The sequence below is a fragment of the Nyctereutes procyonoides genome, unplaced genomic scaffold (assembly GCF_905146905.1).
Source record: "Nyctereutes procyonoides isolate TBG_1078 unplaced genomic scaffold, NYPRO_anot_genome, whole genome shotgun sequence".
Lineage (NCBI taxonomy): Eukaryota > Metazoa > Chordata > Mammalia > Carnivora > Canidae > Nyctereutes > Nyctereutes procyonoides.
In genome coordinates, this window is record NW_026575126.1 from 39043486 (window position 1) to 39098733 (window position 55248).

A 55248-nucleotide genomic window follows, 5' to 3' on the forward strand; every position below is an offset into this window, starting at 1 on the left:
GGTGGCTCAGTGGGCTCAGGGTGTGATCTCAGGCTCCTGAGATGGGAGCCCCGGGGTGGGCTCCCACTCCCACTCTGCACATGCTCGTTTGCTGTTAAATCTTCAAAAGCAATTGTAGACGTAAGAGCATATAAACAAAAAGCACAGTGATGTGGAAGGTGATTCTGCCTAAAGTCCACGAGCAGCCCCGGTGCCAGCGGCCGCCCCACCCCGCCCCTCCCGCACTGATCCTGTGTCCTTGCTTCCTCACAGGAGCAGAGCGTGGATCTGCCCGGGGCCTTGCGTACTTTGGCACCTGCCCGTGTGGCTTTAATTGCTTCACCTCTTGGCACTGAGTGCTGGAAGTTACTACACACAGATAGCATCATGTACCCTCCCGGACTTTATTTTCTGCACAGAGTCACCGCGTGTGAGGTGCATCCTCCATAGACGGCCACTCCGTCCCGCAGTGATCCCCAACTGGCCTCCCACTGGTGGCTTCACCAGAGAAACGAGGGACTGCCTTTGCTCCCCAAGCCAGCTGACCCTAGAAGACGCTGGTGGGATGGTGTCAGGCACAGGGTCAGCTCTACCCGGCATTGTGTCCACGCTCCATGGAGCAGCGACTCCCAGGCCCCCCGCCCCCCAGCCCCGGAAGCCAGGACCGCAGAGCCCAGCCACAGCCGGCACCTCCTGCGTGGGTGGCGACGGGCGACTTTCTCTCCATTCCGGGCAACCTGGTGAACCCTGCTGCCCACTGTCCTGCTGGCTCCCCATGCTGTGTGCAGACGTGGGAGTGTCACCGGGCGCCCTCCTCACGGGCACTGCAGGAAGTCCACCCCCAGGAAGGCCGCAGCCCCTTCCTGAATGGCTCTCCGCCCGCATAGGCTGCTGGACTGCTCTTGGCTGGGTCCCGAGTTCCAAAGAGGAGCTTTGGCGACGGCCTTCGACACGGATGTTCGCATGCTGATTCCCAGCGTGAGGGCACTGATACCCTGGTCCCTACTGTGCCTTGGTTCTCGTGTCCGTTATAGAAAACAGTGATTGGATATAAAGGTGCAGGATAAGATGAACTCGGAGAGAGAGGACGCCCGCCTGTGTGCCCACCTGCCCCACCCCTGCCGGCCCCTCACGGCCCCTCGTCCTCGGCGGGCGGCTGCAGGTGGGCGAAGCTCAGGAAGACCTGCTCCAGGGAGATCTGGCTCACGGAGTAGTCATCCATGGCGTACTTCTCCTTGGCCTTCTCCAGAATACCAAACACCTGGCGGAAGCAGAAAAGCTGCTGTTAACAAGCCCAGGGCTGGTGAGGCTCCCAGAGGTCCTACCCCCCACCCCAGCCTGGGGCCTGGGGTGCCCAGGGGGAGGAGGGGGCTGTGCAGGACGAGCAGGCCTCAGGGACCAGCCTTCCCCCGAATCTTCCCAGCTCAGATGTGACCTTGGTCAAGCTATATTCCCTCTCTGGGCCAGTTTTCTTTTTTTGCACCGATTTTTTTCTGCCTCAAATGAACTTCCAAACGTAGCAAGTGTTAGCACGAGTGCCAGAGCAGACACTGTGAGTGACTCCTCTTTGGAAGGAGCCTAGAACCCCCACAGGCGGAGTGACTGCTGGGAGGGCCCTCCCCAGCCCCTGCCAGGCTGGCAGGAGCCAGCTCACCTTGGCCCAGCTGAGGTCAGCCCCGGGCAGGTGGTAATGGACCATCCCCTGGTGCTCATCTTCCAGGACGCTGCCTGCAGGAAGAAGACACCGCGTCCTCGTGAGGGCCAGGCTGGAGGGCCCGGGACCTTGGAATCACGGCCCTCCTCCCCGGGGCAGCGACAACGAGGACGACAACGACGTGGCACCTGGCAGGGATGAGGCCCGGATGCCCTCCCTCGGCCGCAGCCAGCGGCACTCACCCGGGAAGGTCAGGTTCACAAACGCCTTGAACTCCTCTAGCGCCTCCTGCTGCCCGTCGCTCCGGACCTTGGCCCGCAGCGAGTAGCCGCTGCCAAACTTGCTCTTGAGGTGCTGTGGGCTGCCCAGGCACTTGAACTGCCCCTCCACCATGATGGCCAGCCGGGTGCACAAGGCCTCACATTCCTCCATGCTGGGGAGGGGAGCAGAGGCCTGACACAGGGCTGGGCCTGCTGGGGCCTGTCCACTGTGTTGGAGGCTCTCGCAGAGGGGGCCGGTGTGGCGGCCAGATCAAATGGTTCCTGACTCCCACGTGTAGAGGGTGGCCCCCGTGGCTAGGCTGGGGCCTTTGCTCACAGCATCTGCACCCGCGGCGACCAGGGCTTCTGCCCACCTGGCCCCACCCAGCCAGCAGTTGTCCCGGCTCTTACCACTGACCCCCAGAGACCCCGGCTCTACCTGTGGGAGGTGATGATGATGGCCTTGCCCGACTCGCGGGCCCGTGCCACAGTGTCCCAGAGCAGGCGCCGGGCCACGGGGTCCATGCCGGTGGATGGCTCGTCCAGGAAGATGACCGAAGGCTCCCCAAGCAGGGCAATGCCAGTGCTCAGCTTCCGCTTGTTGCCGCCACTGGGAGCAGAGGGGTGTGTGGGCGGGGCGAGGCTGATGGTCAGCTTGGGCTGCCTGTGTCCCAGCATCGTGACTGCAGGGCGCCCCGGGGTGAACAGGAATGGGGAGCGTGCCTGGAAAGCCCGCCTTATAGTTGTGGGGGCCCCCGAATAAAGCTGTGCCGAGGGAGGTCAGTCCACGCCACCTGTCTGTGCTGAAGGGGGCCTGACAGGGGCGTGACGTCGCCCTGCTGCTGGCCTGGCCTCAGGGTAGCAGGAACTGGCAGGGTAGCCCCCTTCATCCATGCCTGGGTCATGTCGCCAAATCCCCCATCGGTCCTGGGACAACGGGGGGGCGCTCCGGCCCCTGACCTGTTTGGTCACCCCCAGCTTTAGAGTAAGGGAGATGCCAACTCTACCTTGGGAGATGTCGGCGTCACTGGGGCACGGGCAGGGAGGGGGCCAGGGCATAGGCACACCTGTATGTCCTGACCAGCTTGTTGGCGTGCGGCTCCAGAAGAAGGCCCCGAAGCGTGTTCTCCACGCAGGCAGCGATGTGGCGCTCGGGGATGCCCCGGACCCGGGCGTACATGACCAGCGTCTCCCGACCCGTCATGTGGTCCAGCAGAGCATCAAACTGGGGGCAGTAGCCGATCCGCTGCCGCACCTGGAGGCGGGGGCGTGGGGGGAGGCGGTGGTCGGAGGAGGCCCCTCCAGGTTTCTGCGAGTGTCTCTGTCTGGGGCGGCTACCATGCTGCACTTTGTCAGGGACACAGTGGGGCCTTGGCCAGCCTGGGGGCGCCCCGGGCACACACCCCGCCCCACCCCGAGAGGCCAGATGGGGCCGGAGCCCAGGTGGCCACAGTGTGTGGGGGAGGCTGGAGCAAGAACGGACAGACGTGACAATGCCTGCGGATGTGTCACCACTTGTACAGGCGCGCTAGGCCCTTCCTCTTCTCCCTCTGACTGCAGCGGGGTTCATCTGTGGCACCTCGGGGGCGGGTGGCACCTGGTCGGATGGTGCGTGGAGCCAAGACCCCATGTGGCCGCACCGTCTCCCGGCTTTTTAGCTGCTGGCAACGGGCTGGGGAGCCTGGGGTCGGTCAGTGGATTTCAGACTCGGGGTCCCTCTCTCCTCACCTCCTGGGGGCTCTGAGCTCCCAGAGTCTGTGTCCAAGGTGCCTGAGAACACTGTGGGCCGCTGCCCCATCACTCAGTACCTGTCCCATGCTCTCCGTCCCCCTGGAATTCAGACTGAATGCAGGGACGGGTCCCCTCCCTCTCCAACCTCTAGGACGTGGTTTTGGTTTCTCCTCTTTCCTGCCGGTGTTTCTAATCTTGCCTATTTCTCCGCACACAGTAAACACAGGTGTTTCATAATCCGGGTCTGGGCTTTGGAAATCTGAAGTGGGGGCCTTGTTTCTCCCGTGAGGCCCTGCGTCTGCGGGTTCCAGATGTGGGGCCATGCATGTCTCCTTTGTTTCTGCATGTGTGCACTGGCCCTACACCTTGAAGCCTTCTTGGGGGCCTCAGAGGAAGGCCCCTTCCAGAGGGTGCGTGCTGCACTCCGCGGACATGGAGGACTAGAAGCCCCGCCACCAGCTGGGACACACGGTGGCCCCCGAGGCACAGGCCCCAGCTCTGCTCCCCTCAGCAGCAGGCCTTCCACCGGACCCCCAGGGGTACAGGGAGTGGGAGGGCGCCTGGCTCGTCCTCACCTGGCCCCACATGCAGGAAGTCTCCCATGACACCCTCCCACAGGGGTCCCAGGCCTCAGTTTCTCCCCTGCACTCAATGGGCCCTGAAACCCAAGCCTGGGTTGCCAGGAGCACAGCATGCCCCCCTGCAGACGTGGATCGTCCTTTGCAGACTCTGGCCGGGGTCCCTCACCACGCAGCGGGCTCTATGACGCCCTTACCGACGTGCTCGGTCATTGGCATTTTATGCAGCTCTGGTTCTTGGGGGGAAGCCTGCTCTGAGCATCCAGGGCACCATTAACACAGATCTGCACACACAGCCGCAGAGAGCTGTGAGCACCCGGCCCCAGGTGCAGAGGAGAGGCTTCTCCATGGAGACCATGGCCTGGGGCTCTTGCCTTCCCCTCTCCTCCCTGTCGCTTGCTTCGCTCTGGGCCCTGGTCACTGCCTGTCCCACCGTCCACGAGCTGGGAGCCAGACACGAGCCCCATCCCTGCCTCCCCGGCTACACCCACCTTCCCGATTTCAGAGCTGATGCTGTAGCCCCCGACAAAGGCGTCCCCAGAAGTGACGGTCTCCTCCCCTGTCAGCATTTTGAAAGTCGTGGTCTTCCCGGCTCCATTGAACCCCAGCAGGCCGAAGCACTCCCCTTTCTGGACTGCGAGGCACATCTTGTCCACGGCAAGGAGGGGTGCCCGCTGCTCGTACACCTGCAGGGCACCGGGCATTGGGGCCTGGGGGCAGCCAAGGGGGGAGCGCGTAGGCCGGAGCCGGTGTTGGGGGGCCGGCCTACCTTGGAGAGCTCCTTGATAACCAGAGGTGTGTCCAGCAGAGAGTCCATGCTGGGGGCCAGGACCCGGTTCCTTTCATCTACCACATCCTGGTCCTCAGGAGGTGCTGACGTCTGAGCGTACCCTTCTGTCTAATTGTTCCAGAAAGAGACCCCACAGGTGAGCTCCTGCTCAGGGGGTCCTTTTCCATGGGACAAAGGGTGGGGTCTCTGAGATGGCTTGTGTGCTGCCTCGGGGCTTTTACAAGGACAGCGGGTGGACTTAGGCTGACGTGAGCATCAGGGAGACACAACCTGCCAAGGAGCGAGGACGGTGCAGGGTAACGGTGCAGGACGCACCGAGAGAGCCAAGACACTCGGCTGAGGGTGGGGGAGACTGTACTCTGTGCACAGAGGCTCATCAGGGAGGTCTTCACAGGTCAGAGCAGCTGCCCCGCCCTGCGTTCCCGCGGACGCCCAGCGCGGCCTCCTCCAAGTGTGTTTGTGGGATGGGACCTACGTGACACACACGAGGGCGGCCAGCCTGGACAGCCTCTGCCAAGATGGAGGCCGTGGAGGCCCCAGGGTCCGGGACTGGAGAGCTGGGGCGCCGGGGAGCACTGCGGCCCCTACCGTGCGCCCTGCCTGGGGCCTTGGGGCTCCCCGACCGCAGGGAGGTAGGGCGTGCGGAGCACCCTGGAGCCACTCACCAGCGCCCGCCTCCTCCGTAAGGCACAGAGGCAGGTCTTCAGCCTCCACAGCGTGTCGGTCTCGATGAGGAAGAGCAGGCTGAGGTAGGCAAAGCCGGAAGCAGCCATGGAGGTCACAAACCTGCCGACCCCCGGGGCGCTCCATGCGTAGAAGTTCTGCTGGTACTGGATGTCTGTGTGGGCAAGGGAGTGAGCACGGCACCCTCCGGCCCTGGGTCACAGCCCAAGCCCCTCTCTAGACCCACAGGGGCCCACACGCAGATGCCCCCACGGAGGCTGTGAAAGCACAAGGTCCCCTCGTTCTCCCAAGGCTGCATCCTGAGCTCCTCGAGGCCTCCTGGAAGCCCTAAGAACTGCCTGCTCGCCTGGGGTGCCTGTGACAAGTGACCGGGTCACGCCCTCGCTTGCTCACTCACGTGCTCCTTCTCTGCTCGAGGGGCTGCACTGTGACATGAAAACGTGCCTCCCCACCCCCGCCCTGGTCACAGCGGTGACAGCTGACCAATCTGAAGACACTTCCAGGCATGGGAAGGGCGTGTGGTAGGCTGAAAGGAGGCCCCAGAGAGACACGTCCACGTCCTGACCCCCAGAACCTGTGAGCAACCCCACTTATCGAAGGGTCCTTGTAGATGTGACAAGTTAAGGGTCCTAAGGGAAGATCCTGGATTTAGGGGGGGCCCTGCATCCAAGCACAGCTGTCCTTGCGAGAGAAAGGCAGAGGGAGGACTGAGATGCAGAGATGCCTGATGGGCAGAGTGACATAGGACGTGGTCAGCCAGGCAGCCTGGGGGGCAGGGGGAGCCCCTTTGCAGAGCGGAGCAGGACAAGGGTCCCGGGGAGAGGGTGGCCGGGGAGACACTCACTGTATTTCCTGCAGTAGTGGGCGGCAACCTCGGAGGACGTGCAGTACCTCCTCATCTCGAAGTTCTCGTGGAAGCTGCTGACGGCCATCCCCAGGCAGTGGTTGGGCAGCACCAGGAACACGTGGTCCAGGGTTCTGGAAAGCTCCTCTAACTTTACCGCTGTAGGGAGGAGTGCAGACCAGTCAGCACTGGGGGATACACGACGCCCAGGACGGGTCCTCAGGTTCGGAGGGTGGGTTCCTGTCTGTCCCCTCTGTGTGTGTGTGGGCTGGATGCCCAGCGGTGTTACCCCCAGGTACGGTACCAGGCCTTCCCGGGACAGCGCCTCTGGGGCACCCCTCCCCCTCCCGCCCCGCTGAAACCGGGAGGGAGAAGTGCTGCTGGCCCTGGAGGGCCACCTTTGGCAGAGGGGCCTGGCCCAGGTTTGGGGCAGAGGGCGTCGGGCGGGCTGGACTCCAGGCCCCCACCTGGGATGCGCATGATGGTGACCATGAGGAAGGTGGCTATGCCCGACAGGATGTTGAATATGGTCAGCCTCGCGTAGGCAGTGGCTGCTCCCGAGAAGAAGAAGTTCATCAGGTACATGAGAGGGATGATGGCCCAGCCGTAGAGCATGAGCAGCAGCAAGGCGTCCGCCATGTGGCCGTCTCGCGTGAAGGCGTGCACGTCAAAGGCTTTAAACACCACCTGCACGGCACAGGGGCAGGCAGCTTGGGGGCCCTGTCTCCACAGCGGCTTCCAGCCCTGGGACACCCCCCCCCACCCCCGATGACCTAACCCCTTCTTCCCTTCGCCCTTGGAGCCGTCCCTGGGGCAGCCTGCTCCGGGGCCCTGCCACATAGTGGGGTGGAGGCGGGGTGCAGCACAGCTGAGGGGTGCTGCCAGGGGCCGTTCCCTGCCTTCCTCCCAGGGCTGGGGCTGAGCTGCAGTCTGTGCGGGGGCCCCTGAAGGCAAGCCCCCCACCCCGACGCACAGGGGAGGGTCCCAGCACCACGCAGCCCTCACCAGCAGTAGCAGACTGGGGATGAGGAAGGATATGAGGTCCCACAGCAGAGCGGAGAGCCAGAATGTGGCCACATGGACGCCGCTCACAAACTGGACGTGCTTGGCCTGGACGGCCCTCTCGCTGACTGCCAGGATGGAAAATGTGCTGGCCAGGAAAGCCATGGCGAAGAGCAGGTTGAGGGCAATGTCAAATCCCTTCCGGCCTCTGCAGGGGGTTCGGGGGGAGGACAGGGCAGGTCAGGGACAGAGCACAGCAAGTCCAGACGGCAGGGGACATTCACAGGTCCTTGGTCACTATCCAAAGCATGTGATGGAGGGGCCTCGCCCTGAAAGGGGCTTAAGAGAGAATCCCAGAGCCGGTGTGTGTGGGGTGGTCTTGGAGTGAGGAAAGTCCCATTCCCCCTAGAATGGCTCCTCCTCTGGGCTTCCTGTCCCCAGTGAGGGCACCACCATATTCCCAGTTGCCTTCAGCCCATCGCTGGGCACTTGCTCCCCACAGACATGCAGGGGACGGCGGCACCCCCGACCCACCTGCCTTTCCCACATCTCCTAAGAACCCCCACACGCAGCTGGCTCTGTCCGGGTCAGACCCCCATGGTCAAGCGCCCGCGAGGCAGCTCATCTCTCACATTGGGTCCATTCCACATTCTGAAGTCGCTGGCCAGTGACACCTTCCAGAAACCAGCACCGTCTGTCTTAACAAATGTACTTTGACACCTGGATGTCATTTGGCTGGAAAGAGGGCATTATGGATCCACAGTACAACACGATGGGCCTTAAAAGGGAGAGGAGCCAGTCACAAAAGGCCTCTTTTTCCTTTTTTTTTTTTTAATGGCCTCTTATTATATGACTGTATCCGTACGAGATGCCCAGAGCGGGCCAGTCCATGAGGCAGAGACAGCATGGAGGCCACCTGGAGGAGGGGACAGAGGGGTGGGGAGTGGCCGCTGTGTCACGGGGCTTCTGTGGGGCACCACGTAATGCTCAGCAAAATTATACTGAGCATCCAAGAGGCAGGCAAGAAGGTCCTCAGCATCACTAACCACCAGGGAAATGCAAATCAAAGCCACGACGAGAGGACACCTCAGTGGTCAGACGGCCAGCAGGTGCCAGGGAGGATGTGGATGGGGGAGCCCTCGTGCACTGTTGGTGGGAACTCAGCCTGGGCCAGCCGCTCCGGAGAGCAGCATGGACGCCCCATGAAAAGCTAAAAGCAGAACCACCATATGTTCCTGCAATTGCACTTATGAGGGCTTATCTACAGAAAATGGACTCGCTAGGGACACCTGGGTGGCTCAGGGGTTGAGAGCCTCCCTTCAGCCCAGGGCCTGGTCCTGGAGTCCCGGGATCGAGTCCCACATTGGGATCCCTGCATGGAGCCTGCTTCTCTCTCTACCTGTGTCTCTGCCTCTCTGTGTCTCTCATGAATAAATAAGTCTTTTAAAAAAATAAATAAAATCTTAAAAAAAAAAAAAAAAGGAAACAGAATCACTGGTTGGAGTGCTGTCTGCACCGCCACCCTCACGGCGGCTACTTTCAACGGCCGAGGCAGACACAGCTGAGTGTCGACAGGTGAGCGGATCAAGAAACCCGGGATGTACACGACAGGATCTTTCCAGCCGTGACAAAGAAGGACATCCCGCCATTGGTGACAATGTGGTGGACCCTGAGAACACTGGGCTAAATTAAGTCAGAAAGACAAATAGCATAAATCTCTCTAACCGATGGAATCTTAAACATAAGGCAGCCTGTAGACCAGAGAACAGACTGGTTGCTGCCAGAGGTGGGGGTGGGCAAAGCAGGTGAGGTATCAACAGGTGCGAATTTCCTGGTCATGAAGGAACTAAGTCCTGGGGATGCCAGGTGCAGCCAGGTGACCCCGGCTACAGGTGTGACACTGGATGGCGTATCTGAAAGGTGCTCAGAGAGAACACCTTAAAGCCCTTCACCACTGGAAAGAAACTTGCTACCCATGTGTGAGGGGGGATGCCAAGTCGACTTGCGTGGTGAAAGGTCACCTGGAACTAACGTAACCCTGTGTGCCAATCACATCAGACATGCTGACAGCCAGGCCCTGACAACCAATCCACTGCACATTACAAAACAGGTGCAGAATGACATCTCCTAAAGCTGCAAACACAAACCAGAATTCCCGCCAGCCTGTCCACCACACTGAGGCCAACTTGCGGGTCTCCCTGTCCGGAGCCCACCAGTGGGGAGCTGCCCCTTCCCAATGTCCCTGGTACAGCCCCCTGCCCCGCCTGCGGTTGCCGACCACCCCACCCAGGATCCCAGGGCCCCATGGGCCTATCCCCCCAGGGTACAGAGTGGAGGCCACTCCCCAGAACAGCGTGGTTCCCGACCCTGCGGTCCCGCTGTGCCACCAGGGTCCCCCCCACAGCAGGGCAGGACACGGCCTGAGAGCAGAGATGCACACGGGGCCTCCTGACTCGAGGTCACCCTGGGCAGCAACACCTGACCTCACTGTGTTCTGCGTCCTGGTCATGTGCTGGGACCCCTGGGGACAGCGGTCAGTAGGAACCGGGGACAGATTTGGGAAGAGGATACTGCCCCCCCTCCAAGTCCCCCCCCAACCCCGGGAGACCTCACTGGATATAGGCAAGGTCTCACTAGCTTATGTGCTATCCAAGGAAAGGGTGCGGATGAAAGGCTGAGAAGATGTGGGGTGGGGGTTCCCTGGCCAGAACCCAGAAGCTGCCAGAAGGCAGATACTGTGCTTTATCCATCTACATGACCCTTGATGGCCCCAGGCAGTGCCTGGGTGGGCTGGGGCCCTGGCAGAGGGGCAGGAGGCCGGGCAGCACACGTACTCGTTGAACTGGTCCTTGGCGGCCTGCAGGGCGCTCCGGGGCTGGGGGTAGTTGGAGACCACGATGGAGGCCTGGGGGCCACACAGCTGCTTGAACAGAAGGTTGTCCACCACAGCCAGCGCCGTGGCCGGGGAGTGGTACGCCTGGTTGTTGAACAGGGCGGTGACCACCGTCCGCTCGCCGACATCTCTGAAGGACACGGCCACCAGGCACCGCTCGCTAAAGCCACCTCCCTCCACCGAGGCCCTGAAAATCAGGAACTCCTCCAGGTCGCCTGCAGGAGGCAATGGCAGGGTCAGTGGCACGTGCCCGAGGTGGCTGCCCTGAGGAGCTCGGAAGGCCTGCGGGAACGGTGGGAAAGATGTCTACTCGCGCAGACGGGCCACGGCCATGGGGCCACGTCACGGGAGCAGCAGGGCGAGCGGGCACCCCGTAGCCGACGGACCGACTCCTCCTTCCGCCCCACAGATGCCTCCGGAGGGACGCTCACGGGAGCAGCCTGGGCCAGGTTGGCGTGGCAGGGAGGAGCCGCTCAGGGGAAGGTGAGGCTCTGAAGGGGAGACCTGGCAGGGCTGACGGGCCACTGGGGGGGCAGCAGGTGCACGGGGGCGGGGCGGCCAGGGGAGAGGGACGGGTGGCCCTCAGGGGGCGCGATGAGACAGGACCTCTGCCTGTTTTCCTAGCTTTCTAGTTTTTATGGAGGAAGTATCCTTTCATAATTAGAAAAAAGGGACGGTGTTTAAAGAGATCGGCTCGAGGGAGTGGGGCGTTTCCTGGTCACCTGAAGCACCCCAGCCGACCCCCACTTGAGGTCTTGGCCCCTCCGGGCATTCGGGTTCTGCGTGGCCACGGCCCGCCCCGACCTGCTGGTCCTCACTTAGCTCCGTGGCGGACACGTTGGGAGAGGGGGCTCTGATGCGGGGCGCCGGGGTCCGCCCTACGCTCGCGGTGGCTGCAGGTCCAGCATCACACGCGCCCGCACACGCGCTCACTGCCTGGCCCTGCCTCTCACGCAGCTGTAAATGGGGCCAACAAGGATACGGCCTTGCAGGACCCAGGGTCGGTGAGGGCACGGGGACGTGTCAGCGAGCCCCACGTGGACAATTGCAAAGGCTCCGCCCAGGCCCGCCGCAGCTGTTGTTACACAGGGAGAACAGTCTCGAGTCCTTAAATATGGTGTAATGAGACTGCACGGTGGCCAAACCCAACGGTCACGCACTTGACGAGGAAGTGAACACAATGGCCTCCCAGAAGGACCCAGGCCAGGGGCTATGAGGCCATGTCCTGAACGCCCTGGAGCCACCGTGTGCCCTGAGAGCCCTGAAGCTGGGTGACAGCCAGGAAACAAGGCATGACAAGGGCGTCCACCGCCGCCGCCTCCGCAGAGGTAACTGGGGTCACGGTGGTGGGCGGGGCTGTGCGAGCTCCTGCCTGGCAGCGGTGCCTACTGCAGGGCTGGCCTGTTTTGGGGGCATCCAGCTGTCTAAACAAGAACCTGACTACTGCCCAGATTTGGGGCCGCCCCGTGGCGGTGGCCAGTGAACTGAGCCAGCCTGTGCACACGTCCCGTTTAACCTGAGTACGAGGTTAAACTGGTCCCATGGCCACCACCCGGGGCACGGAGGGTCTTGGTTTGGTTTGACATGTTGGAAGAAAGCACTGTGTCACCTCAGCGCGTGCCGTGACCAGCCTGGCGAACAAAAAAGGGCAACGGAGGTTTCATGTTTCACCTACAATGGCCCCAAAACAGGCTACCTTGGCAAACTTTAGCCCTGGGTGCCGCCTTGTGTCTTCCCTGGACTCAGGGCGCCAGCCTTCTCCCCCAGCGGCAGGGTCTGCAGGCATGTCCGCTTCCCTAACAGGGGGGCTGGGGGAAGGCAACGCCAGGGATGCTTTGGGACCACGGTGTGCAGGTCAGCAAGGAACTAACCGCCCCCGAGGCCCACAGTGCCTGGGTCGGGAAGCTGGGCTCTGAGGACCCGGACCGGGCCAGGGGCCTTCCCTTACCCAGCACCTCCCGCGGCTCCTGGCCCTCAGCCTGCAGCATGTCTTTCAAATGCTCCGACAGCTGCTGGTCCAGCCGGGAGGCCCCAGGAACGGCGAAGGGCACCACGGTTCTGCCGTATGCACCCAGGGTCAGCTCCAGCATGGGGTCATCGAAGGTCTCAGAGGAGTAGTTGACGGCCAGGAGGGCCAGGGTGACGCATGTCAGAGGGACCAGGACCTGGGCCACCACCATCTTCCACTCGCGCAAGCTGTACACAGCCTTCTTCAAGAACATGGCCCAGAACTGCTGGCAGTGGAGGGCGAGCTGTGGCAGAGGGGACGGGGCAACACGGCTGTCACGCAGGGCCAGCATCGGAACCCTGCCTGCCAGCAGCAGGCACGGTCCAATCACAGGCCTGGGGGCCTCGGGCTGACATGTGTGCCCTGAGGCCCCCGGGCTTCTTGCAAACATGTCCCTGCAGGTCCTGACGTGGGCCTGGGGGGGGTCTCATTGGCTCGTTGTCACGGGGCCTCGGGGGACCAGCTGTGATTCCACGGGGGAGCTGAGGCCTCTGCCCTTCCCCTGATCCTGGCAGGAGGACCTGGCCGCACTCACAGGGGGGCAGAGGGCTGCAGTCCTGCAAGTGCGGGCGCCAGGGTCAGCGTCCCGCTCTTCCACCTGCTGGCCGTGCCACCTGGACCCAGGCCACGGTGCTCTATCTGTAAGACGGGCCAATGCTGCCCTCTGCCTCACTGAGGAGGATGGGGACATGGAGCACCGTGAGAACCACGTGACATGTTTACTTGTTTGTGGGTGGCCCAATTATAACAAGGTGAAATTACACTTGCTTGATTAAAATCCTCTGGGTTGGGACCCTGGGTGGCTCAGCGGTGGAGCATCTGCCCTCAGCTCAGGGCATAACCCTGGGGTCCCGGGATCCAGTCCCTCGTCAAGCTCCCTGCACGGAGCCTGCTTCTCCCTCTGCCTGTGTCTCTGCCTCTCTCTCTCTCTGTGTGTGTGTGTGTGTCTCTCATGAATAAATAAGATCTTTTAAAAAATAAAAGATCTTTCCTTCTCCCTGCCAGGACCACGTGACTTTTGATGTGCCCTCTTCCCAGTGAACTGACACTCCGCAGCCCTTGTCTGCCCTCGTGGGCATGAACGCATGGGGCTCAGGGGTCCCCCAGCCTTCCCGTGCCGGCTGGCCCAGCCCTCTGCGCTCACCCCGGTGTTGAGCTTGGTGGTGGTGCACTCGTCCTCGATCAGCGAGCCGACGCCATCTGTCAGGTCCATGACGCCACACAGGTGGCTGTCCACTGCCCAGTCGCTCGCCCGCCTCTCATGCTGGTACTGCAGGGCAGGGAGCTGGATGGCCTGGATGTCCATGCTGGTGTCCACCAGCTTGCCGACCCTGTGCCGAGACACAGGAGGCCCGGTCACCACTCGGTTTCTCCTGGGGGGCTGTCCAGGTGGGAGGAGGAGGAGCACATCCTTGGCCCTACTGGCTGGCGGTTCAGTTCTTCCCTGGCTCATCAATAGATGTCACTAGATCACTGGGCACTGCCGCCAAGCAGAGTCCAGCAGAGACGGACGGCCAGACCAGAGCCCTGCCCACAAGGATCCCGGTCCCCCTGGGAGATGGCTTGAAGCCAGCATTTATAGCCAGGGCTTTCCGGAGGAGAGAAGGGGCTGGGGGCACAGCGGGAGCCCTGGAGGGTAGTCGTGCCCGCTGTGGGCACAAGCTGAGGCCTGCAGGCAGAGGGGTGTGCTCTGGGAGGGGCCACCCCAAATGGGCCCAGCACGGCCAGTATGTGCAGAGCACAAGCAGTGAGGCTGGCAGGCCCCTGGGTGCTGGGCCGCAGGGGGCCGGAGCCACCCTGATGCCCACGAGCCACATCATTCATGCACACTATGTACACACTCACTGCTCCGTTGCCTGGTTTAGGTCCTGGGATCCTCACTGAAAGACCCTGAGCTCACACCTGTTTCCGTATTTCTAGTTCTCCGCTCTCTATCTGCCAGGTCAGCACTCAAGTCTGGTCAACACGGGTGTGGTACTGAGTCCCGCCCCCCCGCTGCAGTCCTGGGGGCCTGTCCAGCCCCCACTGTCATGGATGGGGCCCCTGGGGTGCCTGCACACTCTCCACGATGGGAGTGGGGGGGAGGGGAGGCATGTGTTTCTGGAGACCTGAGCTCAGGGGGGCGCTCCCTGCCTGGGAGTGGGGAACGCTGCAGGGAGTGAGGGGCACTCCCTGCAGCCGGCCGACCCCCTCAGGCGGGCATGGGATGCGGCCAGTAAGGGCGGCCTCAATGTCACGTGTCCCACAAGCACTGCGCCTGGACTGCTGGACACGTGTGTGTACTGACCGGAGGAACACCTCCTCCATGGTGGTGACCGAGGCCCCAAAGCTGGCGATCCCCAGCTCCTTCTGGTGCTTCTCCAGCTTGGCAAATAGGCCTTCGAACCTGGAAACAAGAACCCGAGTGAAGAGCCGCTTCTCATTTAGAGGGAGCTCATTTCTCCGTGTTGTCGGGGGGAGCACAGGGACCTGAGTCCTTGAAAAGCCGCTGCAAAACCCTGGAGTCGGGCTTTGTCTCTCCCTTTTCCTGTCCCTATGTGACATTCTGCTGGGCGTACATGGGAGGTGTTCTCTAGCACACGTCCTCGCAAAACACACCCAGAGAAACTGATGACTATTCACCTGATTGGAGGTGGGGGGGGGATAGTGCTTTCTAAGAAAAAAAATCACAAGGAAAAACATATGACCCATTAACTGTACTCATGTGGAAAAAAATCCCACAAAATTAGTCAACGACCAATGGGAAAAAACTGCGGCAAACACAGCTGATGTTAAGACATAAAACATGGACAGATACACGCGCAGGGACAGGAACTCCTGGCACCCAGAGGAGTGGTGCCGAGGGGCCGAGGAGCGGCAGCCAGGCTCCACATCCTGCTGGCGGTGACAGCAGACATACAGGACGCCACCGATCCCACGGGATACACAAACATTTACAAAAAAACCTGTTTATTCAAAGCTGGCAGACGTGGAGTAAAATGGACCCTCTCCCGCCCTGCTGACGGGAAAGTCAGACACCATCTACCTGCTGTCGGGACTCTATCCTGAGCAGGAGAGGGGAGATTCAGATAGAGTTTTCTGAAAGGACATTCACTAGCTTATTTCGGGGGGTAAAACCATGAGGGCAGGGTAACCTCACAGATGTTGATGAAATCACAGGGTGACCGAGTTGGTGGGTCCTATGAAGTTATTAAAACCAAACAACCCAGTTGCATTCACCGCAAGATTATTAAGATTTGCACCCTGTTTCTGAATGTGACTCGAGAGTCTGGTTTCCACCCACCACCCTAGGCGTCTGCCGTGTTTGCGACACACGAGCGCAGGACTCCAGGCCTGACACCGGGAACATGCATGTTCACAATCCCACAAGCGACCCTGAGAGGCTGCTGTGCTCCGCGGCCCCGGGAGGTCTGGCTGCGGGTCCTGCAAGCTCGTCCGTCCCCCCTTCCCCGAGTGCTGTCACAGGCCGCCCCCCCCGGTCCAGCCTGACAGGTACAAGGGGTAGGGCTCTAAGACGGAGCACCCGCCGCAGGTGGGTGCCAGTGTGCCCCAGGCCCCGCACCTGTGCGTGCTCTCCTTGGGGAGGATGAAGGACAGCTCGGCGCCAGCTCTGCTCTCCAGCGTGGCAGTGGGGATGTGCTGTCGCACCAGCCGGGTGACAGCCTCGGGGTCACAGTGAGGCTCCTTCACCAGCGTCATGTGGTAGCCTGCACCTGCAACGGCCAGGAGCCCTGTGTGACACTGTTTCCCGCTTATGCTGTCTCACTGGGCCCTGGGCTCGCCATGAGGGAGTGACGGGGAGGAAGCACCCAGCGTGGGCGCCATCCTGAGGGCTTGGACTCCCAACCCCCTGCTGGGCAGAGATGTCTGAGGCCTGGGGTGGAGGGCAGGGGTGCTACATGGTGAAGACTCGACTCCAGACTCCAAGTCTCAAGGGCGGTGTTGGGAACTGTTCCCGAGACCTGTCCTCCCTGCTCTCTCCCCAGGGGAGCCCCAGGATGTTGGCTGCCCTCTCTAGCCACCCCCAGGAAGCTGCAGCAACAGGGCACACAGGCCCCAGGGTGCCTAAGGAGGACAGCCAGTGCCCCCCGTTGACAGGACATGGGTGGACCCTGCTGGCAGGCCAGCACTGTGTCGGGTCATGAGCTGCCCTCAGGAAAGGAAGACCCGCTCACAGGGCAAACCCCGTGCCACAGGCCACCGGCTCAAGAGTCTCTACGTTCAAGCATGGCCTCCACCAGGGCACCGGAGGTCTCAGCAACCCTGGCTGGCGCTTGGCTGGTCTTCTTTTCCCCGGCCACCGCTGGATGTCGTCCTAACCAAGTTGGGCAGTCTGCTCCCTCCTCCTGTCCTAGCCCCTCCGCTGGCCTCAGCATCCCCCTGGGGAAGCGAGCAGCCCCCCGCCCAGGACAGGGCCTGTCCCCGCTGCCCACCCACCCCACTCACCATACTTCTGCTTGAGGAACAGTGAGGACCCGCAGCATTGCAGCTCCCCCTTGGCCATGATGGCCACGCGGTCCCCCAGCAGGTCGGCCTCATCCATGAAGTGCGTGGTCAGCAGCACGGTGCGGTCGCTCTTGTGCTGCTGCAGGAGGTCCCAGATGGCCCTCCTGGAGATGGCGTCCATGCCCGAGGTGGGCTCGTCCAGCATCAGCACCTGGGGACGGAGGCTGGCTACGCGGGAGGCTCTGGTTCTGTGCACATGTGGCCACGCTGTGGGCGTCTGGGGGTCTGCAGCCCGCCCCTGCCCATGGGGGGCAGCCGCCCCGGGTGCCCGGCCCTGGCCCGGGGCCTCCTATCTGCCTACCTTGGAGCCCGCTATGAGGGCGATGCCGATGGAGAGCTTGCGCTTTGTGCCCCCGCTCAGGAACTTGCTCAGGGCGTCCCGCTTGTCCTCCAGCCCGAGGACGTGCAGCATCCGCTGGACTTCCTCAGGACACTTGTGGCGGGACAAGCCCTTCAGCTGCAACAGTGGGTGTGGGGAGGTCGGGAGGGGGTCCTGGTGGGGGCGGGGGATGGGCTGCCGGGAGCCTGGCCTTGGTGCCGCCTCCTCCATCAGTGTGCCCGCCTGGTGCCCGGACTCCCTCCCGCCTCCCTGCTGCAGATCCACGAAAGCTGCTCAGCTGCTTGGAGTGGGCCCTGTCTGCCGGGAGGCCGAGGGCTCGCACCCTGGGGCCCAAGTACACGGGCCACGGAACCACCATGGGTCCTGAGTCCAGTTCACTGCTGACTCACCTGTGCGTAGAAATACAGGTGTTCTGCGACGGTCAGGTTGTCAAACAGGACGTCGTGCTGGGGGCACAGGCCCAAGCTCTTGCGGATCTGAACCATGTCTTGTGAAATGTCGTACCCGTTGATATATGCCCGTCCACTGGTCGGGGGAAAGAGACCTAGAGCCGAGCAGAAGACACGGAGCTGTAAGTTCGGTGCAGACGCCCTACTGGTCGGCACAAGGGCGAGGCTTGTCTCATGCATGTGGCTTTACTTCATTTCACGGAGCACCCTGGCCATAGGTTGGCCAGTGAGGCCACTCCCGCCTTGGGGACTGTGAGGGCCTATGGCTGGGCCCCTCACCTGTGAGCATGGACAGTGTGGTGGTCTTCCCCGCGCCATTGTGACCCAGCAGCACCGTGATCTGCCCCTCGTACAGGTTCAGGGTCAGGTCTCTGACAGCCGCCTTGCTCCCCACTCTGAACACCTGCAGCAGAGGTGGCCCTCGGCTTCAGACTCCACCCTGCCCCCACCTACCCTCCGGAGCACCAGTCCGAAAGGACTCAGGAGACCCTGCCCAGCATCACCAGTCAGCACGGAGGCAGGAAGTTTCGGGCAGAGTGCTGACTGGAGGCCATGCTGCTCCCATCGCCCATAGTCCCCCAGCTTAGCAGGGGCCCGACTTCGGTCCCTAGTGCCCTGAGCACAGCAAGCGTTTGCAAAGCTGACAGGAGGGTTCATTCCAAGTGGCGTGTGCTGCTGACTCAGGCCTGATCCCCTGGGCCCTGGGGATGGAGCCTGGGGAGTGGTCAGAGAGCAGTCATGGGGGCCCAGAGGGCAACAAGGCCTGGGGATGGTCACTGGCTTGGAGAGAGCTCTGGGTGAGGGCGAGGCCCCCGTGCCCCCGTTCCCACCAACCCCACGGAGTGTGGCACCTTGGTCACATGCTTGATCTTGATCCCAGCCACCAGGTCCTCTGGCTCAGCCTCAAAGTATTCCGTTCTGAGCGCTTTCTCTGGGTCATCGTCTTCCTCTTCCTTTCCCAAAACTGTCCGTGGGTGTCCGCACCAGTACGAGGGCTGGGATGGAAATCAGACGGATCTCAAGGAGCTGACTCGTGTCAGTTTGTTTTGTGTGTGATGAAGCAGAAACACTAACACAGACACGCTAACTACACGACAGCATGCAGCCCTCAGCAGGGCGGTGGGCTGCTGCAGAGGGGACGTGGCCTGAGGCTACGAGCCGCATGGCTTCTCCCTCATCTGACCTGGGGATGTTCTGAGCCTTTCCTGATCTGCCATCTGGGCACCCGGTCCCTGGCAGGCTGACTTGGAGTGCAGACGACTCAGATGTGACACAGAGGAAAAGTCAATAAGGGCCTTTCAACTAAAGACAGGCCAGCCAACGTTCCAGTCCAGAGTGGTATCTGGGCAAAACACAGTGAGGCTGGCCTCACTCAGCTCCGCAGGAGCTCAGAAAATAAGCAAGAGAAGCCCAAAGGCCCAGTCTCCCCCTGCCATGAGGAAGCTTCACCACCCCCTGTCTGGACGATCCCCGCCATCCGTCCTGCCATCACAGGGCCAGGCTGCGGGAGGGGTAAGAATGTAGCCAGAGGCTGTGCAGAGCCATGCCCTCGAGGATGGCTGTGGGCACAGGGGGCACACTGGTTTGGGCAGGGTCATAAGAAAGGGACAAACGGGCCCCCAGGAGAGCCGCCCCAACTCAGCCCTGCAGGGAGACCCCCATCTCCATCCCGGGGTACTTGCCATGCCTGGAATGGTTCTAGCAACACTGGTTCCAGGGACACACCGCTCATGTTGTAAGGGACGCCAGAGCGTGTGCTATAAATCACTGAATGCCACAAGCATAACTGTCAGCGTTTCTCTCTCTTGATGACAAAGTGACAGGGCGTCCGTGGGTCAGGGGCGTCTTCACTTTGATGGAGCACGCCAGTGAGCGCCAGAGAGCAGGCACCACGGGGCACCTCAGTGACCACCAGCAGGGGCTGATGGACCCCACAGCGGCCCCTCCACACGGCACCGTGCACTCAAAGAGAAGGTGACTCAGGAAAATGCAGATACGTAAACGTGATTCAAAAAAAGTAAAACAAAATTTATAAATAAAAATCTGCAAGTATTCATGAAAAGATCCAGGCATGTTTGTACTTAAGATGATTAGGTTAAAAAAACAAGTCTCGGGCATCTTTACAGCACAGTCCCCTTTTTATGAAAACAAGCACATGTGGGGCACCCAGTGGCTCAGTGGTTGAGCACCTCCCTTTGGCTCAGGTCGTGACCCCGGGGTCTTGGGATCGAGTCCCGCGTCGGGCTCCCTGCATGGAGCCTGCTTCTCCCTCTGCCTGTGTCTCTGCCTCTCTCTCTGTCTCTCATGAATAAATAAAATCTTAAAAAAACAAAACTAAGCACATGCATGTTAGATGCACATACGCTCAGGCCGTAAGCATGTGCACAGGAAAACCATCTGGACTACACGCCAGCGGGCCAGCCTGGGTCATCTCTGGGTGGTGGGACTGTGCTGTGAATTCTAGAAGCAGCATCATTTTTATGAGATGCTGTATTACTTTGTAGGCAGAAAACCCAGTAGGATGTTTGTTTGAGATGAGGCCGGGGATGGGATGTGTGGGTCCCTCGTGAGCCTCTTCTCTCCGACCATGAAGCGCAGGGCTCCTCTTGGCCAGTGGAGGGTCTTAGGGCCTTTGGGACACATGGCTCAGTGACTGCACACAGGATGGGGTCCCCTCTCCCAGCCCGAGGAGGCGTCGCAGAGTGTGTGGAGGACACCCCTACTCTTGCGGAGGTGGCCAGTGTGCAGAAAAGGGCTGTGAGGACTCACCATGATGAAGAAGTACCAGGGCTGGGGCACGCCGAACTGCCCCGGGAGCACGGCCTCCACGTACCAGGTCACCAGGCCGTAGAGCACAGAGTCCAGCAGCAGCATGCCCAGCACTTGCCCGAAGGAGAAGTCGTCGTCCACGTTGACAGGACTCAGGAGGTCTCGCCACTGGACGCCCACGCCTAGAAGACACAGCGGGACGTGGGCCTGAGACAGGCCCTGGGGCGCGACAGCACACATGTGCTCGTCACTGCAGTGAGCGTGACTTGTCCCTTCCTGCATTTACAGCACAGCTGAGGACCTTCCCCAAGGCTCCGGACAACCGTGAGACACCAGAGCTCGTGGGGCTGACGAGGTGGGCTCCTGTTCGATTTACGACCGACATGCACATCCGCACGTGTCCATGTATGTGGTAGTCGTGTGCACACGCACAATCCACATGTGTGCACACACAAACACACACATACGTATGTATGATTCCAGTAAGGCCGACACGAATAGTGTATGTTGAACGCAAGTCTTTTCAAAAAAGAGAAGTACTTGAGGCACGTATAAAGCTCTCCCGAGTGGCGCCCATGGGTCTTGAACCCCCCTGGTTTGAAACCCCACATCCTAATGGTGCCCGGGGCTTCCGCGTGGCTGGTGACCCTCCGTCGGCTCAAGGGGCCCCGTGGAACTGGCTGTGCTCTGGCTTTGGTCCCTCTCAAGCAACTAGAAGTTTGTCAGTTTGTCCGTGTTCAGCAAAATCAGCAGAGAACTTTGAAGGCCAAGAGTAGCCACGTAGATAGATTCTCGTTCACGGCCTTGTAAAAAGTATTTGAAGCCCTGGGAGAGGCGGTGCATTTAAAAAGCCCACGTGGGTCACACACGACTAAACACAGAAATGCAGGTATTTAGGGCCGAGGGCTCAGGAGACACTGCCAAGGAAGAAGACCACTCGAGCTCAAGAGGAGGCCGTCCCCCGCCCGCAGACCCGCGCTAGGACACACGACGGCCAGGACTCTGCCACACCTGGGGTGAGACCATGCGGCCTGAACCACACAGCGAGGGCAGCACAGGGCGGTCCCCAGACGGGACATCTGTGGCCACGTGGCAGCTCACGCTCACCCTCCTGCGTCCTCCCAGCAGCCACGGCCTCCTCTGCCCTCCAGGGCCCTCCCACGGGCACCCCACAGCGGGTGGCCTTCAAGGTTGGGCCTGGGGCCACTGCGCAGGCCTGGGCCGGTGCAGGGCTTGCAGACGGGAGGGCGTGTGCCCAACGGTGTCTTTACTTCGACCCCATGACGTTCACAGGATCGGGAAGTTTCACAAAAATCTCGAAAACGGTCCTGGCCCGTGACACCACGCCCGCGGCCTCCTCCCCAGCCCGCCTGACCGGAGCTGGGGGCTGCTCCCCCGCAGGCTTTGGGGCCGGGCGCTGCTCTCCCGCAGCGACAGCCGCTCTGGGCGACGGTAGCCATCGTGAGCGCTCTGTCCCCCGCGCTGCAGGTCGGGGCCACCTCCCCAGGGCTCCCAACCCGGAGGGAGGCCGCCCGCCTCGCGCTCTCGGGGTAACCAGGGTGGCAAGCGTGGCTTGCCAGAGGAAGGTACTCACCTTTCGCTTCAAATTTCCCTATGAGCTGGGCTCCCATGGCCATGGCAACGTTGGACAGGAGGCAGGAGAGCAGCTTCTGGCTGAGAGTCATCCAGTTGTAGCGGGGAGCAACGAAGAGGTACGGGATGTAGGTGAAGAAGTAGAGGAAGCCGCCTATGGCTGCGGCCATGTTGGCTGCGGGGAGAGGAGCCTGCGATGAAGGCGGGTGGGCGGGCGGCCATGGGGCCGGGTGGGCTGGGCGGATGGCGGGGGTGGCCGGGGGGGCTGGGTGGGGCCACTGTGGGGCTGGATGGGGCTGGGTGGGGCCGCCGTGGGGCTGGGGTGGGGGCTGGGGGGGGCCAAGTCCGGGCGGGGGCACCTGGCCGAGGCGACGCTCTGCACCCACCCCAGGCCACGGCTCCCCTCCCGTGCTTACTCGTTGCACAGGCGGCCGCTGTGTTGCACGGGCCCCAAGCCTCCCAGAGCTTAATCCGCGGGGGACACAGAGTAAAGGACGGGGGTGCCGGGTTGGGCAGCCCAGGGCAGAGCCCAAGGCACAAGACAGGGACCAGGGGTCCCCCGGGCTGTGGCTGCAACAGCCACCAGTGGGCCACGGAAGGCCCCGACGGGAAGGTGACACGTGGGCGAGCTTTGATGGGAGTCATGGGGAGAAGGGTGCGGCTGTGGCCCATGCTGGCGGCCCTCATACACTTTGGACCTCGGAACCTTCTGCGGCCTTAAAAATGATTGAGGACATCACGGAACGTGTGCTCGTGTGGGTGATGCACACACATGCTTATCTACTCCTACTGTGTCATGGGTTAGCACTAGGACAATTTAAAGACTTTTGAGAACGGTAACAAACCTGCTATAGGTCAACGTAACTGTGTTTATGGAAGTCCACTCTATTTCACACAATTTAGTGAGAAAAGTGGCATCGTGTTACATTTTCACAAGCCTCTGCGATGCCTGATTTAAGGGATTATGGCCGCTGTGCTGGGTGCAGCCCACCAACAAAACCAGATTCGCACAGGTCCACAGCCAGAAAGGGGAGACGTATTTTGACAGCCTCCCCAGATACTCGTGGGTTTTCTCTGTCACTCAAGTACCACGCCACAGGCAGTCGTTTCTTAAAGGTCAGGTGCCACATGGACTCTGACCGATGAACCTGTCACGCTGTTACCCAAAAATCCACTGGCCTACCTTGCGCTTAGAATGGGTTATTACTCGGGCACGATCCCGTAGTGGGATGCCTCGGTCATGCACAACGTACTGCTTGTTGAGTTATGCAGATCTTCTGAGTACGGTCATGCTTTATCGTACGACGTACAGATAAATCACGTTGGCTGATACGATCACCAACCTCCTAAAAGTCTAACTGCTGAGATGCTGTCAAGCTCATGGTGTTAGATTCAAGTTTGTAAAACCCTATTTTTCGCTTGAATGCTGGGATTTCACAACTGACATCCGATACCGTCCATTTTTCTTAAAAGACAAGCTCACGTTAGAGGAAATGCCTGCCAAACACCCAGGTGTGAATAATTATAGCCCGAGGGTGGTTCTTTTGAGCAAAAATGGTGTTCCATGAAAGAAGTGACTAGTTTAGCTGACAACTCAAGCCACTACATGCCAGCTACTGGCCATGTCCAGAGCTGAAGGGTAGAAGCAGGGAGACACCTCGAGGTCACTGTGAACCAGGCTGGTGACAATGGCCAACAGGGGGTGAGGTGGGGGTGGGACAGCGGAGGCGGGGAAGACACGAACTGCTCATCGGACGTGGTGCACAATGGGACAGGAAGACAGATGTCGGGGATGATCCCAAGGTGTTTTGGTGAGAGCGGCAGGAAGGACAGGGTGCTACCAGCAGAAACAGGAACGGGCTTCTGGGGATGGGGTCAGGAGGTGGTGGAGGTGCATCCTGAGCGTCTCAGGGACGTGGTGTGTGAGTCTGAGCATCAGGGGCGAAGCCTCAGCTGGAGCTTGCAATCTCTGGATGAGCCACACATTCTGAGTCCTCCGAGGGGAGGCTGGTGTGCGACGGGAAACCCCGGAATTCAGGATGAGGAAGCTGTGGACTTAGGAGCACATGAAGAAGTGCTTCCACCACAGAAAGAGGAGTGTTTTCCCACAAAAATGGAGGAGGAAACAAGAATGAGCGGATGTGCCCAAGAATCAGCTGAGTACTTGATGGCAGAGAATTGAAGTCTCGGTAGATTCTAGAACATTCTAGAACATACACCAAGGGACAAACGGGCACCCGGAAGACAAGTGAGCAAGTCCTACAGACTCAGCACGAAGGTTTCTGTAAGTGCAAAAGAGACATAGAGAGACATGGCGAGCGCTGCTGAGCGTGTGGAGTCACCGTGAGCTCTGGGCGGGAATGCAAAGTGGCAGCGTCCCTGCAGAACACAGTCTGTCAGCTCCTCAGACAATCAGCAGAGAATGAGCACAAGACCAAGCAATTCCACTCTGGGTACAACCCCCGAAGGCAGATCTCACAGAGGCGCTTGCACACTTGCGTTCACAGCAGCATGATTCACAAGCACTAAAAAGCACCCTGCGTGGGCACGGACGGGTGGGTGGACGAAAAAAATGTGGCCCATCCACACAGCAGAACGTCACACAGCCTCACAACACCTGCTACAATGGGGACAGACCCCGAGGATGGTACACACAGCGAGAGAAGCCCGCCACAAAAGGGCACGTGCTGTGTGATTCCACTCTCACGAGATACTGAGAGTGGCCACAACCGCAGATACAGAAAGTGGATGGTGGGCACCCGGGCTGAGGAGGGACGGCGAGTCGGTGTTTAGGGGGCAGAGCCGTCTGGGAAGACGGGAGGGTTCTGGGGTGGGGGGGATGGTCACACCACCATGTGGACAGTCACACTGCCGTGTGGACGTGCTGACACTCGACTGCGAGCTGGAGAACAGTTACGGTGATCAGGGGTCTGTGATGTGTGTTTTGCCTCAACAGGAAAAGAAAGAAGACCCAGGACTGAGGGAGAGGCCCCAGCAGGGGCCGCAGGGCTGCAGGACAGGCCAGTGATCGCCGCCCGCAGAATCTGGGGAACGTGTGAGCGGAACCACGAGGCGGTGAAGACAGGCGTCCTCACTCCACAGCGTTGGTAGAAGACCAACCACAGCTCTGTGGAGGGGGGCCTCATGCACTCGCGGACAGCCTGCCCTGCGGCCAGGACAGGATGGGTTGGGGAGCAAGACGGGGACCTGGCCGCGGACACGGGGTGCGGGCAAGGAGCAGCTTGCAGAGCCTTGGAGAAAAGACTGCCCGGCCTGCGCCACCCCGAGGCCTGAGTCTAAGGCAGGTGCAGGGCACAGTGCCCTCCGGCTGCAGGGCTTCCTGGGGGGCTGTGGTCCCCGCGCCAGGACGGCTCACCTTTGCTGAAGAAGGTGCTGACCATGAAGCTGAAGGACACGGAGGCGGTGGCGAAGCACAGCAGGAAGACCAGCACCAGTGAGGGGTCGCTGTGAGTGAGCACTGCCACGTCCTTCTTCACCTGCGCCGCGTGGCATCCCGTGGGTCACGTGGGCAGGCCGTGGGGAGGTAGGGACAGAGACAGTTAGACCTGAGACGTCGGGGCCTCAGACGGGGCTGTGGGAAGGGCCGACTCACCCTGAAAGCCCCGAGCGCTCCAAAAGCTCCACAAGCCCACGCTCACCTTGACGCAGAAGAGCAGGGTCACGAAGGAGACGGCCACGAGGAGGAAGAGGAAGAAGAGGAGGAACCAGGCGGTCCAGTGCAGCCAGTTGCTGAGCCCCATCATGCGCATGTACTCCTGCGGAGAGGGCCACACGTGCTGGCATGGGCTGCAGCCGCCTGGGGCGTGCGTGGGTGCGGGGTGCGGGATGCGTGGGTGCACCCGGGGCCGAACACGGGCCAACACAGGACAGTGGGATGCCGGGGACACACACAGCCCACGCCAGGCAAGGGCATGGTCCACCTGTGTCATCCTCCCCTGCCCTCCTCCTCCTCCCGGTCTGACGTGCTGTGCCCCTGGGGCGCCCTCCCTGCTGGGGGGTGGAGATCGGCCCACCTTGCCCCTCACCCAGTGTGCTCCCCGCTGACAAAGGCAGGACTTCAAAGTTTGGGTACTTGGCAGCGTCACTGGACGAGTTTACGGGGACACGGCCTTGCCGGTGTACTTCAGCAACCTTTCCGTACTCCCTAATCCTGTCCTGCTACGCCCGGCAGCCCACCTACGGGGGCCCTGACCGTGCAGAGCCAACAGGCCTTTTGTACAGCCCGGGACGGAAACGTCCGGCCTCTCCAGGAACTCTGTTCAGCACACGGGACGTGAGTAACTATATAACGTAGTGTTAGGGTGGCCATGGCAAGAAAATTAATGGGAATCATGAAGATTAGTTTCAATGCTGTGTCCTGCACATGCCAACAGGGGTCCTGTCAACGTGTCAGGCCTTACCACACTGCACACAAAACTCGGTGCTTTATCAGGGTTTTAGGGACCCGGATGTGCCAGGCTTGATTTCACAGAAGCCCCAGGATCACCGGCGCCACGGTGGGCATTTACCCCATGCCTGGCTGCCCCCAGCAGCACCCGGCTTGCACCCAACCCACCCACACGGGCCTAAGACACACAGACCACGGCCACCTTCAGTTTCGTCTCCTTCTCCTGCACGACAGCCCGGATGATGGTGAGCGCGGTATAGGTGAAGCTCAGCATGAGCAGCAGGGGGAGCTGGTACTGGATGGCGACCAGGAAGGGGTCCGAAATAAAAGGCGGGTACGGGAACCTCTTTGCGATTACAGTGAGCTTCTCAAACAGCTGGCGTGTGGAGGCATTCGCGTGGTACTGCATGATGGCCCTGTCCACCGCATGCTGCATGGCCAGGAAGCCTTCGCGGATGTACCCTGAGCATGGACAGTGGGAAAAGCCATGTCACAGGCGCAGCTCGGCTCACAGAGTGGTGCCCTGAGCTGTGCCAGGTCTCCCTGGTGAAGGCGGCCACGGGGCGGCACCACCTAACACACCCGCAGTGGCTGGGCCTTCTGGCGTGTAGGGCCCCTTCCCCACCCGCACCCCCCAAGGCCGGCCAGGCAGCACCTTTCTGGCCCTGTCTTCCACCTCCCTCGTCCACTTTGAAGGACCATGGTGAGTACATCAGGCCCCCAAGACCATCAACAGCAATCCTGCGATCTTGAGGCTCGCTGAGTAGCAGCCTTCCATCCACCGGGCTAGCAGGCATCACAGCCCGAAGGCCACTGCTCAGAACCTCATCCTGCCCATTCTGACCCCCTACTAGGTGGTCTGCAATACAATTCTGCTGGGGAGGAGGGCCTGGGAGGAGTGATAGAGGGGGGACGAGGAATCCCAGCGCAGAGCCCAGCCCGCCACGGGGAGCCTAAGGAAGGAGGGGGCACAGCCCCAGAACAGCAGAGGAGTGAGCACACGGGCGCAGGCACCCTCGCTCATAAAACACGGCAACGTTAGGGATCCCTGGGTGGCTCAGCAGTTTAACGCCTGCCTTTGGCCCGGGGTGCGATCCTGGAGTCCCGGGATCGAGTCCCACATCAGGCTCCCAGCACGGAGCCTGCTTCTCCCTCCTCCTGTGTCTCTGCCTCTCTCTCTATTTCTATCATAAATAAATAAATAAATAAATAAATAAATAAATAAATAAATATAAAATAAATAAAACAAATAAAATAAATAAATAAAATAAATAAAATAAAATAAAATAAAATAAAATAAAATAAATAAATAAATCTTTAAAACAAAAAACACGGCGACATTTAAAATACCCAAGGCCCTCTACCACGGAACTGCAGCAGCCTGCCTGCCAGACCTAGGAGAAGAGCAAGGTGACAACCATACCCCCAGTGGGTTACCACGTCACCCTCAGGCTCCAGACGTTCATGGCTGCAATGCAGCAGGTGCTCAGGTAACGTCACCCATGGCTGTGTGCTGGGCGGGGCAGCTCTCACCTTCACAAGGGACCTGCTGCACAGCCCACCACATCTCCGTGGGACCCACGGGGCCACGAGGCCAGGGGAGCCACCCCACGGCGGCGGAGGGCAAGGTGGGCCGTGCTCTCGGCCGTGTTCGCCTGGCCTTGCCACCCCAACTTCTCCGTCTGCTCTGCGCTGAGGGCTGGAGCGGTCACCCTGTCCTCAATCCCTGCCTGTGACGGTAAACAAAGCCACGCCGAACCCCTTCAGCATGCCCTCTCTCTGACGATTCCAGGGGCCAACTCCCCCGGGGGCTATGTGCGTCTGAGGTGTGGACACGGGGCTGGGGCAGAGCCCGGGCTGAGCATCCCAAGTGCGCGCCGTGTGCCTGGCCTGTGTCCCTGTCACAGCTTGTGGGTTTGTAAGTGCTTGTAAGTGGTGTGGACTAACGAGCCTCAACATAAAAAGACGTGGATCCTTGTCGTCGACTGAGACGTTTTCCCTAGGCTCCTCCTTGCTTTTAAAATTGGTATCGGGTCTTCCTTTTTGGGCAAATTTCTAGTTTGTGAAATCTCCTAGTCTGACTCTGGTTGCTTCCAAATGTCCACAAACAGAACGGTCTCTCCTGCTGCTGGCCCCAGGCACCAGCCACAGCCTCTGGACAGTGGCCATAGCCTCCCTTCCTCCTGTCTGCCTGCCTGCCTGCCTGCCGCCTCATTTCGGGACATTCCTGGGTCCCTCCGCCAAAACCTGAACACGCTCGGCATCCTATAGACCGCAGAATCCTGTGTTCTCCAAGACGCCTGCTGCCGCCAAGAACCCACGGAGGGGTCCCAGCTACTCCGTGCTCACCCCCAGCCTCGTTCCAGACGGCAACCCTGCCTCAGAGGAGGCAAACGTGCCAGTCACCTGCCCAGGCCACAGGGACAGACAAACACACGCGCTGACATAGCCAGCCCAGAGCCAGCTTCTGCAAGTGCCTCAAGGGCGCAGCTCCGCCCCAGACAAGGAGCACAGAATTCACGAAGCCTGTGACCCTACAGAGCGAAGGCCCGGGAGGGAACGGAGGGGGCGGTCAGGCCCACACACTAGACACCTACGGAAGCCTCTTTAAGACTGAAATACACAGGTTTCCTTCGAGAGCACGTGTCCTGGGGGAGGGAGGGAGCGCATCCCTGTGGACAGGGAGCCAGCTTTCCTGGATGCTTCCTCCCTTCCACGAGGAAGAAGACAGAACAGCCCTAAAGGCGCATCTGTGCGGAGAAACGCAAGGTGGGGCCCGTGACCGTGGGCTGTCAGCAGCCGGGGAGGGAGCACCGCGGCCGCGGCTTCTCACCGGGTTCTCCGCCATCGGGGGATGTGGGCTCCCTTGGTCCTGGGTTTGGGAAAAGTGGGAAGAGGGAAGTGGTGTGCCATCCCTCCGTCTCTTTCAGGAAAAAGGAGCCTGTCTGGGTCCACATGTAGTTTCTTCGTGTGTAGCTGAACCGTAAGTGGTATCTCACCTGCGGGAACAAAGTGCAAACCCCCGGCTCTGAGGGATCCGGACAGAGAAGCAAACTCCTCCCCACCCCCCGGCCCCCAACTTTGTCTGCGGGGTCCCGGGGGTCAGAGCGCACAGCTGTGCCTGGGGTGGAGCCCCGCAGTGTCCCCCGGGGTGTTCCCACCAGACTCGTCTCGCTGTCCACCTCTGGGAACTCTGCACCTGAGGTGTCCCTGACAGTCAGCTAAGGGTCCCCAAAATAATGCTAGAAGAACTGGATGGTTTCCCGGCTTCATGCCGTCACACAAGAAGACTTCATTGTGTTTTAAATACCTAAGTGTACCCTCAAAGCGGTACATGGGGCACGTGGGGCGGCTAAGGGTGTGCCCGGGGCAGCCAGAGGCCGCAGTCAGGCTAACCCCACCACGCTGGCCCCACGGGCTAGAGACACCCGGGCGCCCTTGGCGGGACCCAGACGGTGACACTGCCTCCTGGCAGGGGAGGGCACCTTCACGTGCTGGCCTGCGTGGGAGGGAGAGGGGCCTTGTGGGGCGGGGTCCTCACCGCCAGCGGCAGGGGCTCCCCGCTGTGGTTGAAGGTGTGCTCGAACACCACGGCAGCCAACACGTTGGAGGAGCGGTTGTCGTACCTGATGTAGTCCTCAAAGTCCTTCTCCGAGGGAAAGCCTCGAGCTGTGGGAGGAGCGCGAGTTGCCCGACCGCCCATTCTACTGGGGAATCTGGCCGTTTCGGGGCATTGTCACCTGCACGCACAGGTTTCTCTAGGGCGCAGTCACCTGTCCTCAGAGGCCAGCAGGCTTGCGCGATGGGCAGAGATTGGCTGCCGCGAGGACGGGTGGCGCCCCGCAATCAGGGCGGCGGGGTTTCTGGGAGAGCTGGAGGCAGGGCTGGCCCACAGCTCTCCTGGGGTGGCCTCTCTGCCTGGGGTTGGCCTCTGTCTCGGGCCACATGGGGTGTCACGAGGGTGCAAGTTGACACTAACATAGTTTGTCACATGGTTTCTCTATCACCAGACCCCACGCCACATAAAGTGGCTTCCCCGTAGTCCCTCAGTGAGGCTGAGGACCCCTGCAGGCATTTATCACGCTGTGTTCAACACGCCATGGTGGCACATGCCAAAGGCAGGAGGTGGGAAAAGAGAATACTTTTTGTCTGGAAGCAAAGAGTGAGGTACGGTGACAGGTGCATGTACTGGGAGTGTCCCTCGATGGGCTTCCTGATGCCTTTCTCTAGAACGGTGCTCCCAAAACCGCGTCCCAGAAGAGGCCCTGGCAGGCGCGTTCACAATACACCTTGCCCGTGACTCCAGAGCTGTCCCCACCGTGAATCACAGGAGTGACTGCAGAGTCCGGGGCTCCCCTCCAGCCTCACATGCCCGGTCCCCACTTTATAATGAGTGACCCGCCGACGAGGGGAGATGTGGAGTGTGGCCGCTGGCTGGGGCTGCTCACCTGGGTCTGTCCCCCCCCACTGGACGAGAGGGGACCCAGAGGACACCTCACCTCTCATGTTGATGACCAATGTCCTCCGCGCCGTCTCCGTGATGGTCTTCACGGCCTGGCTCTGGGACGGGATGTAGGCGAGCTCCCAGACGTCGCCCGGAGGGGGGAAGCTGAAGAACAGGGGCAGCTCCTGGATGGACTGGCCGGGGTAGATGGTGGCGTTGGGCACATTTTCCGACTGGATCTTCAAGCGGAGCCAAATGAGGATCCCGGAGAACAGCAGGGGCAGGAAGAGCTCCAGGACGGTCACCAGGACTTTGCGCTTCTGCAAGAGGAAGGGAAGGAGCAGGCTGGGGGCGCGGGCCCTCCTCCCCCTCCCCCCCCCCAGCCTGGCTGGCACACCTGCGCGCACCCACCTGCACCGTGTAGTTCTTCCAGAGCAGGAGCGCCAGCTGCCTGAGCACAGCCATCTTCTGGACACTGGCCGGCGGCCGCGGAGCACCTGGGGGCCAGAGGGGACTCTGCTGAGCCGCAAGCCCCCCTCCGTGTCCCTCCCCTCCTGGCTGCCCGGTGGGGCCTGGTCTCCCCCCAGACACACCCTGAGACAGCTCTGTGTGCCGCGTGCTGTCGCGACACTCCGCCCGCGGGGGGCGCCACGCAGGTGTCCTCTGTGGTGCGGAGGACGGGCCACCTCTCTGCGCACCCCCGGCCCCCCAACAGACCACCCGGGACCCCCCCCACGGCAGGCTCAGCTGCGGGCGGGGGAGGAGGGGGTGGAACGCGCTACTTGCGCTCCTGCCTTGAGCCCCCGGGGACCAGTTTTTCCTGCTTTAACCACGAGCACTGGTATGTGGCCTCCACGTGACAGTGGTCATTTTCCTCCAAAGAAAATCTGCCCTGTGTCATGTGGAAGTGTTACGTTTACAGCGGGTGCATGGAGCCGGGGGGCCGCCGAACGCGAGACGCAGCGACACAGCACCCGGGGGCCCTGAGGAAGACCCCACGCCCAGGATACGGCAGTACCGCGTTCCCGAAGGAAGCTGCGGGCATGCAGCCGGGGGAGGGGGGGGCCGGCTACCCCGACCCCGGGTGGGCACGTGAGGCTCCTGGTTCCCATCCTGGCGGCGGCGAGGACGCAGGGAGAGTGGAGAGGGGCCCCGTGCTCGCGGCCCTTCACGTGGGGAGAAGCCTGTGTGACACACTCTCCACGAACTGGCTCCAACGCCACCAGTCAGGCGGGTCAAGGAGCTGGGACACTCGGGTGGCCAGTGCATCCTTCCTTAGCCACCGCGCGCAAAAAGCGCGGCCCAGAGAGCCTGCTGGAGACCCCGTACGTGGAGTGAGAGCTCCTTTCGGCTTCTTTACCAAGGCCAGCTTTAAAAAAGCTCTTTTTAAAATTAAACTCTTGCTTTTTCTTAGAAAACACTTGGCTGTCCCTATCTGTGTGATGATAGTTACTCAAAACTCACACTTTCAAGGGTCCTCAGGGGACACCTGGATGGATCAGCGGTTGAGCAACTGCCTTCAACTCAGGGTGTGACCCCAGGGTCCTGGGATCGAGTCCCACATCGGGCTCCCTGCTTCTCCCTCTGCCTGTGTCTCTCCTCTCCATCTCTCAGGAATAAATAAATAAAATCTTAAAAACAAAAAAGGGTCCTCAGTAAATACTTGTAGAAAACGCAACTGCAAGAAGTTATTTGCAAATTAACCTAAAATATGCTTTTAATTAATCCCGTGGTTAAAATGTGAAGAAATTAAATCTAAAAAAGTCTGAAGTGCTATGAAGGGGCAACTTTTTTCAAAATTAACAAGGTGGGAAAAGTCATAAAATCAAGTGCAGACGGTTAATGAAAGAGCAGTGGTTTCATGACACCCACGAGGGCCCGTGGTTTATTTTTATTTTTTTAAAGATTTTAATTTATTTATTCATGACAGACACACACAGAGAGAGAGAGAGAGGCAGAGACACAGGCAGGGGGAGAAGCAGGCCCCATGCAGGGAGCCCGATGTGGGACTCGATCCTAGGTCTCCAGGATCACGCCCTGGGCCAAAGGCAGGAGCTAAACCGCTGAGCCACTCAGGGATCCCGGCCCGTGGTTTATAAAAGGTTTCTAGAAGTGGTTTTGGCCAGGAGGGGAAGGCAGTGGGTCCCCCTTCCCCAGGACACAACCTGGCCCGGCCGAGGTGAACCTTCTTCCTCTCCCAAGAGGGGAATATATAAATGGTCACAGGTCAGAGAAGCCGTCTGGTCAGAGAAGGAGATGACTTCCTTTTCTGGAAAACTCTTGCCCAGAGAAGACACATCCCCATGCTTACTCCTGTCTCTCCGGTCTGAGGAGTGGGCAGCACAGAAAGACAGACAGACCACGTTCCCACCAGTCCCTGAGAGCCCCAGGTGGAGACCAGCACCCGTTAACTGACCTGGGTCCCGGGAGAGGCTCCTGGCCGCGGTCTCCCTCCTGCGTCCGGGCTACGGCAGGACTGGCTGAGAGGAGGCGGCTCTGTGACCAGGGCTCTGGGGTGGGGCCTGCGGGCCTCTCGAGTGCAGTGGGGTGAGGGACGCCTCAGGGAGCATCAGGAGGGGCCCGCGACTCGCTGGCATGACTCTCCGGCACCTCTGGGCAAAGGGAGGGCGCTAGGATATTTGGAAAATAAGCAAAAAACACCTCTCACCACGTTAGGAAAAGAACAGAGCAAAACAGATGGCAAGTGTGTCAAACAGGGCAGACCCGAGAACAAGGGAACCCGGACTCAGGGAGGCAGAGGCTGCGGGGTGGGTCTCCGGTCCCTCCTGGTACACGGAAATGTGGGGGTGCAAGGGGCTCACACCGAACACCCGCCCCCAGCCGTGGCTCCCGTTGTCACCGCTCTTTTACAGGCAAAGAACAGAGGAGGAAGGGACGCAGGCCTGATTACACACCCGGTGAACACTGAAAGTAGTACTATCTTTATAAAATCAGACACATTGTTCCCACAGTGTCACCAGAAATCAAGAAGAGAAACTGTTCCTTGAGCCCTGCCACCTTACTAGGGATTTATCTGTCTCCCCAGAGCGCGGGTGGCGGCTACACACACGCCAGGCCGCGTCCCAGGCCCCGCCAAGCGCCATATGTGCATCTGTTCTGTTTGAGCAGAAAGGAGTTCAGAGGAGATTCCCAGAATTACAAAATCTGGAAAGCTTCTGGTTGTGCAAGCAAATACACAGAAGGAAAGGAAGTAAAAGTTCCTCAAAACACTCAACGCTGAGGCACAGGGGCCCCAGAAGTGGCGATGACCGCTGCACAGAGCCGCCCGCGCCGCCCACCCTATGCAGACTCTCCAGCCGGGGCCACTTGCAAAGCCGCCCCCACCGCAGAGAGCGGCTAAGAACTTCCCCTACGGGCCTCACTCCACTTCTCCAGGGACACAGCCGGGAAAGGAAGGAAAAGTGTTTTTTTTTTTTCCTACTGAAAGGTTTGTTTGCTTACTGTTGAAATATTAAACATTACACAAACTGTAAAGTATTTCAGTGTTTGCTTTTTTTAGGTGAGCAATTGAATTGGTGCACAGTGAGTGCATCCTGTGGCTTGCTAGTTTCTGGGAGCTCTTGTGATGGCACACAGGATTCCTCTACTGATGGCTTTTCCAGGAACTTTCATCAGTTCAAGAGTTACGGGCCGTGCCGGCTAACGCGCGCCCGTGGCTGCGCAGGGGCCGCCTGGGCAGGGCTCTCTGGCACGCGCTGGGAGGCCTGGCAGCTCCGTGTCTTCATCCGTGGTTTTTCCCAGTATGGACTTGAATATGTCATCTGCTATGTGCCCATGTGAGATAAGTTTTTACTTCAGCGTATGTGGAAGAGAGCAGCGATAGTGCTTCTAGAGAAAGGCCACTCCCGAGCAGGCCTCAGGACCAGCAAGGGGACGTGGACGGGGCCCCAGTGCAAGGCATGGGACACACACCCTGCTATGTCATGAGCTCCTGTCACATCCCGAGCTCACCACATCGCCTTCCAGGGAAGCCCACGTCTGCCCAGGCCTGGAGGGCAGCATGGTGAGAAGGAGGCAGCTCCACAGAGCAGGGCCTCCACATGTCTGCATGTCCTGCAGACAAGCACAGCTCTGCCCTCTTCCCACGGGGGTGGAATGGACACAGGGCCTCCCCGTCTGGTCGGGCTGGTGAGGACCCGGCTCAGCCAGGAAAGCCCTTCCTTATCGCCGCGGGAGTCCACAACAGTGAGCCGTGGTAAAGGTCTGTGCGCGTACGCTCCAAATAGGAACTTCATTAATGCTTGTGGGTAGAATCTGTGGCCTTCGACGCTACACAAGACAAGAAAAGCATTGATCCCTCCAACAAACATCTGCCCAGAGCTTGCTGTGCAAGAGGCGCTGAGGGTTTGGAGATGGAAATCGTTAACACTCCCAAGCCAAGATGCTCAGTCTGCAAATGTGTCCATGTGCTGTAACTGCTGTCGCCAGAGCCAAACGAGGCATCACGAGCGAGCTTCTGGAGAAGACTGAGTTCGTGTGCGTGTGTGTATGACGCGGGGGAGGCTCTGGGAAGGCTCTCGGGAGTGGGTGACACAGGAGGCCAGTGTTGAGCGTCCTGGTAGCTGGGGGGTGGGGGTAGGGAGTGGAAGAGTGTGTGTCAGGAGCAGCCGGTGGTTCCAAGCACCTGGGCAGGGAGCAGCAGAGAAGGAGCCAGAAAGGGAAGCCAACCAAGGCCTCGGATGCTGTGCCAAGAAGGCAGTGTGGGAGTCGGGGTGGGGGGCATCCACATGGGCAGTATGCTGCTCCAAAGGGTTTTGTTCTATTTGTTAACCCAGCACAGGATCTCTTTTTTTAGGGGGTATTTTTTTGGCAGGGGGGGGTGCATGGCAAACATGTGAAAATGTCTATGTCAGGGATTTTGCAGATGCAAAGTCTAAATACCAATAAACACTGTAGAGCATAAGCTGAACGCAGCAGGTGCATTTACAGAGCGTGGTCCCCACCAGTGAACCCACCACTGACCTCCTAGTGGGGTGACTGACACCATCTGCTAGAGGAAAGGAATCGTGAGAAACTACACTCATGAGTATTTGTCTTTCTTTTTTTTTTTAAGATTTTATTAAAAAAAAATAAAAATTATATTTATTTACTCATGAGAGACACAGAGGCAGAGACACAGGCAGAGGGAGAAGCAGACTGCCCTGTGGGGAGTCCGATGTGGGACTCGATCCCAGACCTCTGGGATCACGCCCTGAGTCAAAGGCAGCTGCTCAACCACTGAGCCACCCAGGCGTCTCATGAGTATTTTTCTTTAAAAATGAGGGGAAATTGACTTTAGGGATATTCAAGACACCAAATGCTGGCACACCTGCTGGCCTGTGTGTCGGTGGTCACGCACCCCGATTCGGGGGCCAAGTTCTGAGACATGGTGGGCCCTCACCTACTGGTTTACTTTGAGCCTTGCACATGTCCTGGACTTGATGGATTCAGGATGTGATGGTTGTGTGCAATCAGAATGAACAAAATCATAGCCAAGGCTTTACGATACTTAGTAGAGATCTGGGAAGTGGCCGTGACTACCCTTAGCTATAGGGAGGTTCACTGGTTACCTGGAGACTTAGAACTTAAGAAGGAAAAAACACATTTTCTTTCAAGAAAAGTTCCAAATCTGGAGATCGTTTCTCTTTCTCCACGACAACTGACTGCAGCAGTGGTGTGTCAGCTAGCTCATTTCTTTTAAGCCAACACACTCAAATCTGTCCCTTCAAGGAAAAGGTGAGGACAACGTATAAGAGCTGTGGCTTTTCAAAGTAACAAAGGAGTAACAAAGTAACAAAAGCTGTGGCTTTTCAAAGGAAGGGAGCACATAGGAGAGCCATGTTTAGAGCCAGAGTCGCCCGGGGCAGCGCAGGGGCGGCGCCGGGTACACGCAGGCACACACACACCCACATGCCAAGAGCGTCCGGAGCCAGAAGCTCTGCCCGCCCTGGCAGCCCCCGAACATGTACCACCCCACCCCACCCCACGATTCAGCACGGGAGCGGGAGTGAAGAGTGAAAGGCAAGTCCCGGGCTCAGAGCACCGTCTGGGTGGCCTCCCGAGGTTCACAGTGTTTCCCTGCGACGCCGCCAGAACTGGGAACCGAAATAAAAAGAACCCAGAACCAGACCTTCCAATGAGGACTCCGGGTTCACCAAGACTTTATAAATGGGAAGTGGACTTGCTCAACGTGGCTTTCTTTTAAAAACAGCAGATGGTATGGGTCGCCTGGCCAGCACAGTTGGTAGAGCACATGACTCCTGATGTTGGGGTCCTGAGTTGGAGCCCCACAATGGGCATACAGATTATTAAAAAAAAATTAAAACAGGTCAGCCCAGGTGGCTCATTGGTTTAGCGCCGCCTTCAGCCCAGGGCGTGGTCCTGGGGTCCGAGGATCAAGTCCTGAGTCGGGCTCCCTGCACGGAGCCTGCTTCTCCCTCTGCCTGTGTCTCTGCCTCTCTCTCTGTCTGTGTCTCATGAATAAATAAATAAAATCTTTAAAAAATTAAATCAGCTTATGTTTTTACGACTGAGCTGGCAGCATTAACATGCTGAACAAATTTCATCGTGTTCACTTTGCCTCTCATCCCTTAAAAGGTATGTATTTGTGTCTGTCCCTGTGTCCATGACATTCAGGGCAGTGGTAGATGACTTTATTTCACAAATAAATAAATATGTGGGGGTGCAAATCCCAATCTTGTACACATGGCAGCACGCCAGAAAAAGCTTGAGGACGATGTATTTATGCAGGTGGCCCTTGCATGGATGAGGTGGGCAGAAATCCACAAGGCTCGGTCCCTGTCCGGGGCCCCAGGGCGCTGCGTTCAAGGCTGTGGTTCCTTGCATCCTGAGGCTCAGGCGGAGACCTGGTTTGCTGGCCTTGTGCTCAACACCACCACTCACCCTGTCCCGGGTTAGGGCAGCCGTCTCTTTAGGATATACGGCTCTGAGTTAACAATGAAACTCCTGGCAGAGGCTGGTGGGGTAGATTTTTAATTTTGTTTTTTTTTTTTTTAATTTATTTATGATAGTCACAGAGAGAGAGAGAGAGAGAGAGGCAGAGACACAGTCAGAGGGAGAAGCAGGCTCCATGCGCCGGGAGCCCGACGTGGGATTCGATCCCGGGTCTCCAGGATCGCGCCCTGGGCCAAAGGCAGGCGCCAAACCGCTGCGCCACCCAGGGATCCCTGGGGTAGATTTTTAAGTCAAAAGTGTGGCCCAAGGGAAGCAATCAGGAGAGAGTCCCACAAAAATCTGTGCCACCCCCTGCTTTCTTCACCCCTGCTGGAGCCTCAGTCTCACTGCTGTCCTGCTAGCTGTTCTGGCTCTGTAGGTGTAGGAAACGAGGTAATGAGGTGACTGAGGGTCCCCGGGGAGAGGTAACCATGGGTCTTCTGCAGCAAGCTCATTACTCAGCTCCTGCAAATGTACCTGTGTGCCCGCTGACTCCAAATCTCTGAGCCATTCAGGGGGACAAGTGCTGCCCAAGTCTCCCGGGACAGGGACTGACACGCCTTACACTTTCCCAAGGGGGTCCGGGCCTCCTGGGGTTTTGTCTTCTTGGAAAATCAGTCCAGTCCAGCCCTGCTGTGAAGCAGCCACAGATAACCCCAGTTCAGGGGTTCTTCATTTTGGCTGCACAATGGAATCTTCTGGGGTGCTTTAACATAGAAAGTGACATCAGAGGCCTACCCCTAAAGATGCTGGGCTCTAACCTGGGCATGGGACTCGTTCTGGGGTGATTCTAATGAGAAGCCAGGGTCGAGAATCTTCCACTCTTGTTGAAAGCCACCCCTCCACCTCTGGACACCTGCAGCAGCAGCTCTTCTGATGTCTCAAGTGGTACTTGCCTCATTCTGTCTGATGTCTCAGTTACTTGTGAATAAATTATTCTCTTTAGCTCCATCCTAAGCTCCCCAAGAGCAGGGACCACATCCAGTTCATCTTTCCATCATGGGCAGAGTCTTGACCATCCTTCTCCCCAGGTTCTAGAATGTTTTCTTTCCTCTTTACCAACTCAACAGCAGATGAATCTACTGTCATCTTGGGAAGCAGGGCTGGAGAAGAGACAGTCAAGTGGGGAGTCTTCCCTGGGCCTCCCCAGTTGAGACTAAGTCAAAACAGGTTCCCATGGGACTGGTACATGCACTGGGTAAGGCTAGTGTCATTTAAAAAACCACCTGAGCTCATCGCTTTTTCCAAACAGCAGTCTCGTCAGGATGATGGGAAATCGCCAGACAGGGAACCATGTCATCCTCTTAATCAGACATGATGACCAAGTGTGCAATTAAACAACAACAAAAAGATCTGCAAGAATTTAAAAAGAAAAGAGCTAGGGGATTCCTAGGCCATCCATTTTTACCTATTTTCACTTGATGTAAAGTGAAAGGCACTGTTGCCTTTCTAAAGGCAAACAGCCTTTAACTTTTCAAGTTTACACAAGGCAGCACCCAACCGTTCAGAATCAAATGACACAGTTGCTCAGGAGAAAAAAGCCAGCTTGACTCCCCTGCACCCTGCCCTCTTCCCTGCTCTGTCACAGGGTGTCGGCCACCCTTTCAATAAGCGTTTCTCCATCGCCTGTTATGTGCCTAGAGCCCAAGCCCTGATCAGACCGAGTCAGGGCAGTAAGTGGGCCCTCGGGTCATGAGGCAAAGGGGTGGACAAACAGAAACCCGGGATAAGGCAGTGGCTTTCATCAGGCCACATTCAAGGAAGTGAGGAGGGGCCCTCCTTCGTGCACCAAATGTGCACCAGCTGCACATCTGTCCTAAGCCCTAGTGCAGGAGCCAGCACCTGCCCTCTGGAAGCTACGCTGTAGCGTGTGAATGCCAATACTCGTTGTCAACGCAAATTCGCACCACGTACCGACTGGCCACAGACCCCAGGGGTGACTGGGGCTGCTGCAGGCCTCTCCACCTACCTGCAGGCGTCCCGCCTTCCTGTCCCCCACATAGCTCCCACCCAACCCTGGACCACGGCCCCCCCGCCCCCCGCTCCCGGGAATGAGGGGTGGGCGCAGGGCGCGCTCCGGGGTGGGGAGGTACTCCCACCCAGCAGGGAATCTGCCCCAGGGATGAGCCAGCAGCATCCCCGCGGCCCAGCTCGGGTGCCCGGCCCGGGGGCTGCACCACCCCCGGCTGCGTCCACCCTCCCGGCTCGGTACAAAAGGGGCCGCGGCGCGTCCAACCCGGGGTCCGCGGAGGAAGCCGCCCACGGGGGGGCCACGCCCAGGGGCTCGGGCCGCGGGGAAGCCTGAGTCAGGGCGGCCTGGCGCTGCGGCCCCGCGAGGTGCACATGCCGGGCGGGGCGCGGGGGCGCGCGCGGGGGATGGGCGCGGGGGCGCGCGCGGGGGCGGGGGGCGGTGGGCAGGGGGCGGCCGCGGGGCCAGCCGGGCGGGCGGGGGCGGCCCGGAGCCGCGAGCGCCGGGAGCGAGCGAGCGCGCGCGGCAGGTCCCGGCGGCACTCACCGACCCTCTCGCGGGGTCCCCTGCCTCGGGCCCGGCTGCGCTTGGCCTCGCGGCGGCGGCGGCAACGACGGCCGATGCTGGCAGCGGCGGGGCCGCCGGGCGGGGAGGGGGCGCCTGCGACTGCCGCAGGCTGGCCGGCGGCTCGGGCTCCTGCAGGTGGCGCGCCGGCCGGCTCGCGCGTGCGCAGTGGGCCAGCCCTGCGGGTGCCCGGCCCGCCCGACGCCCCGCCCCGCCCCACCCCGCCCCAGCCTGCGCAGTGCCCGCGCGCCGTGCGGCCGGCAGGGGGCGCCGGACCCCTGGGAGGGCGAGGGCGGGAGGGGAGGGAGGGGCGGGGCGGGAGAGGAGGGAAGGGGAGGGAGGGGCGGGGAGGGAGAGGAGGGGCGGGGCGGGGCGGCGTCCACCTGTACCTCGCTGCGGCTGGAGCAGGCGCGGGCTGTCCAGCCATTCCGCCCAGCGCTGTCCTGGTTTGGGCGCGGGCCCCTGTGTCGCGGAGGGAGGGCGACTGGCCCCCTGGATCCTGACGCGGGCTGCCGGGGGCGGGGGTTGGTCGGGGAGGCCCTGGGGGTGCTGCAGGGAGGGTAAGGAACCTTCTAGAAAACGGCCGCGGAGCGGGCTGGGAGGCCCACCGTCCAGCGGCGTGTCCAGAGTCATGGGGCAGAGTTGACACGGGCGGGGAGGACTGGGGGTCGTGACACCAGATTGGGGACACGTTAGCAGGAAGGTCGTGACTTCAGGTGGTGAAAATCAGAAACAAACGGAGACCAGCCTTGCGGGGGGGGGGGGGGGAGGGAGGGTCCCCGAGCCCACTGAGCCACTCTGCTCCTGGGGCGGGGCTTCCTTCGTGCAGCCCCCGCCGGAGGGCGAACTTGACCTGGATCGCGTCTTGCTCCTGCCTCTGGAGGTGAGAAGCAAAACGTCAACTACTGGCCAAGGTTGTAGAAGTGCAATATTGTAACCCAGCCGTGCAGAGCCGCCCGCGGCCCCGCGAGCTCCGTGCAACACACCCCCAAGCCTCCTTCCGCGCTCCCGCTCCGCAGACTGCCGTTTTGGTGCACAATGAATTTTTACTGATCACAGCTTCAGTGATGCATTAGTTTTACTTTGGCTATCTTGAACCTTTCACAGGGTCAGGGTCACCACCGACGGGAGGGTCCCTTAGACGAGAGGAATATAGGTCAGGCTGGGGTCCCCGCGGAAGGGAGTGTCGCCAGTGGGGGCAGAGTCACCTGCTGCACAGAGGTCACGAGGCCAGGCAGGTGTCACCTGGGACCAGCGGTCCGAGGCCCGGCTGGGGCCACCTGGGGGAGGGGGCTGAGGTCGCGTGGCAGGAGCAGGGCGGGACTGGGCGCGAGGCCAACAGTCGCGGAGGGCCGGCCCACTCGGGTCCCTAACGCCCCGACTGAGCGCCGCCAGGAGCCTTCGACTCAGGATCCTTCGCGGCAGAGGCGCACCTGCCCCTCACCTGCTGCCCGGGGGGTGGGTGCTTCCCCCCCACCCACCCTGCAGCTGTCCAGGGGGCGCTTCCCCCCCCCACCCCGCAGCTGTCCAGGGGGCGCACCTGCGGCTGGGCGGTGTCAGTGTTCCCCCCAACCCCCCGCCCCGCAGCAGTCCAGGGGCGCACCTGCTGCTCCGCCTCACCTGGGGCGCCACCTGCGACCAGCCCCGCTCCGGCACCTCTGCGACCAGGACGCGACCGATGGAACCGTAAAGTAATGACCTGAGTTGGGAACCTTCTGTCCCAGCCACCCCAAGACCCTTCTGGATTAGCGATAGAGGGTCTCCCTACCTGTTACTCTCTGAGGTGGTGCCCTTTACTGCTTCTCTTCCCTCTGTCTCCCTCACCAGAAGGGGGGCTCCAGGAGGAGAGCACTTGGTCTACTTCGTGGCTACATCTCAGGGTCCAAGAGTGCAGAGGGGAGGCACTTGGTAAATATTTGCTGAATTAAAGAGTCGGAAGACCCGGCTTCACATCTGGGCCTGACCCCTTACCTAGCTCATGCTTGTCATTTTACCCTTCTGAGCTTCCATCTCCTGTCCCTAAAATCAATGATAATAGTGCTAGTAATAATACCAAACAGAGATATTTTGTTTTGGGGCCAAATGAGAAAACACATAAATGCCAAGGAAGTGGTAGTGCGCGAAGTACAGCGGGAGTTCCATAGCCTGGTCTCTGTAATGAGCAGACAAAAACAAACAAAACACCAAAAAACAAAAATAGAAAACCCAACTGGACACAATCACAATTGAGATGGAGGAGCAGATTATTAATGTACTGCCAGTATCTTAAAAACCCTCTCTCCCCATCATTGCTCCCAGACCACACCCCATCCCTCCCTCTCAACCCAGGTGTCTGCCCCAAGACTCTCTGAATCTGCTGAACAGCGTCTTCCTCACTCAATCTTTTTTTCTTTCAAGAGCCAATCCTTGCCATTTCCAACTTAGACTGGTTACACCTTGCAATTTTTTCCAGCCCTTTCTACACCTGAAAGGGTTCTGCATGACCAAACCCGGGAAGAGAGCAGGCTGAGTCGGATTTCCCTGAGAAGGAAGGTGAAGGAGGGTACGGGAAGAAGGACCATGCACAGCAGGAGAGACACCTGCAGGGTACTAATTGACACCTTGGTTCTTGATCCTTGCTGTTAGGGTGCCTCCACGGTAATTATTACCAGTCATCGTAATTATGAACTGAGAGGGTGTAAGGCCCCTGGCGAAGGAAGACGTTCTGTGGGAAGATGCTAGGCTCTGGACACCTGTTCAGAAACCACTGCCATGGAGGCTGGGCCCTTCTGATGGATCCTCAAGATTCACTTTGCCGCTCAAGGCCCACTAAACCTAGATGTGCCACCTGATGTTCTCTCCCCAAGTCCCAGATGGGGGCCATAATTTGTTCAATGTCACACAGGAGAGGTGAGACTGGAGCCCAGGTGTCGGGGTGTTCAGGCTCCTGGACTCCCTGACAGCCTCTGGTATATAAATCACTCACATTCCCACAGCGTGAAAACATGCCGAGAAGTTACGTGGGATACTCTTTGGGGTTCCCGTAGCTCAGACACTTCTCAGGATCAATGGAAAAATTAAGGTGCATGGTGACACTCCTGAACTACAGCTCTACGAAAGGCAGTAAACCTTGTCATTGCAGAAGCTGGCTGACATAGACAGATATCTACTTACACACCCGCTACGCATTTTAAAAATGGAACCAATATGTTAGCTCCTATTTCTTTTGCAGGGACACACTCTATCTCCCTATCCATCTGTACCTATCTATACTTATATATGGACTTTTTTGTGCCCACGTCGGTGGTATTTAATGCTGGATTTTAGAATACAGCTTCTCTGATTGCTTCCATAGGAACAATTGGAGGCTTCATTCTAGACCAAGGGCTGTAACACACTCCTTCGTTCAGCGATTGAGGGGCATTACTATTATAGTGGACCTTGGGCCATGCAGCCTCAAATTAAATCCTGGCTCTAAGTGCCTCATGCGACGTCTTTATACCTCAGCGACTTTGTGTAAAGTGGGGAGCCCACAGTACTCACTTTGTAGGTAGCTGTGAAGATTTGAAGTACTGAAACATATGGAATACTTCAAAAAGTGCTTGGCGCTTAGCCAGGGCCCGGTTCCTAGTTTTTGGTTTTTGTTTTGTTTTGTTTTGTGTTTTTTTGGTGGTGGTGGGGGGAGATTTTGAGTAAAGCCTTCTATAATAATTTGTATATAGGTTCTTGTGTAAAAAAATCTTTTGTGGGGGATCCCTGGGTGGCGCAGCGGTTTGGCGCCTGCCTTTGGCCCAGGGCGCGATCCTGGAGACCCGGGATCGAATCCCACGTCGGGCTCCCGGTGCATGGAGCCTGCTTTTCCCTCTGCCTGTGTCTCTGCCTCTCTCTCTCTCTCTGTGACTATCATAAATAATAAATAAAAAAATTTTTTTAAAAATATTTTGTGCATTTGAAAAAAATTCTCATTTTAGTTGTGTAAAACTTAGGAATAAGATCATGGAACCGTATGGAAGTATATGTTTAGCTTTATAAGAAGCTCTAAGAAACTGCCAAAATATTTTCCCACATGGCTATATAATTTTGCTTTGCAGGTTATAAGAGTTCCAGTTGTTCTGTAACTTTGCCACCACTTAAAGAAATTCTTTTCCCCCAACCATTCTAGTAGCTATGAAGTGGTATTTTATTGTGGCTTAAATTTGCTTTTCCTAATGACTGATGATGCTGAGCATCTTTTCATGGGCTTATTTGCCATACATATATCCTTTTTGGTGCAGCATCTTTATAAATTGGGTGATAATTTTTTAAAAATATTTTATTTATGTATTCATCAGAGACCAAGAGAGAGGCAGAGACACGGGCAGAGGGAGAAGCAGGCTCCTCACAGGGAGCCCAATGCGGGACTTGATTCCAGAACCCCCGGATCACGACCTGAGCCAAAGGCAGAGGCTCAACTGCTGAGCCACTCAGATGCCCCGGGTGCTAATTTTCTTACTGTTGAATTTTGAGAGTTGTATGTGCCCTGGATATAGCTCCTTTGTCAGATAATCAATTTGCAAATATTTTTCCCCAGTCTATACCTTGTTTTCTCGGCCTGTTAATCTTATGCAGAGAAAGAAGTTTCAATCTTAAGGAAGCCCAACTTACCAATTTTTCTTTTATGCTTTTCATGTCCTATCTCAGGCATCTTTGCTTGATTCAAGGTCACAGGGATGTTCTCCTTTTTTTTCCTAGAAGTTTTAGGGTTTTAGGTTTTGCACATAGGTCTGTGGTGTATTTTGAACTGATTTTGTATAATGGATTGAGGTATCAAAGTGGTTCCCCACCCCACCCCCATACATGATTCCAGTTGTCCCACCACCCTCTGTTAAAACAATGATTTTTTTTTTAATTGAATGGCACCTTTGTCAAAAATTGACCGTATTTGTGAAGGTCTGTTTTTGAACTCTTCTATTCTGTTGGTCTGTGTATCTTTGATCTTTTATTAGTCTGGGCTATGGCACACTTTTTCTGTAAAGGGCCAGATAGCAAATGTTTTAGGCTTTGCATGCCAAGAAGCAAAATTCAAGGTATTAGACAAATACTTGTTATATGAGACTCGTTTCCAAAAAAAATTTTTTATTAGTCACTTTAATATAATTAAACATAATGTTTTTGCTGTTGCAATGTGTATCTACTCATGAGCACAATGGAGTTCTTTTTTTTTTTAATAGGATAACATATTGCTTTGCCAGGGCTCAAAGATAGTGTTCCCTACCATCCAACCATCCAAATTTATTTTATTTTATTTTATTTTATTATTATTTTTTTAAAGATAGATTTATTTATTTATTTATTTATTTATTTATTTATTTATTTATTTATTTATGATAGACATAGAGAGAGAGAGGCAGAGACACAGGAGGAGGGAGAAGCAGTGTCCATGCCGGGAGCCCGACGTGGGACTCGATTCCGGGACTCCAGGATCGCGCCCTGGGCCAAAGGCAGGCGCTAAACTGCTGAGCCACCCAGGGATCCCCTATTTTAAATGTTCATCTGTTAATGTCAATGGGTAACGAGATTTTGTGTATCTCACCATGAATATGATTTCAACTGAGTGTCTTCATGACTTGAAAGGCATTGATGGAATTCTGTTAGATTCCTCTCTTGATACTTTGCCTTTAGCATGTCATTGCATTATAGATAAATTACAACAAATTGAGGGTGAGGTGGAAGCTCCTCAATTGCACAGATAAATGGATTTTGTTTTTTTTTAAGATTTTATTTATTTATTCATGAGACACAGAGAGAGAGAGAGAGAGAGGCAGAGACACAGGCAGAGGGAGAAGCAGGCTCCATGCAGGGGTCCGATGCAGGACTCGATCCCAGGACTCCAGGATCATCCCCTGGGCCAAAGCAGGCACCAAACCGCTGAGCCACCCAGGGATCCCCAATAAATGGATTTTGAAATATGAAAATTTCCTTTGCACATACACCAAGGTGTGGAAAATGCTGCTGGAGCTGTAGTCTGAGCTCGGAAGATATACCTGCCTGCTGTGAATTTGTGTAGGAATAGAGATTTCACTTCTTGTTTTATCTTTTGGTAGCATGGGAAGTGCTTACAGCAGCCCACCAGTACGTGTGCTTCAAACAGTATTGGCTGTCATCAAAATGACAGTACTGCGAGAGAAGTCTCACACAGAAGCACTGCGACAGCTAACTTCAAAGCTATCCAGTGCTCAGTCACAGTGGTTGGGGGAAGTTCTTCCAACCACTGAAAAGACTCAAAACCAGTCTTATTTGCAGGCTGGGCTGTAGTGGGCTACATTTGGCCCCTGAGTAGTTGACCTGCCCATGCTTTAGCTAATACTATATTATCTTGACTAGTGTAGCATTAATGAAGTAGTACGTGTTGTCCAGTTTTGTTCCTCTTTCAAAATGATTTTGGCTATTTTAGTCCCTTTGCCATTTCATATGGATTTTAAAGTCTGTTGGTTAGGCAGTCCCGGTGGTGCAGCGGTTTAGCGCCACCTGCAGCCGGGAGTGTGATCCTGGAGACCTGGGATTGAGTCCCACATCGGGGCTCCCTGCATGGAGCCTGCTTCTCCCTCTGCCTGTGTCTCTGCCTCTCTCTCTCTGAATAAATAAATAAATAATCTTAAAAAAAAAAAGGTTTGTTGGCTGATGCCTATTGATACCACGGAGATTTGGATTGGGTTTGTATTGATTCTAAAAATCAGTTTGGGAGAATTGATGTCTTAATACAGACTTCTCCAGTCCATGAGTATGGTATATCTTTCCATTTACTTCATTAAAAAAAAAAATTCATTGGTGTTCTTTCATCTAGATTCTGCACATATTCTGTTGGATTTATTAATAAGTAGTTCATTTTATCAGTATTAGCACAAATGATACCTTGAAAAAACTTTGGTTTTCCATGTGTTCCTTACTACTAGATAGAAATGCAACTGATGGGCAGCCCAGGTGGCTCAGCGGTATAGCTCTGCTTTCAGCCCAGGGCATGATCCTGGAGACCCAGGACTGAGTCCCACATCGGGCTCCCTGCATGGAGCCTGCTTCTCTCTCTGCCTTTCTCTCTCTGTGTCTCTCATGAATAAATAAGTAAAATCTTTTTTTAAAAAAGAAATACAACTGATTTTTGTATATTGACTTTGTCTCTGAGGACCTTGCTAAACTAATGTATTAGTTGCAGGTTTTTGTTTTTTTTTTTTTTTGGGGGGGGTAGACTTCTTGGGAAAACCATGACACCAGAGAGAAGAGACACCTTTCTTCTTGCCTTATTATTGTTTTTTAACATATGTCTTTTTTGTAATGTTTTTGTCTGGCTTTGGTATCAAGCTAATGCTGACTTCATAAAATGAGTTGGGAAGTATCCCACTTCTATTTTGTGGAAGAGATTGTGTAGAATTAGTATTATTTCTTCCCTAAATGTTAGAATTTGCCAATAAAATCATCTGAGGCAGAGTTTTCTTTCTTGGAATGCGTGTAACTATAAATTTCTTTATTTTTAAAAAAGATTTTATTTATTCATTCATGAGAGACAGAGAAAGAGAGGCTGAGACACAGGCAGAGGAAGAAGCAGGCTCCATGCAGGGAGCCCAACGGGGGCCTGGATCCTGGGTCTCCAGGATCATGCCCTGGACTGAAGGTGGCGCTAAACCGCTGAGCCACGCGGGCCGCCCTATAATTTCTTGAGTAGACAGGGGACTATACAGGCTACCTATTTCTTTTTCTTTCTTTCTTTCTTTCTTTCTTTCTTTCTTTCTTTCTTTCTTTCTTTCTTTTTATTTATTTATTCATGAGAGACAGGGAGAGGCAGAGACATAGCCAGAGGGAGAAGCAGGTTCCATGCAGGGAGCCCCGACGTGGGACTCGATCCCCGGTCTCCAGAATCACGCCCTGAGCCGAAGGCAGACGCTCAACCACTGAGCCACCCAGGTGTCCCAATACCTATTTCTTTTTGAGTGAGTTTTGGTAGTTCATGTCTGTCAAGGAATTGGTTTCACCTAGGTTGTTGAACAAATAGGCATCAGTACTGTTGCTAATAATATTCAGTTATTTTGAAGTTTTTTTTTTTTAAGATTTATTTATCCATGAGAGACACAGAGAGAGACAGAGACATAGGCAGAGGGAGAAGCAGGATCTTCGCAGGGAATCGGATGCAGAACTTGATCCCATATCCTGGGATCATGATCTGAGCCGAAGGCAGCCACCCAACCACTGAGCCACCCAGGCATCCCTGAAGGGTATTCTTTATCACATATCAAATTGCCATGTATACTTTGGTATATACATAGAGTCTTTTTTTGTATTGAGTTGTTACTATCTGGGATCCCTGGGTGGCGCAGCGGTTTGGTGCCTGCCTTTGGCCCGGGGCGCGATCCTGGAGACCCGGGATCGAATCCCACATCAGGCTCCCGGTGCATGGAGCCTGCTTCTCCCTCTGCCTGTGTCTCTGCCTCTCTCTCTCTCTGTGTGTGTGACTACCATAAATAAATAAAAAATTAAAAAAAAATCTGAGTTGTTACTATCCGAGTGTGATATATTTTTTAATTAATGAAGTTATATAACAACAAATTTAAAAATTTGTTTAGTTTCTGGTTATTATCTCAGAATTTTCTTGCCTGATTTCACACTTTTGTGCTTATATGGACTTCTGAATCAGGTTTTTTTTTAAATCCTGTTAAAATCTTTATCGTAGGGATGCCTAAGTGGCTCAGCAGTTGAGTGTCTGCCTTCAACTCAGGGCATGATCCTGGGATCTTGAGACTGAATCCTGCATCAGGCCCCTGCAGGGAGTCCGCTTCTCCCTCTACCTATGTCTCTGCTTCTCTCTCTGTGTCTCTTGTGAACAAATAAAATCTTTTTTTAAAAAGAAATCTTTATGGTAAAATTTGCAGATTTATTTAGGAGAATTAATAATCTTCATATTGACTCTTCCTATGCAAAAATATGTCTCTCCAGGGACACCTGAATGGCTCAGTCAGTTGAGCATCCAACTCTTGATTTTGGCTCAGGTCATGATCTCAGGGTTGTGAGATCAAGCCCTGCCCTGGACTGGGCAGACAGCCTGCTTAAGATTCTCCCTCAGCCCCTCCACCCCTCCACCCTTACCCTGCTCACTCTCTGTCTTTAAATTTTTAAAGATTTATTCATTTATTTATTTGAGAGTGAAAGAGCGAGTGGGGGGAGGAGCAGAGGGAGTGAGAGAGAATCTTTTTTTTAAAATTTATTTATTCATGAGAGACACACGCACACACAGACGGAGACACAGGCAGAGGGAGAAGCAGGCTCCCTGTAGGGAGCCCGATGTGGGACTCGATCCCAGGACCCCGGGACCACAACCTGAGCTGAAGGCAGACGCTCACCGCTGACACCCCCCCCCAGGTGTCCCCAATCCAAACTTTCTACTATAAAACAGTATCTGTGTTTCTGAGAAATTCAGAGTTCAGGGAACACATTACAGAAACCATTCTTTCTGCGGAAAAGGCTGTCACAGACTAGAGGTGGTGATGCATTCTCTACCAATGATCCTTTTCAGGCCAGAATCTGTGGCATTTAAAAAACGATGTGTAAGTGCATCAGCACAGAAAGCGTGCATAGGATGACATCTGGCTTTCCTGTATTGGATTGTAGTGACTTTTATTTTCCCAGATAATCAGGAAAGGAGGTACTGCCTCTCCTCCCTGTTGTCAACGGCAGGGCCATTAAGCTAGAGCATCACACATGCCATTAACATGTGGGTGACAAAGATGCTAATGACCTCTAAGAAGATGGCCCAGCTGCATAACTATGTGCACCTAGGCCCCTGAACTAGTTTAAACAGTCGTGGTGTGTGTGATTAAAAAAAAAATCACACAGGGGACCTGGGTGGCTCAGTTAGTTAAGCATCTGACTCTTGATTTTGGCTCAGGTCTCGATCTCGGGGCCGTGAGATGGAGCCCAGATTCAGGCTCTGTGCTGAGGAGTCAGCTTGACAGTCTCTGTCTCTCTGCCCCATCCCCTTGTTCCCTCTCTCTCTCTCTCCCAAATAAGTAAATAAATTATTTTTTAAAAATCGCACATATTGGGATCCCTGGGTGGCGCAGCGGTTTGGTGCCTGCCTTTGGCCCAGGGCGCGATCCTGGAGACCCAGGATCGAATCCCACGTCGGGCTCCCGGTGCATGGAGCCTGCTTCTCCCTCTGCCTGTGTCTCTGCCTCTCTCTCTTTCTGTCTTTCATGAATAAATAAATAACAAAATCTTAAAAAAAGTTTTTTAAAAATAGATTTTAGGGGGATCTAGCTGGCTCAGTCAATAGAGCACGTGACCCTTGATCTCCGGGTTATGGGTTTGAGCCCTGTGTTGTGTGTAGAGATGACTTAAAAATATTTTAAAAAATATTTTTTAAAAGATTTTATTCATTTATTTATGACACAGAGAGAGAGGGGGGGGGGAATGAGGCAGAGACACAGGCAGAGGGAGAAGCAGGCTCCATGCAGGGAGCCCTACATGGGACTCGATCCTAGGACTCCAGGATCATGCCCTGGGCTAACGGCAGCATTAAACCACTGAGCACCCCGGGCTGCGCGGGGTCTGCCTTTCTCTTGGTGACTTGTAGATAGCTCTGCTCACTGGGTCTTCCGTGGAACACAAATCTTTCATTTTGATGTGGTTTGGTTTACCCAAGTGTTCTTTATGTTTAGTGGTTCGGAGTCATGTTTAAGAAATCGCTGCCTCCCTCAAGGTCACGGATACACTTTCCTATTCCCTTCGCCCTTCCCATTTAGATCTTTCATCCAAAGTTGGTATTTTGTGTGCGGTGGGAGGCAGGAGTTGGATACCTGGTCTCCCGCGGCGACAGCCGGCCAGCTCTGAACCATCCGCCGGAAGGCCCCGCTGCCCTGTCCTGCCCTGTCGGCTCTGTTGTAAATCAAGTGACTGTGTACCTGTGGTCTCTTCCTGGACGTGTCTCATCTGTCAGTTTGGCTGCCCTTACGTGGGCAGCTTCTGATTCTCGTTTTCTACCGCGTGCTATCCTGTTTTCCTTTGTGCATGTTATTACCCTTTACTAGGCTTATTTGAAACTGCTGAATTCCAAGAAGATGAACTCTATTACTGTCTTTTTTATTTTTTTAATTTTTATTTATTTATGATAGTCACACACACACAGAGAGAGAGATAGAGAGGCAGAGATACAGGCAGAGGGAGAAGCAGGCTCCATGCATTGGGAGCCCGACGTGGGACTCGATCCCGGGTCTCCAGGATCGCGCCCTGGGCCAAAGGCAGGCGCCAAACCGCTGCGCCACCCAGGGATCCCCTATTACTGTCTTTTTAAAAAAATTATTATTACGTTATCTCCACATCCAGCATGGGACTCGAACTCAGACCCTGAGACCAAGAGTTGCATGCTCCACCGGTGGAGCAGCCAAGCACCCCTATTATGGACTGACCTTTTGATGATGGCATGTGCCCAGACACAGTGCCTTCAGCACATAGTTGCTAGTTGTTGTACGTCACAAACATTGAATTAAACCTTAGGAGGAACAGTCTACCTGCATTATCAGAAATCCTACAAGAAGAAGAAAAAAAAAGAAATCCTACAAGATGCTCAGTATGAAAACCTCCATCTACTCTAGTTTTCTTTTTTTTTTCTCTTTAAAGATTTTGTTTATTTATTCATGAGAGACACACAGAGAGAGGCAGAGACATAGGCAGAGGGAGAAGAAGCTCCATGCGGGGAGCCCCATGTGGGACTCGATCCTGGTACCCTGGAGTCACAACCTGAGCCAAAGGCAGATGCTAACCCACTGAGCCAGCCAGGCGTCCCAATCTACTCTATTGTCCTGTCTCATTCCATTGAGCTGTACGTGTGGTTGGAGAAAACCGTGTGTTCTGATGGTCTGAATGTTTTTCTTTTATAATCTGTGATGGGCCTGTAATGAGCCAAAGTACCTCCTCATCTACATGGCACAGGTTAAGGCTGGCAAATGCTAACACCAGCTTCTGAAGACCTAAATGTTGGGTGTTTGGGCAGATGGGTAATGTCCCCCCTATGTCCTTCTCCCTTGTGTTAAGTTTTATGCCCATGCCCGTTGCCATGTGAGTCGCAGTGCCTCGCACTAGAGCAGACACAGCTGCCTTCCCTCTTGCCTTGATGTTGGAACGGTTAGCAAGTGTGGGGGGAAGATGCTTTAAATGCATTCGTGTGGTTTGGGTTGGCCTCTTGCCATCCAACAACATGCTCCAGCTCGGAGGAGACTTGTAGAACAGCCCTGCATCCGTCCACTCCAGCTGCCCCAACAAAATACGCCACACCGGGTGGCTTACACAGCACAAGTTTATTTTTCCAGTTCTGGAGGCTGAAAGTGCAAGATCCAGGTGCCCGCAAGGGTGGTTTTTCCTGCCATTTCAGTCCCTCTCCTGGGTGTGCAGGTGGCTTAAAGGGGGTGCTTCCTAGGGCTCGTCCTCTCGTCGTGGTCTTTCCTCTGTGCCTGGCACCCCTGCTGCCTCTGGGCACCCGCGTCTCCTCAAACTGTCAGGACACGGTCAGGTCACCGCCACGGCCTCGTTTGGCCTTCGTGGCCTCTGTAAAGGCCCTGCCTCTAAAAACAGCCACAGGCTGAGGCCCTAGGGGTTAGGACTTCAACACAGCAGTTGGGGAGTGTGGAGAAGGGGGACACACGTTGGCCCATAATCAACCTAGAAGACGAGTCCAGCCAATCCCAGGAGACAGCAGAGCCATGAGTAGGAAATAAATACCTGTGGTTGGGGTGTCAGACAAGAAGCCTGCAGCAATGGCTAATATAAACGTGTCTTATAGTCACTCTTTTTTTTTTAAATGGAGGTGAAATTCACATCACATAATTAGACTTTAAAATGTATCTTCAGGGGAGCCTGGGGAGCCCATTTGGTTAAGTGTCTAACTCTTGGTTTCCGCTCAGATTGGGATTTCGGGGTCCTGGGATCGAGCCCCGCATCAGGCTCCACACTCAGCGCAGAGTAGGCTTGTCCCTCTCTCCCTGCCCCGCCCCACCGTCCCTCCCTCTCTCTCTTGTTTTATTAATTTGAGTCTTTTCTCTTTTGTTTTTAATGAGGCTGGCTAATGGTTTATCTATCTTATTAATTCTTTCAAAGGACCAACTCCTGGTTCCGTTGATCTGTTCCACAGTTCTTCTGGTCTCGATTTCATTGAGTTCTGCTCGAATCTTTATTAACTGTCTTCTTCTGCTGGGTGTAGGTTTTATTTGCTGTTCTTTCTCCAGTTCCTTTAGGTGCAAGGTTAGCTTGTGTATTTGAGTTTTTTCCAGTTTTTTGAGGGATGCTTGTATTGCGAGGTATTTCCCTCTCAGGACTGCTTTTGCTGTATCCCAAAGATTTTGAATGGTTGTACCTTCATTCTGATTAGTTTCCATGAATCTTTAATTCTTCTCTAGTTTCCAGGTTGACCCTTTCATCTTTTAGTAGGATGGTCTTTAACCTTCACGTGTTTGAATTTCTTCCAAATTTCTTCTTGTGATTTAGTTCTAGTTTCAAAGCATTATGGTCTGAAAATATGCAGGGGACAATCCCAATCTTTTGGTATTGGTTGAGACCTTATTTGTGACCCAGTGTGTGGTCTATTCTGGAGAAAGTTCCATGTGCCCTCCCTCTCTCTCAAATAAGTTTTTTTTTTAAGATTTTATTTATGGGATCCCTGGGTGGCGCAGCGGTTTAGCGCCACCTTCAGCCCAGGGCGCAATCCTGGAGACCCGGGATCAAATCCCACGTCGGGCTACCGGTGCATGGAGCCTGCTTCTCCCTCTGCCTGTGTCTCTGACTCTCTCTCTCTCTGTGTGACTATCATAAATAAATAAAAATTTAAAAAAAAGATTTTATTTATTTATTCATGAGAGACACACACAGAGAGAGAGGCAGAGACACTGGCAGAGGGAGAAGCAGGCTCCATGCAGGGAGCTCAACGTGGGACTCGATCCCGGGTCTCCAGGATCAGGCCCTGGGCTGAAGGTGGCGCTAAACCACTGAGCCACCTGGGTTGCCCTCAAATAAGTTTTAAAAACTATTTTATTATTATTATTTTTAAAGATTTTGATTTTTATTTGAGAGAGAGAGTGAGAGAGCACAAGCAGGGGCAGAGGCAGACGGAGAGGGAGAAGCAGACTCCCCACTGTGTAGGGAGCCCAACACAGGACTCGATCCCAGGACCCCAGGATCATGACCTGAGCCGAAGGCAGATGCTCAGCCTACTGAGCCGCCCAGGTGCCCCTAAAATAAATAAATCTTTAAAAAATAACAAAGTGTACCTTCAGTTGCAGTTAGTGTCAGAGAGTCTTTCACCTGAGGAAAATGCACCCGTTCTTCTTTCACCGACAGAAAATCATCTTTCTGGGTGAAAATCTCGTAGTGCTGGTGGCTGAAAGCTAAAGCATGCGATACCCCGGGAAGCAAAGACTGAAGGGGAAGGGACCTGCTGCTCTGCCAGCGTGTCCTTCCTCACGAGCACGTTCCCCCACTGGTTGGGTGCCCCGTAATGCCTCGATTTAGGGGACCCGCATTTACTGAGTGGTGAGCACGGGCTGGCCCTGCTCTTGAGTTTGGGGACTCAGTGGTAAAACTACAAAATACACGCAAAAAAAAAAAAAGAAACTTGTTTGGTGGTTTAAAAGGGTTAAAAAGAAAAATGAACAGGGATGGTTTGTGGCATTTCTGAAATTTTAGAGTGGCAAGGAAGGCCTCACTGAGAGGGTGGTGTCACGTGTTGATGCATCAGGGAGGTGGGCGGGCTGTGGGCAGAAGCCCGGTTGGTCCCCTCTGGGTCACAAGCAGGCCTGCAGGGTGGGCGGGCACACGTGGGAATGAGGGGAGCCAGGGAGA

The 55248-nt window shown here is 56.6% G+C and overlaps 1 protein-coding gene across 3 annotated transcripts; it reads right to left on the reverse strand.

Annotated features, from left to right (window-relative positions):
- Positions 1–364: 364 nt before the first annotated feature.
- Positions 365–40541, reverse strand: ABCA3 (ATP binding cassette subfamily A member 3). 3 transcript variants are annotated; one of them, XM_055341387.1, is made up of 33 exons: positions 40402–40541; positions 38364–39239; positions 33349–33562; positions 31344–31429; positions 30988–31252; positions 30030–30157; positions 29322–29487; positions 26691–26950; positions 25740–25856; positions 25457–25577; positions 22082–22255; positions 20488–20669; positions 18570–18713; positions 17998–18121; positions 17659–17813; positions 17231–17386; positions 16870–17080; positions 15986–16136; positions 14711–14809; positions 13568–13754; positions 12364–12667; positions 10357–10630; positions 7526–7730; positions 6988–7207; positions 6521–6679; positions 5658–5830; positions 4972–5100; positions 4694–4888; positions 2961–3148; positions 2333–2503; positions 1876–2066; positions 1634–1707; positions 365–1240 (listed from the first exon to the last, which is right to left on the reverse strand). In XM_055341387.1, the coding sequence occupies exons 4-33, from the start codon at positions 31395–31397 to the stop codon at positions 1109–1111; spliced, it is 5109 nt and encodes a 1702-aa protein (XP_055197362.1). In that variant the 5' UTR covers positions 31398–31429; positions 33349–33562; positions 38364–39239; positions 40402–40541; the 3' UTR covers positions 365–1108. The 3 variants fall into 3 exon arrangements, with proteins under 3 accessions (XP_055197362.1, XP_055197363.1, XP_055197360.1); XM_055341388.1 differs by lacking the exon at positions 38364–39239 and having other exon boundaries at positions 40406–40541; XM_055341385.1 differs by lacking the exon at positions 38364–39239.
- Between the last annotated feature and the right edge of the window lie 14707 nt (positions 40542–55248).

Excerpts from the sequence above, each read along its gene's own strand:
- ABCA3 (XM_055341388.1), bottom strand. The coding sequence starts at position 31,397 with ATGGCTGTGCTCAGGCAGCTGGCGCTCCTGCTCTGGAAGAACTACACG. Across the intron at positions 25,578-25,739 it reads CCCTGCTCTTCTGCGTCAAG|GTGAAGAAGGACGTGGCAGT; the intron begins GTGAGCGTGGGC and ends CACGCGGCGCAG. Across the intron at positions 16,137-16,869 it reads GTTCCTCAAGCAGAAGTATG|GTGCAGGCTACCACATGACG; the intron begins GTGAGTGGGGTG and ends TGGCCGTTGCAG.